The sequence below is a fragment of the Lepus europaeus genome, chromosome 1 (assembly GCF_033115175.1).
Source record: "Lepus europaeus isolate LE1 chromosome 1, mLepTim1.pri, whole genome shotgun sequence".
NCBI classification, from domain to species: domain Eukaryota; kingdom Metazoa; phylum Chordata; class Mammalia; order Lagomorpha; family Leporidae; genus Lepus; species Lepus europaeus.
The window spans coordinates 131,204,887-131,276,975 of NC_084827.1; positions in this window are offsets into that span (position 1 = coordinate 131,204,887).

Below are 72,089 nucleotides of genomic sequence, written 5' to 3' on the forward strand. Positions count from 1 at the left end.
CTGTTCACTCCCTAACAACTGTAACATCCAGGGCTGGGCTGGACCAAAGTCAGGAGCAACAAACTTATCCAGGCCTCGCCATGGGTGGAAGGAGCCCTCAGCATTTGGGCCATCTTCTGTTGCCTTCCCAGGCACATTATCAGGGAGCTGGTTCAGAAGCAGAACAGCCATGACTCAAGCTGGCACTTCCACGGGATGCTGGTGTCTCAGTTGGTAGCTTAAACCACTGTACCGCAACATGGGCCCAAACAGTGTACGTTTTTGTGGACAACGATAGAACATCCAATCACATGGCTACAGTAAAATTAAAATAAAAAAAAGTTTAACCTCAATACAAGTCCCATGATATTAACCACATTTTATATTCAAATGTTAGCAAGTATCTCAATGACAACTTTTACATTTACTTTTTTTGTCCTGAGTAGGAACTAATCGAGGACTACATAATGCATTTATTTACCGTACTTGTATATCCATCTTTAATCTGTAGTAGTTTCTTACATTTTTCCTATTCAATTTTACTTGCAATTCTTGAAGATTAGAAACCAAGTATTTTGTAGATATTTACTCGGGCATATGTCCTTTCATTAGAGTTAAGTCTGGCAGCTTTAGAAGGAGTGCCATGAAATCTGTGTTGAATCCTTCACACCGCATCATACAGGCATGTGATATTGATGTGTCTAAATACTGATGATGTTCACTTCGATCAATTGTCCATGATGCTGTCTGTTAGGATTTTCCAATGTAAAGACACTGCTTCCCCTTTGTAGTGAATAAATAATGTGTGGGGTGATATTTTGAGACTTTTTCTGTTTTATATTACTTTCCCTGATTAGCTTTAGCACCTATTATTGATTTCATTTGCAATAATTACTCTATGTTTATTAGATGGCATTAAAGTTTAGTTATAATTTATTAGTTCCTGTCTCCAACACTTTCTTCTTCATTCATAGATTTTGGTGTATCTGACCACTAGCATCATTAGACATTTTAATGGACAACTTCTTATTTCCTTTCCATGCTAATAAGCCTCAGTTGTCTTTTTTCCTTTCTCACTGCCATTTTCTCCCTGGAAACTAACAATTTCAGTTTGGAACACTTGTATGTTATTCGCCATACCAACTGAGGAGTTTCTGACATTGCCTCTGAGTTGATTCTCTCCTTTTATGGCTTCCAGGTGATTTCTTGTCAGCAGGGACAGAAAATAGAAATTACTGCTACCGTGAATAATCACCTTGAACAATACTGCAGTGATAAAAGTTTGATGGATGGCTCTAACTGGATTATGCACTTTCTCTACACGAACAGAAATGGAATGTATCCATATGTTGTACTGATTCCAGAATTTCAGATATCATAATTAGATTTAAATTAATTTTATAATTTATTCTGAAATAGCAAATAAAACAATGATTTTATATTTATAATATTAGAATAAATAGTTTCCATGAATTCTAAAATTAACTAGTAAATCTACATTTTATTTTTGAATAAATCTGAGTATACCTGTAATACTTTTTGCAGACAACAAGACTGATTGATTAATACAGGCTATTTACAAGATATTTTACAAATTTCAGTACCAAACTTCACATTTGTGTGATTATTTTTTCCACAAAAAGAAACATTGATGCGTTATACTTTTCAAATTATATTGTAGTTGATATCAAAAGCATCAAGTCCATCTAGTTGAAGTGGACACCATCATTTTAGACACAATGTTAGATTAAAAATCCCCCTTCCTATGTTTTCTTGCTCTGCAAAGGTTGCCATATGAAAAATGTAGGTATTCTAGATAATTTAATATGCTAAATGGCATGAATATCACTTATATCAAGTTGATATTACATACAATAAATCCTCCTTGTAAAACTTAAAATGGTAAAACAATGAGGAATAGAAATTGAGTTCAATATGAGTAGCTATTTTGAAGAATACTAATACAATAAGCATGAAGCCTGTAAGAACATTTACAATTATTTTATAAAGAACAAAATTCACATTGTTATTGCACACATTTAATATGGCAACTAGGATCAAGTGAAGATTATAGTGTCTGAACATGAGAATTAATCATGTTTTTAATGAAAGCTTCTCAAAACGTGATTAAATAGACTTTTTCAAAGTCTGTTTTATAGTGACTTCGGTCATAAAAGAAGTTACAGACTTCTGTGGCTTTAGACACTCTATATCTGAAGGACCGTAGTAAAGTTAGAGTGCGATTAAATTCAGTTCCTTTAATCCTTATAGATTTTTGTCTGCAAACCATAAATACTGGGTTAAAGGGAGGCAGGTATCAAGAGATACAATTCAATTTGGCCAATACATATTGTGATGAGTTTTATAACAGGTACAATAGCAAATACTAAGGGTATCTAGTTGAATGTGGTAGGGTCCAACTCTACATTCTGCATTCTGAGAAGTCTACTAAGTTATATTTTGGCAATTTGAACAAAGTATTTTGAAAGCATGAAAAAAAGTGATCCTTCTTTCAAATTCATCAAGAATTTTCACTTTGAGCTTTATCTTATAGGATAAGGTATGGTTTGGTCATGGAAAGAGAAGAGTTGAGTTACAGAAATCTGCTATAACAGTTCTTGTGTTTGTTTTTAATTTCCTCTTTTCTTAATTCAAATGCTTGCCACTTATCTTCCCATATACTTCTACACTCTTAGTAATACTAACTCACAATCTGGTTTTGTTCATCTCCAATCTACGATCTGCCCTGCTTCAAGAGTTTACACTTGCAGGTATTAGAGGGTACTTACTATCACACATCACATCTCTGTGTGACCATCAATCAACCCACATTGCATAATTTCTTCTAAACTATTTCTTGTTTTAGGCAAATAATTATGATTTTAATTTGAGCTTCAATCTAACTACATCTGGTAAACATTCCTCCTAGACTCTTAAAATCATTGATACAATTTAATATTTTCAAAATGATTTTAATTTTGTTTCACTCAAAGGTATTTGAATGAGGATTTGAAAAAGGAAAAATCAAACAAAATCACTTAAGATGCCATATTAAAGCCAAGTGGTATGTACTTGAAATTTTCAGATAATGGTCTATGGTATCCACATGAACTTCTCTAATCAATTGTATTTATTAATGCAGAGTTCTTTTTTTTCAAGGTTTATTTATGTTTTTATTTATTTGAAAGATGGAAACACAGAAAGAGAAGAAGCAATAGAGAGAGAGAGTGAGTGTAAGATTTTCCATTCACCAATTCCCACCCCAAATGGACTTGACTGCCAGGTCTGGATAGCTCTATCCTGGTCTCTCACTTGGGTGGCAGATGCCCAAGAACCTGCACCGTCCTCTGCCTTCCCAGACACATTAGCAGGAAGCTGGATTGGAAGCAAAGTGGCCATGACTTAAACTGATAGGGTTGCTGGCATCAAAGCGCCAGCTAAACCCACTGTTTCACAATGCCTGCCCCTAAAAGAAATGTAAAAAAAGATTTGAAAAAGAAAATTAAAGGGAAAAATGGTAATAGGATATCTGACATCTCTACTCATAAATTTTACTGAGATACTTATTATCAATATGGGCTTAATAATCAAAGAATCACTTTGGAAATAAGAAAATCACGACATAACTAATTTGTTCCTTATATTACACATTTCATGTGCAAGTCACCCCAATCCGGTTCTACCTTGTTTGCTAACTGCTCTTTTTTTTTTTTTTTTTTTTGACAGGCAGAGTGGACAGTGAGAGAGAGACAGAGAGAAAGGTCTTCCTTTTGCCGTTGGTTCACCCTCCAATGGCCGCCGCGGTAGGCGCGCTGCGGCCAGTGCACCGCGCTGATCCGATGGCAGGAGCCAGGTGCTTCTTCTCCTGGTCTCCCATGGGGTGCAGGGCCCAAGCACTTGGGCCATCCTCCACTGCACTCCCTGGCCACAGCAGAGAGCTGGCCTGGAAGAGGGGCAACCGGGACAGGATCGGTGCCCCGACCGGGGCTAGAACCCGGTGTGCCGGCGCCGCAAGGTGGAGGATTAGCCAAGTGAGCCACGGCACCAGCCGCTAATTGCTCTTTTATCAAATGCACAGATCTCTAAAATTCCACACCTACAAATATTTCCTAAATTATGAATGATCCCTTTCTAAAGGTTCTCTCGGTTCTACAAGACATCACTGTCAATGCTACTGCTTTATTTTATTGCTTAAAATACATAGAGGACTACCACATCTAATACAGTTTCTCTTAACAATGTACATAAAATAAATATTCAAAGCATATAAAATTCAACCATTCAGTTCATTCTTTCATGAAGCAGAAGAAGTGAAAATTCACACACACTGGTGCAAAAGCTTTTGTATTAAGCAAGTAATCATCTCAATGAAAATATCTGATACGCTTTAAATTATTCTTTTTTTACTTGAAAGAATGATGGGGGGCAGAGAGAGAGAGAGCGAGAGAGAGAGAGAGAGAGCATGCTTCCATCCACAAGTTTGCTCACTAAATGCCCACATAACTGGAATCTGGTCAGGCTGAAGCTAGGAGCCAGGAATCCCATCAGGAACTCAATTTGAGACTTCACCTACTGCCTCCTAGGTGCATTAGAATGAAGCTGGGTAGCAAGCGAAGGAAAGACTGGCTCTCAGGCACTCTGAAATGTGATATAATCCACTGCACCACAGCACTTGCCCTCTCATTCAAAATAATGGTGACTTTTTATTTGGAAGTGTCACACCAATTGGAATGTATAGATGCCTCTTAACGAGAGATAATATAGTTACAACCTTTGAAATTCTCAGTTAAGATTGCTATGAATTGGCCCTTACTCTGGTAACATTTAGATCTCTATGCCTGTCAAAGAAAGGCAATGAAGCTTTTGAGTCTGTGATTATTTATAAGCACTTAAAGCATTTTGCTAAACCAAGTCAGTTTCCATGGAAACAGGAATTATCTGTTGAAGGCTGACCTTTACTTTGCATAGTTTAGTTTTGACAGCTAAGGGAGCACTGTTTTAGAAAGCACATATAACTCAAAGAGCCTTACAAAAGATGCACAAAGTAAGAAGTAATTGAAAATGCTAAGCTTTAAAAATACAATTAAAGTTACATGTTTCTGTAATGTGACTTTTCATTTCTTCAAATTTAGGTGAGTTTTACTTTAAACTTGTGTTACCTCAATGTTTGAAAGTATAGCTGACTCTGCTATGGCCTGGGAAAGCAGTAGAAGATGGCCCAAGTCTTTGGACCCCTGCACCCATGTCGGGGACCCAGAAGAAGCCCCTGGCTCCCGCTGGAGTGGCCAACTGGGGAGTGAACTAGCGGATGGAAGACCTCTCTCTCTCTCTCTCTGCCACTCCTTCTATCTCTGTGTAACTCTGACTTTCAAATAAATAAATAAATCTTTACAAAAAAAAAAAAAAAGAAAGTAGAGCTGAAACTAGATGAAGAACCACTTTTATTATTATTTCAGGTAAGTTTGGTTTCATAAATAAATGTTAGAAGAAAAATGAATGGCTGTATGAAGAAACATTTCTCAGTGTATAATTAGGACTGATTAATAATTACATAAATGGGGGCTGATGTTGTGGCATAGCATATAATGCTGCTGCCTGTGACCCTGGCATCCCATATAGGAACCAGTTCATGTCCCAGCTGCTCCATTTCCTATCCCGCTCCTGTTAATGCACCTAGGAAAGCAGAGGAAAATGGTCCAAGCACTTGGGCCAACCTCTGGTATTTGGTGAGTAAACTGTACAATGGTCTCTTTCTTTCCCACTCCCCACTTTCAAAAATATTTGTTTAATAATGGCTATAGGAGAGTTTAGAAACTTGTGGAAAATGTATGCTGTCAAAAAACTATAAGTGTGCTTCAAAATTTCTTTTACAACACAATAATCTTTTAATTGCATTATCCCCTTAACCTCCTGAAGTCCTCTCATATTTATGTATTCTAAGAAATTAAAAAAAGTTTTTTTAAAAAGTATTTTTGTTAGATTTTGTATTTGTAAAAAAAATCCTCAATGACTATAACTTTAGTAATAGTAATAACACAATAAATGAGGGGGCTGGTGCTGTGGCAAAGGGTAAAGCTGCCACTGTAGTGCCAGCGTCCCTATGGGTGCCCGTTCAAGTCCCAACTGCTCCTCTTCTGATCAAGCTCTCTTCTGTGGCCTGGGAAAGCAGTAGAAAATGGCCCAAGCACTTGGGCCCCTGCACCCACATGGGAGACCTGACAGAAGCTCCTGGCTCCTGGTTTCAGATTGGCTGAGCTCTGGCTGTTGTGGCCATTTGGGGAGTGAACAAGTGAATGGAAGACCTCTCTCTTTGTCTCTTCCTCTCAATGTCTATAACTCCACCTATCAAATAAATAAATAAAATCTTTAAAATAAATTTAGCTTCAAACTTTCATTTCCTCAATTTGATATCTTAGTCCTTGAAGAAGGTAGTTCACATTGTTATATGTTTTAAGCCGATATTAGAGAAGAGGTAAAAGCAAATGGGTTATTATAGTAAGAAATTGGTTTAGAGGTATAATAGCAAGTCTAAGAGAAATGGGAAAATAATCTGTATTCAGACTCAGATAAATTATCTGAGTCCATATTGACTCAGGCAAACTTACAGAGGTGATAGGAAATTATTTTATAAAAATGTTTTTAAAAGAATGAGTGGGAAAAAAAATTCCATTAGCAGTCTCAGCATTTGGAGATTCTATTTCTTCACCTTAAAACTTCGTCAGAGATCAATCAGGACACCTATGAAAAATGCCCCAATCTACCAATGAGGCATGGAAAGCAAACATCTTTTATTTGTGCTGGAAATTAAAGAGACACTTTAAGACTAATGGAAACATATCAAAAAGATACAAGAGACTGAGCAAACAACCACTGGCCAAATGAGAGAATTTTTTGAGAATCAAGTAAGATTCCATTACTTGCATTGAACTGGAATGTGGGGAATATTTTGGACAAGCCATTCTCAAATGGAGTTACTTAGTGCTGCCTATGACTTCAGTTAATTCTGGAGCCCTGGACAAGCTACTTTGGGATCAATTCTTTCATTTACAAACAAAAATAATCTAAATTGCTAAGCTTCCTTCCAGTTTTTTAAAAACTTATGAATAGAGGCAGCTTCCAGAGTAGAGGAATGCCACAGAAGCTCCCCCTAGCAGAAATACCTCTCCCTAGAGAAATACCCATTTCTCTAGAAAAATTATGAAAACTTCATTTAAAATCATTGGAAAATTTCTTAAGCACATACAGCAAAGGAAAAAACTTTCATTCAAAAAAATCTTCTAAATTTGATAAGAATAGTAATTCTGGTATTTGAGCCACATCCCACCATCATTCTCCACCCACCTCTCCCACCTGCCCATCACAGGCTCAATCTTATGAAAATTATTCTAAGAGTTTTATAATATAGGACAGTGAAACCACGAAGGTGGGGACTTACTGTCCCTCTGAGATTCCAGGTTGGGCTTTGATTCCAAAACTGGACTGGAGAAAAACAATCATGCTCCAAGAATTTCTCTTCCCACTCCCAACTATGTAAATTTATTCCACTTGCCTTACCTCATAGGGCTGAAGTTTATTCCAGATGGGAAAAGCCAAAAATAACTTATACCATTTCTCCAAATTGCTTATACAATACAGGTTCCATGCAAGGAGAGATAGGAGAAGAAAACAGGGATTCCCACCCCTCCATCACCCACTCAGAAAGCACAAGTGTCACTCCAGGAGAAGAAGGCCATTGTCCCCTGTGCCCAACTCTTCTGAAGTGGAGCTGAAGTCCCAAAAGAGGCAAGCTGATTAGCAGTTCTAAAGGATGAGAATCACCACAGCTCTGCCTGAGAGAAATGACTTTACTTGGAATGGAGAGTGGAGAATTCCATTCTAAAAAGCAATGGGAGCCTTGGTGGAGAGCAATTAGAAGCCATGCTCATAACCCCATGATACAAGTAGTAATAAACGGAACTGCTGTGCAACAGAATTTTAACAGAGAATCGGGGAATGAGTGAGCCAAGAAGGGTCCTCCGGTAATTACTGCCAGCTCTGAGGTTTGGGGAGGCAATTTTGTAAGCTCTAAACTGCACGGACTCTGGATCAATCAGGCCAGAGTGTAGAGAATACTTGATAACAGTCCTTAGCCATGTATGGATTAAGCAAAGAAGGGAAGAAAAGTCTATGGCACTAGGGAATTTTTTTTTTTTTTTTGACAGGCAGAGTGGACAGTGAGAGAGAGACAAAGAGAAAGGTCTTCCTTTTTGCCGTTGGTTCACCCTCCAATGGCCAGCACATCGTGCTGATCCGAAGCCAGGAGCCAGGTGCTTCTCCTGGTCTCCCATGAGGGTGCAGGGCCCAACTCCACTGCACTCCAGGGCCATAGCAGAGAGCTGGCCTGGAAGAGGGGCAACCGGGACAGAATCCCGCGCCCCGACCGGGACTAGAACCTGGTGTGCCGGCACCGCAGGGGAGGATTAGCCTATTGAGCCATGGCGCCGGCCATGCACTAGGGAATTAAGCACACCTATAACCAACTACTCTGACACGGGGCAATTCAATAAATCACGCTTAAAAAAATAAAATCACATGCATCTCTTGCACCCTGGAAGATGTATTGATGGGCAAGGCTGTGCCCTCTCGTGAGTGGATGGAGAGGGAGAATTCTAAGCTATGCACACTTGGTAAACATGTGACAAAAACAAACTCCTTTAACTATGAAAACAGCCTCCAAATCACAAAGATTAAAAATCCTACTGGCTAAGGAGGCGTGATCCCAACCTCTGAGTAATAAATGACTTATGTGGATACAGGGGCAACTCCTAGGTTGCCAGTTAAAAAATAAGAAGAAAAACATCTGAGTAAGGACAATAAAGGTCAAATGTTCACAGTTGGTGGGAAATAGGCTTCACCAGGGCAGTTTAGCCATCACTGAGCCATTAAAAAAAATATACAATATAGCTTAGGGGCAAGGGGGATCAGCATCACAAATGGCTGTATCATCTAAACTGTCCTACTTTCAAAAAAATTGACATACAGAGAAACAGATTATGACCAAATGCAGATAAAAAGCAGACAGTAGACACTGCTTTTGAAGTGCTGTAGATGCTACAGTTCACAAAGAGTTCAAAGCAACCATTAAAAATAGATTCAAAGAACTAAAAGACACCATGTCTAAAGAGATTAAAGAAGTTAGGATGACAATGTCTCATGAATAGAAAATACCAACAGAGAGATGTTATTCTAAAACAGAACCAAGCAAAAATTTCTTAATTGCAAATACATTAACAACAATGAAATATTCAAGAGATGAGTACAACAGATTTGAGTTGGCAAAAAAAAAAATTGCACTAGCAATAATATTAAGACGAATAAATCTGTAAACAATAACATAAAAATAAAGTCACCAGAAATAAATTTTAAAAGTACGTTATTTATATGCTGAAAGCTAGAATATGGTCAAAAAATTAAAGAAGACATGAAAACTATGAAGTCAGTGTATGAATTAGAAGACTTAACTTTTTAATTTTTTCAGTTTCACTGAATTGTAAATGACAAACTGAACCTGCATATATTTTGTGGGGTACAATTTGATGTTTTAATATATATATACATTGTAAAATAATCACCATGAAGCTAATTAGTGTATCTAACACCTCCTGTAGTGACAATTTCCTTCCTTCCTTCCTTCCTTCCTTCCTTCCTTCCTTCCTTCCTTCCTTCCTTCCTTCTTTCCTTCCTTCTTTCCTTCCTTCCTTTCTCTTACAGTGAAAATAGTCATGACTCTACACCCAACAAATTTCACATATACAGTTCACTGTCACCTGTAATTACCGTGCTGTACATGACATCTTCAGCACTCAGTCATTACATAATTGAAAACTTTGTACTCTTCCACCTACATCTCCCTATTTTCTCCTTCCCTCTGCCGCTGGATTCCATTATTCGACTCTGTACTTCTATGAGTGTAAGCTCTTTAGATTCCACCTACAAGTGAGATCGGCAGTATTTTTCTTCTAACTGACTTACTTCACTTAATGTATGTGCTACAGTTTTCTCTATGATATTGCAAATGGAAGGGTTTCTTTCCTTTTGAGATGGTATTCCGTCAATTGACAAATATTCAGGTAATTTACATTTGATCATTGTAAATAACACCACAATGAACATGAGAATGCATATATTTCTTTGAGATTCAGATTTATTTCCATGGCATATGTACCCAGAAGCAGGATTGCAGTATCATATGGGATTCTATTTTTAAGTTTTTGAAGAACTTCTGCTTTCCATAATGGATATACCAATTTATATTTCTATCAACAGTGTACAAGGATACTCATCAACATTTGTTATCTCTTGTATTTTTGATAACAATCATTTTAACAATAATAAGGTAATATCTAATTCCAGTTTTGATTTGCATTTTCCTGATGATTATTGACATTGAGAATCTTTTCTTGTGCATTTTGGCAACTTGTATATTTTCTCCAAAGAAATATCTTCAGGTTTTTGCACATTTTAAATTGAGTTATTTGAATTTTTTTTTTGCTACTGAGTTGTATGAATTCACTATATACATATGTTGGATATTAACTTTGTATGAGATATAAAATTTGCAAATATTTTCTCTTGTTCCATACATTGCCTTTTCACTGCAATCACTGTTTCCTGTGCTGCATAGATTTTTAGTTTGATACAATCTTTCTCATCTATTTTTTTTTCTTTATTTACTTGAGCTTTTAATGCCTTAATCAAAGAACCATTACATAAACCCATGTCAGGGTGTTTCCCACTGTTTTCTTCTAATCTGGTTAGAAGATCTTAATTTAGCCTTTATTACATTTTTAGGTGATTTTTGCATGTGGTATGACATAAGATAGAATTCCATGTTTCTGTAAATGGATATCCAGTTCTGACTACTTGAATTTTTGAATATTTTTCACATTTGTGTATTCTCAGCATCCATGTAAAAGAGCGGTTGAGGGGTATACATTTAGTGCTGTGCTTTAGATACCACTTGGGGCACCTCTGTACCGTCTCAGAGTGCCTGGGTCCAATTTCCACTTGTGCTTTCCAATTCTAGCTTCCTGTTGATGCACAACTTATGAGGCAGCAGGTGGATAGTTCATATATGAACTGGGTCTCCGTGTAGAAGACTCAGATTGAATACCTGATTCTTGACTTTGGACTGGCCTACAATGAGTTATTGTGGGCTTTGGGGAGTGAATCATCAGGTGGAAAATCGTTCCCTCTCTCTCTGCCTCTCTCTCTTTCTCCATCTCTGTGTCTGTGGGTCTGTCCTTCTTTCTTCTCCTCCCTCACATTTCCAATAAGTAAATATATATTTATATATATATATTTCTTTTTTTAAAAATGATTTCTTTGTTTATATGAAAGTCAGAGTTACACAGCAAGAGAAGGAGAGGCAGAAAGAGAGGCCTTCCATCCGCTGGTTCAATGGGCTGCAATGGCCAGAGCTGTGCTTATTCAAAGCCAGGAGCTTCTTCTGGGTCTCCCACTTGGGTGCAGGGGCCCAAGGACTTGGGCCGTCTACTATTGCTTTCCTAGGCCACAGCAGAGAGCTGGATTGGAAGTGAAGCAGCTGGGACTCAAACCGGCACCTATGTGGGATGCTGATACTGCAGTTAGCAACTTTACCCCCTATGCCACAGCGCTGGCCCCATAAATTACTTAAAATGTCAGTGTCTATGTGTGGATTTATCCTGTTTTTAATATTATTAATTTGGAATAATGTCTAGGTGTTATTAATTTTCAAGTTTATCTGTGTTTAACAGAATTCATAGCAAAATACAGGATTGCATTTTTAAAAGATTTATTTATTTATTTACTTAAAAGGCAGAATTACAGAGAGAGAGAGAGAGAAAGAGAGAGGAAGAGAGATCTACAATCCACTGGTTCACTCCACAAATGGCCACAACAGCTGGAGCTGGGCCAGTTTGGAGTCAGGAGCTGGAAATTCCAACCAGGTCTCCCAAATGGATTGGAAGAGCCCATGGACTTGAGCCATCTTCTGCTGCTGCTTTCTCAGGCTCATTAGCAGGGAAGTGGATCAGAAGTGGAGTAACCAGGACTCAAACTGGTGCCCGTATTGGATGCCAGCATCCCAGATGGCAGCCTAACCTGCTGCACAACAATGACAGCACCTACATTTGCATTTTTACAGAAATTGACCATTGATCATAAACTCATGTTGAAATGCAAAAGAATCAAAATAAGATAGCCCACCTTGAAAAATCAGGACAAAGTTAGATGATTCATACTTATAGACTCAAAATTTTGTTCATAGCTGCAGCAATCAAGCATGGCACGAACATAAAGATTGTTACAGATTGATGGAATAAAATTGAGTGTGAAGAAACAAACGCCTACGTTTATGGTAAATTTATGTAATGAAATTCATTATTATTTTAAACAAGAATGCTACACTAATTCAATGGGGAAAGAGCAATCATTTCAACATATGGCAAAAGGACAACTGTGAATCAAGCTATAAAACAATGGAACTGGAGGCTTGCCATACAACACACACACACACACACAGAAAATGATTCAAAATGGGCCAAAGGCTAAATGCAAAATTTAAAATTCTTAGAAGGAAAGAGAGCAGTAAATCATTGCAATTGTTTCTTAGATATGCTATCAAAAATAAAAGAGAAAGAAAAATCCTAGATAATATATTTTTTCTACATCAAAAATTTTGCTTTAGTAAACAAGTGATAATGTCAAGACCATTGAAAATCAGTCCATAGAGTGGGAGAAAATATTTGCAAACTCCATATCTGATAAGAAACTGATGTTAAGACAACATTAAAAAGCACCTCTGGCCCAGTAATAAAAGACATATAGCTAAGACCACAAAATTGGCAATGGACCTGAATATAAATTACTCCAATGAAAATATACAAATGGCCAATAAACACATATCAGTAGTCTTAACAGCATTAATTACTAGAGAAATGAAAATCAAAATTAAAAGGTGACGCTGTTTGATATTACTTGTTGATGAGGATTTTGATTAGCTGTAACCCTCATATATTGCTGATTTGAATATAAAATCACCACATTTATTTATAAAATCCACAATTTGCTTATAAAAATTCTCAATAAATTAGAAATAGGAAATGAATTCTTTGACCTGACAAAGAATATCTATAAAAACTCTGTGAGTAATATCCTACTTCATAGTGGAAGACTGAAAATATTTCTTTTTAAGATCAAGAACAACCTTGGAAAGGACTTTGGTGATTCCCCAAAAAAGTAAATGTAGGAGTGGGCATCTTGGTACAGTGTTAAAGCTTCTGTTTGGGATGCTTACATCTCATATTAAAGTGCGTGGTTCAAGTTCATGCTACTCTACTTCTGATCCAGCTTCCTTGCTGATGTGTATCCTGGGAGGCAGTAGCAATTTCTTGAGTACTTGGGTCCCAGCTACTATGTGGGAGAGTCAGATGAAGTTTCAAGCTCCTGGCTTCAGCAAGGCCCAGCCCTGACTATTGTGGACATTTGGGAAGTGAACTGGTAGATGGAAAATTGGAATCTCTCTCGTCATCTCTATGTCATTCTCTTGCTCTCTATATATTTCTCTCATTCTGTCTCTCTGTTTTTCTTTTTGCTCTTCTTTTCAAATTAAAAATGTAAATACAGACTGACTATTGATCCAGAAATTCCATGTCTATATATATATATATATATATATATTTATATATGCAACAGAATAAGTGTTCAAACAAAAACTTTTACATAGATGGTCATAGCAGCACCATTCACAATAGTTATGAAATAGAAAATAAAAATGTTCATTAGCTGATTAATATATAAACTAATTTAAACATATCCTTATAATAGAAAATAATTCAGCCATAAAAAGAACAAAGTGGTATTAAATTCTATAACATGGATGATTCTTGAAATACTCTATTAAGTGAAATAAAGTAGTCATACACAGCTACGTAGTTTGTTATTCCATTTACATGAAAATTTCATGGTCAGGTCTATAGAGAAATACAGCAGGTAAGTGGTTAAACAGGACTGGGGAAGGTGACATACAGAGTGACTACTGCTAGATGGGAGACTCTTATTTTGCATGACGAAAATGTTGTAATGGTGGTGATGGTTACACAGCTTTGTGAATATCGAATCACACCATTTATTTATTTATTTCTTGGAATGGACTTTTTTTTTATCCCATTACAGAAGCATAACAAATAAAAGGAGAAGGAATAGTGTGTCTCAAAGTTTTATGAAATTTTTCACAGCTATAATAAATTAAGGGAGAAGAGTATCAAACTACTAGACACCTACTGGTACATATCCAGTAATGCTATCTTCATCTGAATCCAGAAAATAAAAATCTGCATTGAAAAATAAGTAGTATGTCCAACCGGAACATTCCCGGTGAGACAGCTGCTTGTGATTAAATTTAAACAGGTAAAATTTATCATATGTGGGTTACATTTTTAAAATATGTTTTGAATATGTTATAGCCAATTAATTGATTTGATCAACTGTATTTTTAATAAAAGATGTATGCTGCTTACTATGCTGTAATATTCTGAGAACCTTAAATATATTAGTTCCTCTCATTCTTAGAACAACTCTGGGAAGTAGTTAAAATAATTCTTTGTCATTCCACATAAGGGAAAATTATATTGAAAATGATCAAGTAACTTGTCAAAATTGTGCAGGCAAGTTAGGACTCATGCCATCGCTCAGGCTCAGGAGTCTGTACTCTAAATGGCTTTACTATGTGACATTTTCAATTAGACCCATATTCACAGTCTTTATTATTAAAGGAATTTCTTTAAGATCTCCTAAATAATAATAATAAAGAAAAATATATCAAAGTTCATGTAAATGAATCAATTCAGTAAAAAGTGTGTCCTTCATTAAGTAAAATTTATTGTAATAATGCTATTTGTCAGAGGAGGGGCTTGAATTTTTAAAATCTGTACTTAGTCATAAGAAGCTTGCTGTTCAAAGGAAGAATAAAGCTTAAGTAATGTAAAAGAAAAGAAAGTAAAAAAGAAATTTAAAAAAAGGAAAAATATTGACTTACAGAAAAGATTAATAAGGGGGCGGCACTGTGAAGCAGTAGGTTAAAGCCCTGTCCTGCAGTGCCAGCATCCCATGTGGGCACCGGTTTGAGTCCCGGCTGCTCCATTTCTGAGCCAGCTCCCTGCTAGTGCATCTAGGAAGGCAATAGAGGATGGCCCGAGCCCTTGGGCCCCTGTACTCACAAGAGAGACCCAGAAAAATCTCCTGATTATATAGATCTATTTCCTATCATGCACTTTACTTATATTCAGAAAAGGAAATTCTAGTAAAGGACTTAGAAAACTTTTATTTCCTCTGTCTTTCTAGATGATTTTGTTATCAGAGAGGTACTGCTTCCACCAGTGGGCTTGGCAATAGCCAAAATAAATTTAAAGCCTTCTCTTCACCTTGGGCTCCTTGTGACAGTTAGCTGGCAGACAAAGAAAATAGCTACCATACTGACAAGATACATTGACTTATCATGAAAGATAATTTATTACATAAAGGGGCAGGAATAAAAACAGAATGCTTAAATGGCAATATGTGGAATCACTTTGCTTAACAGTTTTATCTTTAAATAAAGAAGGAAAAGAGCAATGGATTGAACAGACATGGTACTTAGAGATTCAATCAACCCTGAAATTAAGGTGTAATACGCCCACCAGACAAGCTTGAAGGGATGGGAATCTAGAAAAGTAGGTAGAAAGTTGGTAGAAGATTAATAACAAATTAATTGAAATGACATTGGAAGAAACAGAAATGACAATCAACTTTGAATACTCTTTAGGGTACCATGCCATAAGAACACCAACAAATTACCTGGTGGGTGGTTGATAAGATTAGGCGGATAAAGTAGGTGGAAGATAAATAGCTTTGGGGCCAGTGCTGTGGCGCAGTGGGTTAAAGCCCTGGCCTGAAGCGCCGGCATCCCATATGGGGACCAGTTCTAGTCTTGTCTGCTCCTCTTCTGATCCAGCTCTCTGCAAGGCCTGGGGTAGCAGTGGAAGATGACCCAAGACCTTGGGCCCCTGCACCCATGTGGGAGACCCAGAAGAAGCTCCTGGCTCCTGGCTTCAGATTGGCACAGCTCCTGCTGTTGCGGCCATCTGGGGAGTGAAACAGCGGAGGGAAGACCTCTCTCTCTGCCTCTACCTCTCTCTGTAACTCTGTATTTCAAATAAATAAAATAAATCTTAAAAAAAGTAAATAGCCTCACTATCACTGAAGATCAATATCCCCCAGACATTGTACATGGAGAATCCTAGGGAAACAGTACATAGACAAAATGAACTGATATGAGACAGAAAGTTGTTTGAGCAGTGCAACCAGTAGACTTTAATGGTTGTTGGTTCCCTATTGTAACCCCTCATTGTCAGTGCACCTGTAACCCTCTTGCTATGCATATGAGCATGGGATAGCTCACACCTCCATTGTTCTCTAGAGAACCGTTCTTGTCCAATGTAAACTTCATCAGAAAAGGCATAGAACCATATGCCCTTCACCCAGAAGTGGCCTATAAATTATGAATTGCTGGTATGGATTACAAGAAACTGTTTTTGCCTGGAGTTTCAACAACCTTGTCATTCAGAGCTCCTCATTTGGTCAATTTCAAAGTAGACATGAAATATATCCTTGGATATTTCCTTGCCTGAGTTCCATCCTGTTTCCCTCACTTCTTTTGACTTTTCTTCCCAGAGAATTCTTTCAATAAATCATGTGCCCCAGACATTCATGTGAAGCTCTGCTTCAAGAGAACCTGGCCCAGGACACCTACCACTTCAGACGGGTCTCTCAGACCAAACTACAAAAAGAAATGGCAAAACCTTTTGTCGTAAGGAAATGTTTCAAACAGATGAATACAGAGAAGTTGTAAATGAAACTACACAAAAATAAATGCTATACAAATACAAACCAAAATGATGCCTTTGTAATAATAATACAGCTTATAGACATCAGTGGATAAACAAATAGTGATATAGTCATACAGCATTCATTGGGAAGTAACATTTTAGTCAATTTGAAATGCCTGTGTATAATGAATCAGGGTAGAAAGAGCTGACTTCATGTTTATTTGGCAAATGACATTGGTGCTAATTTTTTTATAATCTTTATTTTCTCCAAAACCATTTACGAATTTAGAAATTTCCACAGCTCTCTGAATATACTGAAAACAACTTGTAGTATGAAGTCATTCTCAGTGATTCATGAGTCTGATTAAAATAGTTTCTTTCAAAATTATATTGTGAAACTTGTACAACCCTTTTCTTTGCAAATTGTGTCAGCTTGAGCTAATTAATAAGCTTTAAAAATATCCCATAATTCCTAAATTGCAGAGTGTTGAGAAACATGCGTGTAATCTCTTAAATGATATCTTTTTAAGGCTTATTTATTTATCAAGACTACTTGAAAAGCAGAAGGAGGGGGACACACACACACACAGAGGGAGAGAGAGAGGGGTGTTTTATCTGTTAGTTCATTCCCCAAGTCTTGGTAACAGCCAGGACTGAACCAGACTGAAGCCAGGAGTCCATCTGGGAGCCCTATGTGGGTGACAGGGGCCCAAGTGCTTGAGCCATTATTTGCTGCTTCCCAATTGTATTAGCAGGAAGCTGGATCAAAAGTGGAAGTGCTGGGACTCAAACCAGAGGTTCAGTACAGGATGTGGGTGTATCAAGTGGTGGCTTGACTCATTGTGCTACAATACCTGCCCCTTAACGGACTTATATTAATCTCTCAGTAAATGCTATCCTTTCTCTTCATCTTCCTCCATCTTATTTGTCTCCTTTCAGAGTAAAAAGAAGCTATTTAATATAATGTGATTTTTAACTCTAAATTTTTTTAAACTTTTATTTAATGAATATATATTTCCAATGTACAGCTTATGGATTACAATGGCTTCCCCCTCCCATAACTTCCCTCCCACCCGCAACCCTCCCCACTCCCGCTCCCTCTCCCCTTCCATTCACATCAAGATTCATTTTCAATTCTCTTTATATACAGAAGATCAATTTAGTATACATTAAGTAAAGATTTCAACAGTTTGCACCCACATAGAAACACAAAGTGAAACATACTGTTTGAGTACTAGTTATAGCATTAAATCACAATGTACAGCGCATTAAGGACAGAGATCCCACATGAGGAGCAAGTGCACAGTGGCTCCTGTTGTTGACCCAACAAATTGACACTCTTGTTTATGGCGTCAGTAACCACCCTAGGCTGTCGTCATGAGTTGCCAAGGCTATGGAAGCCTTCCAAATTCGCCGACTCTGATCATATTTAGACAAGGTCATAAAAGACAGAGTGAGGATAGTAACTAACGATCCTAAGAGTAGCATTTACCAGGTCTGAACAATTATACAGCATTAAGTGGGGAAGAGGATCATCAGTACACACAGGTTGGGAGTAGAGCCATTGGAGGTAGAGTAGAGGTTATGATTACAAAGGAATGAGGCCCAAGTGCGCTAGACGGGGTCTAGAACAAAGGACAGAGTCATTATTAGAGGAGCTAAGAAAGGTGCTATCTAAGCTACAATTAAGTCTTCTGATTGAGAGGCAAATAGAACCTGATAGAAGGGGCTTGATAATAATCTTGTGGGCTTTAGGCCTTGTAAGTTAAGAGGCCCAGACCTATCTATCTCTTCACATGGGGTATATCCTAAGGGAGGTGTGAACCTCCTAGGGGAAGGCACTCTGTTGACTTTCATTACTTGGCTGGCCTGGGAGGAGAGCTGGCCAGGTAAAGGCAGGTGGCATCTCTAACAAGAAATTTACAGTTCTGCCTGCAATGTTGCTGACCCTACTTAGCCGTCTCCTCAGCTGCGGTAGTCACTTTGGAAGTTGGGCTGAGTGAAGGGCTTTTCAGCTTAGAGCCAATAAGATCTGTGGCTCTGACCTGGGCATCCTTCGACTCCAGGGCAGGTCCATTCCCAGTGATCCAACTCTTGGCAGAGCTGCCAGGGCTCTTCACAAGCTGACTTCTGCTGAAGCCCAGGCTTACCACATTGAAAGCCACTGCAGTGGACTGGCCTGTTGGGTCTCCTTGAGGGCAGATCACTGTACAGATCAGCCATTAATAGGCCTGCCACCCATTGCTTCTGATGCCGAGCTTTCTTTTCCTCCTGGTTTGTGTTAAAGCAGACCAGAGGATGCAAGTCAAGGGAGTGCCCGTTTCCCATCTCTAATCTTCGGTGGCCTGAACGACAAGTCTATAGTCACAGGCACGTTCTGTAGTAGTTTTTCTAAGGTAGACAATGCCCATGAGGAAAATTATATTCTCACTTTAAAACTTTCTTTCCCTTTGGTCTGAAAGGGAGGTTTTTTCTACTTACTGTATACTTTGCTGATGGCGAAGTAAATCTAGCTATGAGATTATTATTTAATTTCTTATTTTGGCTATGCTATTACAGAAAAATGTTAGCCATCTCTTTTATAAGGTCTAAAATTAAATTGTGAATCCTACAGATTCCTTCATAATAGAATTACTTTCCTATCTTGAGGAGAATAGAGAAATGAAAGAACAATTTGGGCTTAGAATAGAGAAATGAGAGGGCAAGTCCTAGATCACTTGCTGACAATAGCAATATTACATTAATACTTAGCAAACAGTTTCAACCATTAGATAACAACTTAAGAAAACATTTACCAGAAGGTCCAATGCCTTCTATAAATTTTAAGAATCATGTATTTGAAAACACCTCTTAAATATCTAACATGGTGTAGTTTGTTTAACCAGTAAACTTAAGCACAACCATATAAAATGTTTTTAGTTTCTTTCTACCAACACGTTTAAAACATATGATACACAGATTCAGGTCACACAAATTAAAATGTATCTTTGATTGATTTTAGCAGCTTAAATTTATGGACAATCTTATCTATAAGCCAATTAAAATAAAACTCTTAATAAAATTTTCCCATGTGGACATACAATATGTACACGCATAGAACATAGCATAATAGACCAATATAGCAATTTTAATAATAGATCTTAAAATCTTTAACTCTTTTTGTAGATTGCCAATTGATTTGAATTGCTTTTTCTTTTTAGTAACCTCAGTTAACCATTCCTTCTCTCAATTGGTACTGTTAATGCATTATTGGCTTCATCTGTTTACAGAGCCATCCCAAAGTACTGAATACAATAGAAGTGGCTGGAAAAAGTCCATAGGAACCTATAGGAGGACAGCTAAACACAGAACCAACAACGCTTTAGTTTTATGAGCAGCAAATCATATATAACTGTGGATGACAAAAGACTTTAAGTTGCCATGTTTAAAATTATAAACTCATCAACCAACAAGAGGCACTTGCTTACTTCACAGTATTTTTGAAAGCACCTGTAGGATTTTATAAGTTTTTAACCCTTTAGGCCTCTGAGGCTTTCTCATTAAGATAACTATCATGTCTAGTAACACAAGATCATTAGACTTTTTAATTAATCTGAAATATCTGGTTGAAATAAGATTCCTTAAAATCATGACATAACATAGACCAAATTTGATCATTGTTACAAGGTGATTATTCAAATCTTTGAAAATAAGCTCATATTTAAATAACCCATAGCTCTTAATAAAAATTCAGCTGTTTTTGAACAATTAGAATTTAACAGACATCAAGAGAACATAATAGATTACTTTAACACATTGCTTTGACAAAGAATCAGGTTTTAATTCTATGTCAAGGAGAAATTGAGCTTCCTGTGATCTTTTGCTGTGAGGTTTCCTTCCTTTACCTTCTTTCATATTGATGACCGTGTTTCTGTGTTTCTGTGTGTAACACATCTTTAAGCATCTTTTGCAGGGCTGGACGAGTGGTGACAAATTCTTTCAGTTTCTGTTTGCTATGAAAAGTCTTTATTTCACCTTCATTCACATATGAGAGCTTTGCAGGATATAATATTCTGGGCTGGAAGTTTTTCTCTCTTAGTACCTGGGCTATGTCTTGCCATTCCCTTCTAGCTTGTAGGGTTTCTGATGAGAAGTCTGCTGTGAGTCTAATTGGAGATCCTCTGAGAGTAATCTGATGTTTCTCTCTTGCACCTTTTAGGATCTTTTCTCTATGTTTCACTGTGGTGAGTTTGATTACAACATGTCGTGGTGAGGATCTCTTTTGGTCATGTTTATTAGGGGTTCTATAAGCTTCCTGTACTAAGATGTCTCTGTCCTTCTCCAAACCTGGGAAATTTTCTGCTAGTATTTCACTGAAAATGCCTTCTAATCCTTCCTCCCTCTCCATGCCTTCAGGAACTCCCAGAACCTGAATGTTAGGTTTTTTAATAGTATCCTGTAGATTCCCGACAATATTTTTTAGATTTCTAATTTCTTCTTCTTTTCTTTGGTTTGCCTGTTTCCTTTCCTGTTCTCTGTCTTCTGATATTCTCTCTTCTGCTTCGCCCATTCTGTTTTTAAGGCTCTCTAATGTGTTTGTCATTTGATCTATTGAATTCTTCATTTCATTATGATTTCTCGTCACTATCATAGTTTCTTGTTCTACTAGTTGTTTCATTTCATTTTATTTCCTCCTTAATATTTCATTTTCACGAGAGAGATTTTCTATCTTGTTCATTAAGGATTTATGTAGTTCAAGAATTTGTTTTTGAGAGCTTCTTAATGTTCTTATCAATTTTTTTGACATCTGCTTCTGGCATTTCTTCTGTCTCATCATCTTCATAATCTTGAATTAGGGTGTCTTTTTCATTTGGGGGCATCATAGTGTCTTCCTTGTTCTTGTTACCTTGGTTTTTGTGTTTGTTGTTTGGCATGTTGGAGATATTTGGTTTCTTCACTGTGGTGTTTTTTCTTGTTATACTATGGCTCTATATTAAGTGTACTGTCTGCTTTCAGTGGAGCCTTAGAGGCTTGAGATGAATGTGGACTGAGAGCTGTGTTTGGTTCCTCAGGGTTGAGGGTGTGTCAAAGATGACACTCCCAGGTTAGGTGTGGTAAATCTCTTTCTTTCATTCCTTTTTTTTTTTTTTTTTTTTTGATTCAAAAGAGAAGTAATTCCACACAGCTGAACGCACAGCTTAACGTAATTGGAGGTAGTTAGCAGGCGAATGATATACCCACAGGAGCCAGAGATCGGAAACTCTTTCCCAAGGACCACACAGGGAATCTCTGCTGCCCTCAGTGTTGGCTCCAATTCTCCTGCAGTCTCCCACTGGGTTGCCAAGTTAGATCCTAATCTCCTGTTATTTCACCCCTCCACCCAGAGTCAGGTTTTTCTGCTAGGCTCAGGGCCGGTGCAGACCTGAGGTCGCCCTGCTTATGACGTATGTCCAAAATGGCGCCTGCTCTTTGTCTTACTCGCCTTTGAGGGGTGAGCGGAGAGAAACTCGTGTCCATTCGGTCACTTTTTTTTCCCCCCTCTCTCTTCTAGTTAGCCTGGTGAACTTTTCCCCCACGCAGTTTCAAGCCTCGTTCCCTCTAGTCTCCTCTTTCTGCTTTCCCGCTGGTGTCTCAGGCTATTGAGGTTCGGCTCACCTTGCGTTCCAGCGCTGGTGTGTTGTGTCTGCCGCTGATGTCCCGAACTTGGGCTCCCACGCTCTCCACGCAGGTCCACTGTGAATCACTAGTTCCAGAAGAGTTTCCTCTGCTGTTTCTTCCCCTACTCTTTCCTGAACCTGCAGTATCTCCACTTTTATTAAACTGTCTCTTCCCGGACTATCAGTGTACTCCCTTCCTATTCTGCCATCTTGCCGCTCTCCGTAATTCTAAAATTTTAATATTTTTAAATTATCTTTTGGTGTTGATTCAGAGGTTCAGATGCAGCTTGGGATGTCTGCATCCCATCTCAGCATGCTTAGGCTCACGTCCCATTATTGCCTCTGATTCTAGCTTCCTACATATGTGCACCCTCAGAGGCGTAGGTGATGGCTCTAGTCATGGGTCTCTGCCATACACATGGGATCTCCAGGTTGAGACTGAGGCTCCCGGCTTCAGTCCCATGGATCCCTGGATGTTAAGGGCATTTGGGGAGTCAATCATTCAGCAGATGGAAGATACCTTTCCTTACTTATCTCTCCTTTCTCTGTTTCTCTTCTCCTAGAAAAAACAAAACAAAACAAAACAAAACAAAACAAAACAAAACTTCCAATACAGCATTTAGAAATAATAAAAGAATTTCATTTTATTTCCAAATATTCAAATCAATAATTTCAGTATTTGAGATGTTTTTAATATTATTGCTGTTCCTTCTCTAGATTTTGACTGAAATATGAAAGGGCAGAGTTACACCCACAAATGTAATAGAATGAACTCTTTATGTTGTACAAAGTATAAAATACAGCAAATGAATGTTTACATTTTGTTGTAATATTTTCAGGATGATAATAGGATAGTTTTCATGTGGCAGCAGGAACATGAAAAGATACTGCTTTTTCAAAACAATTCTGTTTTCTCCAAAATTCTGAGATACAGTGGAAATTACTTCACTCCAAATGAGATGGAATTATGTAAGCTTGTAGACTAGAACTTCTCAGGCTATTAAAAAGAGTGTATGATCACATTTTGGAAAAATCCTCTTAAGAAACAATGTTTTTCATGGCCTCTGCCCCTTGTTAAAAATAGCAAGAACAGCAAATACCAGCTCTCCAGGTGTTCTAAGGATACACAGAACCAGAATTTTAATCAGGTGTTTAATTCTCACTTTAAGGAATAAATTACTGCCCCCCAATACCAAGTTCATTTTTGGAAATAACTCATAGCTATCAACATATAGCTCTTCTCCATCTCCATTACCAAGCTCCCCTCTTACAGACTTTTTGAAATTAGACAAATTCAAATTTTGAAGTAAATAAAAAATGCTTAATTCATACTGCCATTGTGCCAACATCTTTGAGAAAATATTTGTAGGCTTAGCACGGGAGTAGTCACAGCTTCTAAGGAGAGCAGAGGTTACTGTGAGTAGGCATGCATTTATAGAAACACCACTGCATTCACCCCTATTCTGGAAATAATTTGCCCTTATTTATTAGCTCTCATTAAGAAAGAAAAGAAAATGTGTGTTTACATTTTAGTAGTTTAGAAAGACTGTAGGTTTTCATTACAGGAACCTGAGCTTGAACCTTGATTCTGTACCTTTTAAGCTGATTGCTGTTGAGGCAATTTAATTGGCCTCTTTAAATTCCAGTTTTCCTGTGGGTGAAATGTAATTAATTAAATGTATATCATTGTTGAGAAGAAAAATGTAAGTCATCTATCACAGTGTTTTGTAAATAGTCTACATTCAACGTCTTATTCTTCAACACTATAATCAACACATGGCAAGTTTTTAGAACAAGCTAGAACAATATAGATATTTATGTTATTCTGTATTATATCATATTTAGAAAATAAATTGTTTAGACAAGGAAGACAACAGAAGAAACCTCTTTTCCAAGCTCCATATTTGCACAGGAACGGCTTTCTCCAAATTTCGCTAGGCTGTCTCTAAGATATTTCATGCCTGATACAACTAAGCTGAACTGTTTTTTTTTTCCTTTCCCCTCATACAGCTTCACAATATCTTTTTTTCCACAAAGTTTTGTAAATATGAAATATGTCTATATCTACCGGTCATACATGCCAGTCCTGAGACAAATTTCCCACTCCCCCCCACCTTTAACCTATATCTGATCAACCCAATCCAAGTAATTTTCATTCAACATCACAAAATGTGTACTACCCATCACTACTCTTCATTTCCAATGCACAACACCATCACTTTCCATATGGAGGACCATAAGAGTCTCCTAACTGGTCTCCTCTCTAATTCCCCTTTCCCTCTCATCTTCCACAGGACAATCAAGATGAGTGCTTCGTGACTTTTTTTGTATAAAACCATTCAATGACTTCTTTTCTCACTTAAAAGTAACATCCGGGCTGGCACTGTGGCTCAACAGGCTAATCCTCCGCCTAGCGGCGCCAGCACACCGGGTTCTAGTCCCGGTCGGGGCACCAGATTCTGTCCCGGTTGCCCCTCTTCCAGACCAGCTCTCTGCTATGGCCCGGGAGTGCAGTGGAGGATGGCCCAAATGCTTGGGCCCTGCACCCCATGGGAGACCAGGAGATGCACCTGGCTCCTGCCATCGGAACAGCGTGGTGCGCCAGCTGCAGCACGCTGGTAGCAGCGTGCCAGCCGTGGCGGCCATTGGAGGGTGAACCAATGGCAAAGGATGACCTTTCTCTCTCTCTCTCTCTCACTGTCCACTCTGCCTGTCAAAAAAAAAAAGTAACATCCATGCCCTGTCCATGACCCACTAGGCAACACTCGATATTCCAGTGCCTCCCTGGCTTTCCAAAGTCTTCTCAGGCCAGGCCATCCCCCTGATGATTGCGTATTTTGTGTAAAGGTCTCTCAGGTCCTGACACATGCCATGCGTTTCCTCATCTCAGGGATTTTGTACATCCTGTCCTTCTGCCTGGAAATCTTCATGACTCCTCTTCACATAATTGGATATTTCTCACATTTTAACATTCATTTTAAATTTCTTCTGAAAGGCCTTTTGTGCCAAATCAACTTGACAGCAGATTCTCTATTATTTCCTCTCAAAATATTCTGTCATTGCCTTTGCTATTACTTACTAACATATACTATTGCATGCATGGAAAGTAAGATTTTATTCCTCCTTATTTCTTCTTCCTGACAAATAATTTTTTGGTATGATACATTAAACAGACAAAATTGATGGCATCATATATATATGTATATGTATATATATATAATATGCTTATTTATTCAAAGAAAGAAGATGTAGGGGTAGGCCTAGAAAAAAATGAAATTGGTACAGGGCAGTGTCTATTTTGTGTAGCTTAATCAGGGAAGAACCACAAAACGGATTGACATTTAGCAGACATATGAATGAAGCTACAGAGGGCGGCAGAGGAAGTAGATTCCAAGGAGAGAAGACAAGCACAAAGATACTGAGATAGGGACAGTTTCAGTGTCCAGTGACTGGAACAGAGAGCAGACAGTAACAGAGAGGAGGCAGGAAGGATGATTAAATTGGGTCCTGATTAAGCTGAGCACTGCAGATCGTAGCATGGGCTTCACTTTTCATTCTAATACCAACATGACGTTATTAGACTCAGTCAATTTTAATTTTCCTGCAGATTGTACTGCCTGAATAACATGAAGACTTAATATATTCTCCAGTGTGCGACAGCCACTGCCAATGGATGATACAGCCTGAGGGAGGCCCTGGAGTCAGAGCTGAGGTCCTGATTCAGATATGGTGGCAAGGGAAGAGCTTGGAGTCGAGAAAAGCTGTTTGGACACTACTGTAAATGTGTGTGTGTGTGTGTAAGCATATACTTATTTCCTAGCTCTGTCTACAGTGATGCTTGCACAGCATGAGCACAACTGGCACCTGGATATTGCAGTCGTGGAAAAATGAATCACAGTGACAACTATTCTCAAAATCTTATTTGTACTGTACTCTCAAAGATGTGTTTTAATCTCACAAACCTAATATTGCCCTAAGAACAAAAAGAAGCAGCAAGTATAAGAATAATATGAAGCAAGTGTAAACAACACATTTAGTTGGAATTTTTACTTAAAGTTTAAAAAGAGGAAAATCTGAGCTATATTTTCTAGAGAACACATATGGTAATCAATAAAAGACAATGCCATAGAAATTAAGGTAAGCAGAGGCTCATGAAAATGTTCTTAGGCTAGCAATGATCTATTTCTTGACTTGGATCAACAATGTTTGGGGGTATACTTTAAATTATTTAATGATTTGTATTTTATTGTATTTTTGTGTCTTTTTAAAAAATAAATGTGTTTATAAAAATATTATAGTTAGCTTAAATCCTTTCAATATTAACTCAGAGTAGAGCATAAACTGCTACTTTTATCTGGTCCAAGACACTTGATTTTCTGAAGCACCAATACGTCCTACCAGAGAAATCATACCGATTATATTTATAAGGTGGATCAATAATGACAACATGTGGGGGAAAAATGGCAATTGATACAGCTACATAGGACTGAGTGTCACCGTCCTCATTCCAGCTTCTGGGTCAAAATAAGTTGAATGCTTTTGAAAATTCACTCAAATACTGTGAACTAAAGATCTTTATTCAATTAAATATATTCCAAGTTTTATTTTCTACAGTCTAAAGAGATTACATATTTAAATCAAAATTAAAATTCTCATGTATTTCCTAAATAGAAAATGAATGCCACAATCATGCTAAGAAAGAATACAACAGGGGAGAAAAATTTCTCTGAATTCATTCCCGCAAATGTCAGATAGTCATTTACACATTAAGAAATAATCTCATACAACAAAGTGTCATGTCAAACTACTTTTTATCACTTTACTAAAGCAAGTTCTATTCCTTTTATTCCTTTTCTTCTTTTCCTCACTAAAATCCTTTTCAGAAATATAGGAATACTGCCTTCCTCCGGGACACTTCAAAATCGAAATTAATTATGCTAATTATCTCATGCTGGTCGACATAATTAAATTTAATTAGTTGGTCTTGTTAATTCTAAACATCCTCCTCCAGGAGATTTTACCTTTTGATTAAACTAGGTAGAAAATCCCTGTGACCGCATACCTGAATATATTTAGAGAGAAATCATAGGACAGGTAGGAAAGCAAATGGAGGATGTACAGTCATTTGGCAACTAATGTTCCCTCTGGTCATTGGTTTTGTTAAGCATGTAGATTTCTCATGGAAATTTACTGAGGAAAATGCCAAGGTTTTAGTCAGTAATTAAATGATTCAATTTAGATCATAGGCACAAAAATTATAAAATCGTGACATGTAACTAATATTCTGTTTAACAAAAGTTTTTACACCCTGATGTGAGCATTTGGCATAGCAGCTTAAGTTGTCTCTTCGGATGCCTGCATCCCATATGGTAGTGTCTGGTTCAAGTCTCAGTACTTCTGCTTCTGACTCCAGGAAAGTCGGAAGCAGCAGGTGGTGCTCTAATTGGTTTCCTGCCTCCTGGCTTCGGCCTGGCCCAGTTGTTTTTGGGGGTCATTTGAGTAATGAATTAGTGGATAGAAGATCTCTGTCTGTCTCTGTCTCTGTCTGGCTTTCAACTCAAAACATAGATATAAATTATGTTCTTGCATTCTTTTTCATTATTAATTATTTCTGGAATGTTGCTGTGCACTCTATTGACTTACTCTTACATGTGTAACATTCCTATTCCCTAGTTTTCTTCCTCTTTGATCTCTCACGGTTCTATTTATTTCCTCAGACCAACACAATTTTATTTTTTTATTTAATAAATGTAAATTTACAAAGTGCAACTTTTGCATTGTTGTAGCTTTTTCCCCCACAACCTCCTTCCCACCCACAGCCATCCCATCTTGCACTCCCTCTCCCATCCCACTCTTCATCAAGATTCATTTTCAATCATCTTTATATACAGAAGATCAACTTAGTATATACTAAGCAAAGATTTCAACAGACTGCACCCACACAACTGCACAAGATATGTGGAGTACTGTTCGACTAGTAGTTTTATCGTTAACACATTAAGGACAGAGATCCTACGTGGGGAGCAGGTGCACAGTGACTCCCGTTGTTGATTTGACAATTGACACTCTTATTTATGACGTCAGTAATCACCAGAGGCTCTTGCCAAGAGCTGTCAAGGCTATGGAAGCTTCCTGACTTCACCAGCTCTGAACTTATTTGGTCAAGGCCATATCACAATGGAGATTCCTTCCTTCATTCAGAGAAAGGTTCCTCCTTCCTTGGCGGCCCATTCTTTCTGCTGGGATCTTGTTCACCGAGATCTTTCATTCAGGTCGTTTTTGCCACAGTGTCTTCTCTTTTCATCCTGTGAGACTCTCATGGGCCTTTTAGCCAGATCCAAATGCCCCAAGAGTTGATTCTGAGGCCGGAATGCTGTTTAGGGCATTTGCTATTCTAAGAGTATGCTGTGTGTCCCGCTTCCCCCACTGGATCATTCTCTCCCTTTTAATTCTATCCTTCATTATTTGCAGACACTGGTCTTATTTGTGAAATCTCTTCCACACTTAACCTATCTTTTTGATCAATTATGTACTTAAACTGATCACTTTAACAAGTGAGATGGCATTGGTACATGCCTACTTGATAAGATTGAATTGGAATCCCCTGGCACATTTCTAGCTCCACTATTGGAGGTAAGTCCGAGTGAGCATGTACCGACCTGTATATCTCCTCCCTCTCTTACTCCCACTCTTATATTTAACAAAGATCACTTTTCTCTTAATTTTAAATGCCTAAGAATAATTGTGTATTAATTACAGAGTTCAACCAATGGTATTAAGTAGAACAAAACAACAACAACAACAAAATGCTAAAAGGAATAAAATAGTAAGTTGTTCCTCAACAGTCAAGACAAGGGCTGATCAAGTCATTGTTTCTCATAGTGTCCATTTCACTTCAACAAGTTTCCTTTTAGGTGCTCGGTTACTTGTCACTGATCAGGGAGAACAAAAAGCTGTAAATGGATGTTCCTAGCAACTACTTAATTACTATCAAAACTTAGAAGAAACTAAGATGACCTCCAGTAGGTGAATGAATAAACTATGACACATCCAGCAATGAAATATTATTGAACACTAAAAAGTGTGCTACAAAGTCATGAAAAGAAATAGAGGAAACTTAAATTCACATTACCAAGTAAACAAGCCGATTTCAAAAGAATGTTTTTTTTTAATAAATGATATTAAGTAAACAAAATTTCTTAAATGAGACAGAAATGTGCTAAACAAAGGAAATTTTGATAAATTAATTGCCTTAAAGTTAAAAATTTCTGTTAATTAAAAGACAGCATTAAAATTATGAAAACAGATAGAATGGGAGAAATATTGGACATACTACAACTTAAAAGAGAAAATATCAAACATGTGAAGGACTCCAAAAATGCAAAAAAATCATAATGAGAAAGACAAAAAGTGTAGAAAATGGGGCAAGGACACGGTGACGCACAAGGCCCCTATCAGAATGGCTAAAGTAAAGTAACAGTGATGACAATACCAGTCCACTCTTCCCTCAGTTAGGAGTGAACTATTCCATTCTCAGATTCCTCTACAGAGAGAAGTAAGCAAAAACATGTTTGGCAGCACATTCTCTGTGGTCTGGATATTTATGTCCATTGCAAACTCCACATATGGAAACCTAGTCCATGTGAGGGTATTACCAGGGAGGATATTAGGTCATGGAGACGGCCTCATGCTTAGGATCAGTGCCCTAAGAAGAGGCCCAAGTAAGCCTTCTCATTCCTTCCAGCATGTGTGGTCGTATGAGAAAGTGTTATCAATGAATCAGGAAGAAAACCTCCACCACCCTCTGGTGCATTCTCGCATTTTTTTTCTAGGATTTTCTAGGCTTTTATGTGACCTTTTCAAGAGGACATAGAACCATGTGTGGGTGATGATCCCTGCCAAGTCGTGATGCAAAGCCCTGAAGTATTCAGTGCAGGTTTCTAGAAATGAGAGACTTGAATGCTGTTTGGGTGTTACTGAAAATGAATGGCTATTTTTGTCTTTTGTAGAGAGGATCTGAGAGCCAGGTCACATAATTTCCAAGTGTCTTCTCACATCAAGTCAGAAAATACCATATTAAGCTGTAACTGGATGACTGATGATGGTGATGCTGACCATAAGGTGATAATAGACAGCTATACAGATTCAAACAGCAAAAACAAAAAAAAAAAAGAAAAAGAAAAAGAAAAAAAATGAGGCAAAAAATAAAAAAAATAAAAGCAGTGGCCAAAAATGTTGTAATTTGGATTAAAGACATGGACTACTGGAGAAATTGTGGCCTGCAATTGTCTCCTGTCCTTCCCTGACCTAAGAAGACAACCATGACCTCAAATAAGGCAACTTCTTTAGAGAGTTTTAGAGTCTATTTCAGTCTAGCTGTGCCTTCCTGGGCAATTTGCAAAGCCTCCCGCAGGAAGTGGAGGATGAAGTGGCCAGATGCTTTCACTTTTTAATTTTACTGTTTCCTGTACTAACAATTTTTATACAAATATGATTGTGATTAAAAATTTGGAGGTCAGCTTTCATTTCATTGATTCATAATTTATTGCTCTTGAGAATATGAAATTTATGGGAACTTCATCTTTGGCACTATTGAAAACTGACAAATTAACATAGGTGAATCAGTGAATATTATAAATTTGCATTCTTCTGACAAAAGAACTTTAGCACGATTAACATATTTTTTAATATTCATCAAGATTGAAGAAAAAATATTCACACAATTTGTCTTAAAATATCTCTGTCAAAATATTGTGGAAATCAGAAAATTTGACAGATATTTTTAATCTGACAAATCAATTGTAAGGTCTTAGGCAAATAATTTCCTTTTTGAGTTAGCCTTCTCCAAATTGCTTTTCTATAAATCAAGGGGCAAACATTGAAAAACTGTATATGTAATATAAAAGAAGATTCATTACTGGAAAAATACCAGAATCTCTAGCTATGCTAATTTGTAAAGTGAACCTCTATTAGACAAATTTAACATGCAACATCTGCTAGACTCACTGGAACACAAATTCCACTTTTCACTAGAACTCATGAGTATCATTTAAGTTTTATGTTTTTTCTGGGAGGCATTGTTTTATTATAAACTTTATGATGCTATATATTTAAAAATTCTAAAAGTTGAGTTAGCATTGTGGCATAGCAGGTAAAGCCACTGCCACATGGGAGCTGGTTAGTGTCCAGCTGCTCTACTTCTAATACAGCTTCTGTTAATGGCCTGGAAAAGCAGTGAAAGATGGCCAAAGTACTTGGGCTCCTGCCACCAACATGGGAGACCTAGATGAATCTCCTGGCTTCAGCCTGATGCAGCCCCAGCCATTACAGCCATCTGGGGAGTAAACCAGAGGATGGAAGATTTTCTCCCTCTCTCTCCGTTTCTCTGTAACTGACTTTCAAACAAATAAACAAATCTTTTTTTAAAAATTCCAAAAATGTATTCTAAATATGATTAAAAACCAAGAAAAGTGGAATTTATTGTCAGATTAATGAACTAGATAAAGAATAAATAAATGACTGTGTTTATTTTCCCACAGATAAATACTCAAGTGTATACAATAGGACAATTGCACCTACTTAAGAAGAATTATCTTTCAGTGGCATCATTGTATCATGCAAATCAATGACTAATTCTTAGAGAAACACTGAATTATTATCAAAGAGATTGACATTGTACTTAATTATCAAGAGCTTAAGATATTTGTCTACATTTCATGTATGTTTAATGGATGGATTATCAAATCTACTGTGGTTGTATTGATCACCTGTTCTAAGATTTGTATGGGAAGATTATTTACGATGAAATTAATTATCTCCATCTTTGTTTATGTTATATTACAGTGAACATTTTAAAAAATATATAATAGTGTTTGGAGACGTTAAAGGGAATGTGATTTTACAAAGATAAATAAATTTTTTTCTAATTCACTGATGTAGAAGATTTTATTAATATATTTCATTTTCTTTCAATAAATTCTGGCACTGAGGACTATGAAGGCGAGTATTTGGTATTTTAAAATTCAATATTTGATGTTATTATTCCATATGATTGCGTAGGAAATGGCATCAGATTCAATTTCCAAACTGGCAGCTGCAGACATTTTCATTTCTTACATGAATTTTGTCTGGCTTCTCTTGTCAAGTTTTTATTTTAAAGATGACTCTTAAAAATAGAGGTATTTGAAATAGCAAAAATGTATTGGTCACTCTAGGTCGGCACCCCCAGTGTTAAAAGCCAGTAGGAGCTGGGTAGATGATGTGTTTTTACATAGGATGTCTTTTTACACTTTCTGGTTTGCATCCCTGTTCACACAATCTACACCTATACATATTCACTGTCTCTACTCATATATATGACTTGACAGGCACCTCTAGATCTGAATTTCGACTATTGGTATGAGTAATTTGAATAATAACAACATGCAAAATATATGAGCTATGTTTGAAAATGAAACACAATACTCTAAATAGCCCTGAAGAACAATAGAATTTGGTTTTCATCCCAGATCTGGCCTTAATTTATTATGTAATAGTTGTCAAAAATTTAAGTTTCAGTGACCTCAGAAACCTCTTCTAAAAAATTATGGGAGTTTTTATTTCTCTTTTTAGTTTTAAGAAGTATATGAGTCTCTAATCAGTAAACTTTTTTTTTTTTTTGACAGGCAGAGTGGACAGTGAGAGACAGAGAGAAGTCTTCCTTTGCCGTTGGTTCACCCTCCAGTGGCCGCAGCTGCCGGTGCTCTGCAGCCGGCGCACTGCGCTGATCCGAAGGCAGGAGCCAGGTGCTTCTCCTGGTCTCCCATGGGGTGCAGGGCCCAAGCACTTGGGCCATCCTCCACTGCACTCCCGGGCCCCAGCAGAGAGCTGGTCTGGAAGAGGGGCAACCGGGACAGAATCCGGCGCCCCAACCGGGACTAGAACCCGGTGTGCCGGCGCTGCAAGGTGGAGAATTAACCTATTGAGCCGCGGTGCTGGCTAATCAGTAAACTTTTAAAAATTAGTATATTAACATTCAACTTAGAGTGAATTTTAAAATATTAAGAGATATATGCTATTTTCGTTGCAAACTATCAGCATATCAAAATGGCATTGCAGAAGCTAACATATAGAGTAATTGAGCATATATTTATACCCTATATGAGAAAGGCCAAGTTTATTTCATCAACCTTAATTTGACATGCTGACCGTATTTTTGTTGGGAAAAATTAAAAAACCGAGTATCTCATGAAGGAATGGAAGAGCTGCCATGGAAGCTTGTAAGTGCCAAGTATTATTGTTCAGGCACTCTAATCAGGGTTCTATAAACCTCTCACTCTATCTGGGAAGCCAAGGGTATAGAAGTGACTCGGTCACTTTAATATCAGTGCAGATGTGTCACACAGGGGCCACCCTTCTATTGACCTTCAGAGGCAGAGGAACCATAAATTCAGAAAGCTAGCTGCAACAAATATTGTTCAATCCATTTGTCTCCTTTTTCATCCAGAAAAGTCCTAACTTGATGCATCACTTGTTGTTTGGCTTTGTGCTTTACTTACCCTGCCAAATTGTGATACATACTAATTCTTTTCTTGATTCCCATATATCTTGCTTCAGAACTTTCACTTTAGTTAAGGAATACTGTAGTGATTAGTCATTTTTCTTATCATAATACCTCACATTGAATATACTTCATATGTTGAACATCCTTCAACCCTTGTATGATTTTGAATAGAAGTTGGTCCTCACTTTCCAAGACCATCACCACATCCTCACACAATCCACCCAACGCAGACACACTTGTCTCTACTTCCTGGTATTCAGCATGCTGAAGTGTGAACTAAGTTCATATAGAGTCTAAGAATTTGAATGTCAGAGAAATATTACAAAAATATAAGAATAAATTAAGAACTGTCTTCAGGATCAGCCTTTACCATTTACCCATTGCTCTGTATTGGTGACATTCACACTAGAATCATAACTCGGAACCTTTCTGGTATGATTTGACTCTGTTCCTTGATTCCAAGACACCTTGTTTTTTTACAATTTTGAATCATGTTTTTAAATTTTCCATAGATTCTTCCATCTATTTTATACAGCTCAAGACATGTCTGCTTTTTTAATTTATTAAAAATCTTTCTGTTGCTTATAATCATGATATTGATACCAAAGATATCTTTGAAGATTAGTAACAGTTGCACTAACTGCTGACTGTCCATTCCCCCAACCAGGTGGATTCAAGCTCTTCTGCACAGATATTCCCTAAGAACTATTAGGGTCAAACCTTCCTGTCTGAATCACCAACAGCTGGTAGAAATGCAAAACCAAAAAAGTTGGTATTTACTGCATAGAAGACAGAGAAAAACATCTCAGAGTCATGCAGCAATAATTGTTTCTTTCTCACACATTTGTGGGTTCTTTAGGATTTAACTAAGCTGTGTTGTTCAGTTCTGCTTCAAGGTCTGACTCGAGTTGGATTCCACAACTCCCTGTAGTTAGGGATCTAGGATACTTCTCATTTGTTCACTCTGAGCCCAGGCTGTTAGGCTTGCAGAGGCAGCTCATTGGCAGAAGCACAAGAGAGCAAATTGAAATGCATGATGCCTCTTAAGGGTTGGGCAGAAACTGCATACCATTCTTTATGCCCACATCCATTCCTGAGGTAAATCAGATAGAAGAGTTCCAAGTTAAACAGCTGAGAAGCACAAGTCACCTTTAAGAGAAGGACCAGCAAGATCAGCTGTCAACAGGAAGGCATATAAGAGGCAAGGAAGAAGTAAGAGCAATAATTCAGTCCTCTATAATTATTCCATCCACACATCAAATAAAAGATCCCAGGATTCAGCCAAACAAGGTAGGGCATTCAATTGAAAATCGATGTTTTTTTTTTTTTTTAATCCTAAAACATCAAACTGAGATATATATCTTAAAACAGCAAACCAAGACATAAATGTAAGTATGAAGCAAAATTATTATAGGAACAAGATTAAAGTCAAGGCATTGAATAATTAAATAAAAAGCAACAGAGATCTTGTTCTTTGATGTGTGAACAAATTTATACCGATACAGATGGCAAGAGCTGGTCTAGGAGGGGGTTTCAGAAAACACATGGGAATTCACATTATCTTTCATGCCTTTCTTCTGTGCATTTTTAGACACTATCCTCATAAAACTGCTAAAGGGTATTTTATATCTCGTATATTAGCAATAAAATTGGTTGTAGAGGCCAGAGAAAGACAGTATGCAGGATTTGTCAAAGTCAGCACCATCCTCTGAATTCAGCAAATTGATAGAAGTGTTTACACATATCCCAAACTAGTCAAAAGCATTACCACAATGAAATATTTAATGATAAGATACATTACAATGGTTCCTAGGTGATATCTGTCATCAAGAATCTGTTACTGAGGGCTGGTGCTGTGGCACAGTGGCTTAATCCTCTGCCTGTGGCACCAGCATCCCATATGCGCTCTGGTTCTAGTCCCAGCTGCTCCTCTTTTGATCCAGCTCCCTGCTGATGACCTCGGAAAGCAGTGACAATGTCCCAAGTGTTTGGGCCACTGCTCCCACATGGGAGATCTAGAGGAGGCTCCTAGCTCCTGGCTTCAGATCAAACCAGGTCTGGCCATTGCTCTCTGACATTATTTGCCATAAGCAACACATTTGTATGATAGCAGGAGAAGAAAGTGCAATGTTTAAGGCATAGAAGTGAAGCCAATCAAACTTTTTCCTTTCAAAAATAAACTTCCTAGGAGAGCCTTTCCTGCAAATCTGTTTTTTATACTCCATTACCCAAAAATGGGTTACATGCCCAGCTCTCCCTAAAGCCTAAAATTTTCACTTTTTTATTTCAGTTAGATAGATAACTGTTCTAAAAATTGGAAATAAGGAAAAATGAATATTGGGTATTGACTTTCACAAAACCTTTGTTTCTTTCTCTCATTCCCTTACTCTCTGTGTTTCTCCATGTGTGTGTAAATGTGTGTGTACATATGAGGGTGCTTCTAAGAGATGGAACAAAAAGATAATTTTTATTTTAATGAAATTTTTTTTAAATCTGTGCACACAAGGGATCCTCAAATAGTTCATAGAAAATGCATGATTTCAAAAATTTTCAAAATAAATTTATTTTTTAATTCTGTGTTTCTACATCTTTTTGAAGTCCTCTTGTAAATGTTCATATATACCACATTTATAGACACATAAATGCACACACATATATATGCATGTTTCTATTACATCTATAAATTATAAGATTCACAGACTACACCTTCCTTTCTCTAAACATGCACACAACTTTTATGTTTATAATTTTTATAGATTCATAGTTTTTTTCATTACATCATCATATATCCTATTTCCATTCCACTACTCCAGTATATGCCCCTTTAAAGCAGTTGACTTACATCTTTGAATATCTACGTGTCCATGAAGCACATATAGTGAGGGCTAGTGATGAGGTGGTGTGCGTGTGTGTGTTCATGCATGAATGTGCTTAATTTAAATAATTATATTGCCATGCAATTTATGTAGTATTCTGTGCATGTTTAGAATTTAGTCATGCTACTTCTCTTCTCCAGGAATTCATATGCTCTGACTGCTACATTAAATGCACAATATACACAAAATTATCATTCCCATGAACAATGTTACAGTGAATGTTCTAGTACATACACCTGTTTCAAGTTTCTGTGTGTGCATTTCTCTCATAAATATCTGCAGAAAGTTTGCTGTAGAATGGGCATGTTTAAGTTCACTTTTCTTTCTATCATTCCATTCACTTGTTTTCACAGTATATGCCTTTTAATGCTACTGATTCCACTCGAATGATCATGCAAAGAGCACTTTCTTCCTTAATAACTGTTCTCTGGATTTCCTTTCTGCTTTCTACTCTACATAACATCTATTCTTTCTACACATAATTTACTTATAACTTCTCACTTGTAAAAAAATTGATTATTAGCTGGTTGATGTAATAATTTATGTGAAGATATTCCTTAAGGAAGAGAAGTACCTTAATGTATCGTAGAAACATTTTGAGAATGTTACAGTCCAATGGAAAAAAAAAATTTGTCTTCAAATAGTTTCTTTGTTTTTACCTCATTTAGGTCATTATTTGTTTTCAAATGATCCCTTAAAAACTGATTTTGTGCAACTTTATAAACTCTTTAAGAAATATAATGACACTTGCTTTGTTTTTCCAATGGAAAGACAATTTATGCTTTCTCTTTGAAGCAAACTTATAAATTAATTAAACTATTTTAAGATCTAAGGGTTTAAAATGCATTTTTCTTTGACATTTTAATTATATGCTGTAAAGTCAATAGCATTCAAATATTGCCTCAACATTTGAAAGTTAATTGTTTGTGTTACTTCACCTCATTACATCTTCTCCTTGGTACATTTTGCTAATGTAACATATTTGATCTAACTTTTTAGTTTTATTTTTGAAATGTTTAGCTATAGCAAATATGATAAAATAAGAATATGTTTTTTCAATTTTTAATTTTTATCAGTTCTAAACAGTATATTACTTCCCAGGAAATAATTAAAATATATTTTCAATAAATGGCATAGCTCCCATACATTGAATTGTTCTGAAAAAATAAACATTATATTTAAAGGGTGTAAATCATTTGTTGACATAATCCATCTTTTTTAAAGGTTTATTCATTTATTTGAGAGGCAGAGTTACAGACAGAAAGAGGGAAAGACAGAGAGAGAGGTGTTCCATCTGCTGGTTCACCCCCTAAGTGGCTACAATGGCCAAAGCTGGATTCATCTGAAGCCAGGAGCCAAGAGCTTCTTCCAGGGCCCCAACGTGGGTGCAGGGGCCCAAGCACTTGGACCATCTTCTGTTGCTTTCCCATGTGCATTAGCAGGGAGCTGGATTGAAAGTGGAGCAGCCAGGACTCGAACGGCTACCCATACAGGAAGCCGGCACCAGAGGTGTAGGTTTAACCTACTAAAGAAAGAGCAATCATTATTAAAAAGACAGAAATTACCAAATACTGGAAAGGATATGGAAAAAAGAAACTTTTACATACTATTGGTGGGATGGTATATTAGTACAGTCACCACAGAAAACAATATGGAAATTGCTTTTAAAAATAGAAATAAAGCTTCCACATGAATCACAATCTCACTACTAAATATATACAAAGAGAAATGAAATATTTTGTCAAAGAGATACTTGTACTACTTTATTATTATAGTACTACTCACAGTTATCAAGAATCAAACAAGATGTCCATTAGCAGATTAATGGATAACAAAAACATAGTCCATATACACAGCAGAATATTAGCCAACTATATAAAAGAAAAGAATCTTGTCATTGGCAGCACAATGAAAAAAACTGGAGGAAATTGCATTCAGTAAACAAGCCAAGCAAATAAAGACAAATATCACATGTTCTTCCTCATACGCGGATGATTAAAAAAAAAATGTTAAATTGACTGTACAATAGTGATTACTAGAGCCTGAGAGGGCTGGGATAGAGGAGAGTTGGATAACTAATACAACACCACAGTTAAATAAAAACAGTAAGTTCCTAGGCCGGCGCCGCGGCTCAATAGGCTAATCCTCCGCCTTGCGGCGCCGGCACACCGGGTTCTAGTCCCGGTCGGGGCACCGATCCTATCCCGGTTGCCCCTCTTCCAGGCCAGCTCTCTGCTGTGGCCAGGGAGTGCAGTGGAGGATGGCCCAAGTTCTTGTGTCCTGTACCCCATGGGAGACCAGGAGAAGCACCTGGCTCCTGCCATCGGACCAGTGCGGTGCGCCGGCCGCAGCGCTCTACCGCGGCGGCCATTGGAGGGTGAACCAACGGCAAAGGAAGACCTTTCTCTCTATCTCTCTCTCTCTCACTGTCCACTCTGCCTGTCAAAAATTAAAAACAAAAAAACAAAAAAACAGTAAGTTCCTCATGTTTTGCCATATAGTGGGGTTCACTATAGTTCATATGGCCTAATAAATATTTTGTGAGCAAATAAAAGAGAGGAGCCTAATGATACTTCATGGAGGGGAAAATGTTAATTACCCTGATTTTTTCAGGGCACATTTGGTAAAGTCATTAACGTTACAGTTATTGTTAATCTTTTTTTAAAATGCTTAAAAAGATGGATTTGATCTTCACACATTTGATCTTCACACATTTAATACATGTATTGATTTGCCAAACTATACTCCATATATATGTACAATTAAAATAATAAAAAGAAAGCATCTTTTTTTCAAATATTTATTTATTTGAAAGTCAGAGCTACACAGAGAGAGGAGAGGCAGAGAGAGCGAGAGAGAGAGAGGAAGAGAGGTCTTCCATCCGATGGTTCACTCCCCAATTGGCCACAACGGCTGGAGCTGTGCTGATCCGAAGCCAGGAGCCAGGAGCTTCCTCCGCGTCTCCCATGCGGGTGCAGAGGCCCAAAGACTTGGGCCATCTTCTACTGCTTTCCTAGGCTGTAGTAGAGAGCTGGATTGGAAGTGGAGCAGCTGGGAGTCAAACTGGCACCCATATGGGATGCTGGCTCTTCAGGCCAGGGCATTAACCTGCTGCACTACAGTGCTGGCCCCAAGAAAGCATCTTATATCTTGATGCTGTAATTCATTTTGCCTGAGTATTTGGAATGCACATAGGATTGCTCCTAACAGAGATGACCCATGAATATATTTTTTAAAAGATTTATTTATTTATTTGAAAGGCAGAGTCACAGAGAGGCAGAGGAAGAGAGAGAGAGAGAGAGAGAGAGGTCTCCCATCCGCTGGTTCACTCCCCAGATGGCTACAAGGGTCAGAGAAGAGCCAATCTGAAACTAGGAGCCAAGAGCTTCTTCTGGGTCTTCCGTGAAGATGCAGAAGCCCAAGCACTTGGGCCATCTTCTACTGTTTTCCCAAGCTGTAGCAGAGACATGCATATATTCTTAAACAAATTCAAGACAATAATCAATACAATTCTTTGAAAATCTTAATTTTTCTTTTCAAAAAATTATTTTTTAAATATTTTATTTATTGTTACAGAGTTACAGAGAGAGATAGAGACAGAGAGAGAGGTCTTCCATCTGCTGGTTCACTCCCCAGATGGCCGCAACAGCCAGAGCTGCGCCTATCCAAAGCCAGGAGCAAGGAGCTTCCTCCTGGTCTCCCATGTGAGTGCGGGCGTAAGGAATTGGGCCATCTTCTACTGAGAACTGGATAGGAAGAGGAGCAGCCAGGACTTGAACCGGTGCCCATATGGGATGCTGGCACTTCAGGCCAGGGCATTAACCCACTGCACCACAGTGCCAGGCCCCTTCAAAAAATTATTAATTTTATTTGTTTGAAAGGCAGCAACACAAATACAGACAGAGATCACCCATCTGCTGGTTCACTCTCCAAATACCCACAACTATGATGAAAAGGCCAGCCGGAAGCCAGGAGCCTGGACATCATTCTGGATTTCTCACATGGGTGGCAGAGACCAAAATATTTGAGTCATAGCCTGTTGCCTTCCAGAGTGTGCATAAGTGGGAAACTGGGGTCAGGACTCTGAATGTGATGCAGGTGTTCAAAGCAGTGTCTTAACCACCCTGCCAAATGTTCTCCTCTAGCAAGTCTTTCATGTATTAAAAATGATATCTGTAGTTATCCTTGGAAGTATATGCACACCTTGGTAGAAGCTGTTAAGACATTCTACCAATTATAAATTACTCAAGTGAGTTAAAAACAGATGAAAAGTGGTCCCAGAATGGCGGGATCCAGCTTCTTATCCCCAATGCAATAAGGAATTCAAGGATGAGATACAAACAAGGTACAGCAAAGAATTACGATATAGTGGTGAAATAAGATGTATTTGCAAAGTGAAAGTACACACTTCAGTTGGAATATGAATTGAACTGTGCCTAATAAAATATCCATAGAAGGAGGTGTTTGAAGTAGGGTTTGAATATTTCCCAATTTCTGGACTTTTTGGAAGACTTGGAGGTGTCATGGTGTCAGATGCTTGATGGGAGTAGGAATGTCAGCCATGACAATTTATTATAAAGTTATAATTTACTATAGCCCATCGCCAGGAAGCACTCAGCAGTAATACAGGGTATTTTCAGCTGGCACCAGTTCTGGGTGGTAGTTTTATAGAAGCAGCAGTTTTCCACAGCACAAACTGGGGAGAGGGACTGAGCAGATTAGGCAAGATTATAGAGAGGGGGCTGGTGACCTCTGCTCCCTTCTTGTGAGCTACCTGCCAAGATCATCTTTTCTCCCCTCAGAGATTTTCATTCCTTAATCCTTATGTGAGGTCAAGGGAGGAAGCCCTAGCTTCTCTAATTTTTTTCATGATGTGCCAGGACATTGTTCCTACTTGGTTAGGGAATGAGGGTCCCTTGCTATCTGATATAGAAGTTCAACTGGAGAAGATAGGAGTTTTGTTGCCACTTGGTAATGGCTGGAATTCCTGCATGATCATCATCATTACATGAAAATGATGGATTCTGGAAGAGACAAATTTGACATTTAGGTTGAGTACACATGGAACATAAAGGAGATAGAATAACAACCACGTCAAAGAAGGAAGAATACTTTTTTTCTATTTCACACATGTTGGAATCTGAAAGATTTCCTTTATCAAAATCATGGAGCCAGTTCACTTTATCATGAATTATTTTGATACCTTCTTCTGTGAGCCAGTTATTGTTAATGTAAATGAAATGGTTTCATTTGACACTGCACATACTGCTTCTTATTTTGCCAATAGGTAATGTAGGGGTAGCAGCATATCTATGACCACATTTGCTAAGGAAACTAAACTATCTTGTATAGCTTCAGAGCCTGGCCAATGATCTGGGCTAAGTTATGGAATTTGGTAAGATTTTCTCCTTTGGCTATTATGGTGGAAATATCCACTAGGGAGTTTTCCTTCAATGGCAGATACTAGAAGAAGGAAAACATGCCAGTTGGAAGTGCAATAACTTAATGTCTCTCTCTTTAGGGAACAACTTAAGTCAGAACCAAAAAATTTTACTTTTGGCTTTTCAATAGTATACTTAAGGTCTTTAATTGGCTCACAAGAGTAGGAAGCGTTATCCTCTGGGTGCCTGTGAAGAGCCAAGTGATAGAGGTTTCATTTGTGACATTAGTACCCAGCTGTAAATTCCCTGTAATTTAATTGCAGTAGGAGTGCCAAGTAACATTTTGTTGGATCCCCCTCATTTAGGCTGAAATTGATCAGAGGAGGAACTTTTTCTTTTCTTTTCTTTTTTCTTTCTTTTTTTTTTTTTTTTTTTAGCAAAACTAGAACTGGGCAATTTTGTTATTCAATATCCTTTACATTTGGTTTCAGAACCTTTTGCATCTGGCCTAAATAGTTGATATGCTTTATTTTTATCATAAGTATGTAAATCATAGAGGATGTTAGAGGTGAAGAAGGATCTTCCCTATAACATCTCCAAAGGTCTAAGGTTTAAGTGGCTTTGTGTGCCATCATCATATTAAGCAAATCAGCACTCAATAGCTTGACTCAGAATTCTGAGATCTCTTGGCATGGTTTAGACAGAGTCCTCTTATGAGAATAGTTGATCCATTCAGCCTTACTTGATGAAGGGGGCTTCCTGGAGGCTTAGAAGTGGTAAGAGATTCCCAGAGCAGTAGTTATTTGCTGAGAAATGTGGAGGCACAGTTGCCATTGCCACTCTGGAAGGACCTGGGGCATGCAGAACATAGGATTATTTCTTTTAGTAGGGCTTGCTTACTTTTCATGCCTCTTCTGCTAAGGTCAGAAAAGCTTATGTTCATCCAATGAAAGAATCAGTGAGGACTAAAACATTATTAGTGACCATTTGATGGGGTCTTATTATTGAACTCTATCATCCTATTCTCACTAGAGTAGGTTCCTTTCCTTTGTAGAGGTATGAGTAGAGAAGGTGGTTTGATGTGTGTGCCAGGGTTATTTTGTAGATAGAGAGGACAGAATAATAATCTTTTTCCTCCAAAGACATGAGAGACCATTTGAATTAGGGCCGTTCTTCCCAGATGGGTAGAATGATTCATGCCTTTGATAATTTTCTACTGAAAGGCCACTTGGGGCATGATTATATAATTCAAATTCAGTCACCCATTGGGATCTTCAGAGTCATCTCATTGCAGAGTCCTTCTATCTCAGGCATAATGTAGTAGGGGCTTTCAGCTCTCTGTAGAGGCTGGAGTTTAAAGTCTTGTCTGGAAACTTCTTTGCTAACCAACTGCCAGCGCATTTCCTCTGATGGTATGTCTATTTCCCTTTTGGTATCCATCTGCAATAAATAACAGCTACCTCTGGAGGCTCCAAAACTGCCTGCAGCAGATACAAAATCTCTTGGCCATGCCTAATGAGGGAAGTTTTCACAGTCAATAGGCTTCTTCCTCTGCAAATTGCTATGTGTGCATGGAGCACAAGGGAAACATATTTAGAGTCTGTGTAAATATTAGTGATCTGATCTTTCCCTGGTTTTAAGCCTTTAGTCAAGGTAGTAAGTTCAGTCTTCTAAGGCAAGGTGTTTAATGGTAATGCCTGGGTCTCTAAAACTTGCATATGTACTACAGCATATCCTGTGATTCTAATCCCTTCCATGAGGAAACTACGACCACCAGTGAACCATTTAATAGCTAAGTAATCCAGAAGTTCATCTTGTAGATAAGATCTACCAGAATATACCTTCTCTATTGTCCCTATGTGACTGTGAGCCAGCTTTTGGTATCCTCAGATGGTAGAAGGGTAGCTGGACTGAGGAACTGGCATACTCTGAGAGTTACCTCTGGTGAATCCGATAGGAGAAATTGGTATTTAGAAAGACCTCCCTCTGTTAGCCATTAGTTTCCATTAAGCTCTAAAACCTCTTGTCACTACAGTTAAAACTTTAAGAGGCTGGCCTAAAGTGATTTTGGTGGAATCTGCTATCAAAAGTGTGGTGCAAGCACCTGCCTTCAAATCCCCAGGCAATCTTGTGATCACCAAATTCAGCTGTTTAGAAAAGTAGGTCAGTGGTCATAGAAGTGGACTCAATTTTGTGGTGCATAGATTCAGAGGAATTCCTTGCCTTTCAGCTATAAACAGGGTGAAGGACTTATCCCTAATGGAGAGGCTGTTAACAACCCTTAAACTTCTGAGAGATCTAGCTGTTTTCCTGTTCATTGAGGTGAATCTTTAAGACTTCATAGATGAGTTTGACTATCAACCTGATATGGAATCCAGATCCTATAGAAGTTTTCCAATTTCTGTTATATCCCTTAATTTTATTTATTTATTTTTGTCTGCAGTGCTCTGCACCCAATATAGTTATATAGTTTAATTTTGCTAAAGTGAGAGGGCACAGTTTCCCTGGGTCAGGACATCCTAGATAGGTTACTTTCTGTTTAGAGATCAGATTTTTATTGGGAAAATTTTGTATCATTGCTCCCCTATGGTTTTGGTATACAAATGAAAGCCTTGTATAAATAACCCTGAGGTCCTGAACCATTTTTAAATTCTTTTAAAAATTTATTTGAAAGACACAATTACAGAGGGGGCGGGGAGACAGAGTATGAGAGAGATCGTCCATCTGCTGGTTCACTCCCCAAATGGCCACAATGGCTAATTCTAGGCCAGACCAAAGCCAGGAGCCATGAACTTCATCCAGGTTTCCCACATGGATGCAGGGGTCCAAAGACTTGGGCCGTCTCTAACTACTTTCCAAGGCACATTGGCAGGGAGCTGATTTAGAAGTGGAACATCCAGAACTCGGTCTTGTGCTCACATAGGATGCCAGCATTGCAGGTAGTTGCTTTACCTGCTACAACTCAAGCCAGCCCCGAACCATGTTGTGTTCTTCATTTGGCTTTAAAATTGAAATAGTAGAGGCTTTGAAAATGGACTAATGTAGGACCAGGATACATGATCAAAAAATATGTTAATCAAAAGTACTCATTTAGATTCTTGTTTTACGGGATATTGGCATCACTGAGGAAAGCTTGCTTTATCTTTAGGAGAACCATGATATCAATAGTATGTTTAGCCTATCCAGATATGCCCTTATCCGAGCTCCAAAGATCTACCATATTTCAGATTTTGACAGGACCATCATTCAAGTTGAGTCTTCTTGTCTCGGAACTCATTAGCAACACAATATGAGATTTCAATTAGGGGATATTAACCCAAGAAAAGTGCCAAGGGAGAACAGCAGACCTCTACCAAATAAAGAAGTTGAACATCCTGGCATCACCAAAAACTGGCAGAGGCTGAGGACCATTTCTATTTGGCAAAGCAGCAATAAAGTAAATTGGAGTGGGACTTACCATCTACTCCCATGACACAACTATTTGAGGATAAGAGGTCCTACATAGGGCTTCAGTACAGAGTAAGTACTTCCCAAATAAATCAGTAACTCACTATTCCTATGTGCAACATCCAGGGTCATCAAAGGCTTGAAGAGTGTGATGGTCATATGGGCTGTGGAAGCCATCTGTGTTCCGGGAAACTTTCAGTCCTCATGAGGTGCCTAGGAGTCCTCTCTTCCCTTTGGAACTCAGCAATCCCATTTACAGTGCTCCCATTATTTACGTTAGGAACAGCGGTCATGTGGTTTTTCAGGCAAGAGTACTCCTTGCACCTGTATCCCCGCTTCCCATGCCAGACGCATTCTCTTGGGAGTTTTTCACCGGTGACTGAGTGTTGCCTGAGTTTAAGTTTCCTTTCCTCCTCAGCCTTCAAACAGCAATAACTTTGAGAATTAGCTTATACTACCAGGCTCCAATGCAGCATGAAATATTCCGATAACTAATAAGGAGATTGAATTGGCAACTGAAGTTTCCTCCTTCAAGTAAAAAAAGTCAGATGATTTTATTGGAAAATTCTATCAAACATTTATGCATCAGTTTTTTTTTTTTTTTTGGTTTTTTGGTTTTTTTTTTTTTTGGTGCATAAGAGAAGGTAAAATTTCCCACTCATTATATGAGGCTACCATTATCCAATACCAATAACATTCACACATAAACACACACACACACACACTGAGAGAGAGAGAGAGAGAGAGAGAGAGAGAGAGAGAGAGAATAAACTAAAACTACAAGGGCTGGCATACTGTGGCACAGTGGGTTAAGCCACTGCTTAGGAAACCCACTTTCCGTATTGAAGTGCCAATTTCAGTATCAGCTGCTGTACTTCAAATCTAGGTTCCTGCTGGTATGCGTAGGAAAGTAGCAGAGGATAGCCCAAGCACTTGGGTCCTTGCTACCTATGTGGGAGACACAGATGGAGTTCCTAACTACTGGCTTCAGTCTGGCATTTGGAGGAGTGATCTGTCAGTCTTTCTCTGTCTCTGTGTCTTTCAAATGAATGAAGAAAGGATGAGAGAGTGAGAGAGAGCAAGAAAGGAAGGAAAAAAGGAGAGAAGAAAAGAGGAAAGAAAGTAAAGGAAAGGGGAAGGAAGGGAGGAAAATGAAGAGAAGAGAGAAGAGAAGAGAGGAGGAGAGAAGAGAAGAGAAAAAAGAAAATAAGAATATGAAATTATAGTTCATAATTTTGTGTAAAGATAGATACAGGGTGTTTGGCCTAGAGATTAAGATTTTTGTGATCCCTATCAGAGTATCTGGGTCCACTTCACAGCTCCAGCACCCAATCTCAGCTTCTTCCCAATGCAGACTCTGAGAGGCAGTGGATGTTGATCAAAGGAATTGGAACCAGCCACAAACATGAAATTTCATTTGCATTCTCAGCTACTCGATTTACTGTGGCCCAGTACAGGACATTGCAGGCATTTGGGAATTAAATCAACAGATGATAGCACTGTCTGTTTCTCTGTTTCTCTTTGTCTTTCCCTTTCTCCCTCTCAAAATAAAAGACAAAGTCCCTAATAAAATACTACAAATCAAATTCATTATAGCCTGATTAAGAGATTAAGAATACAAGACTTATTTTACCATAAAAATATATCATTGTAGACCATCATATTAGCAAAATAAAGCTACTTTCATTGCAAATTCATTTTTGATTGTTAAACTACATGAACTTATTGAAATTTGAAGATATAAAATGATTACAGAGTAATTAATTTGCATTACAAATTGGGCAGTTATGATTTTTATATTTTTCTTAGGAACTTAATGTGGATAAAATGAAGCATAATTTTATATAATTGACTGCATAAAATATATTAAATAGTTTCGTGATTTTTCTCAATCCGTTGCTCATATATTACATTAAAATTAGAGAATTATGCATAATGTAAATGTACTTTCATAGTGGATCAAAAGACATAAATATTTTAAACTGAAACATCCTTGTATAATAACAAAATCAGCAGTTTTGCCAATTAGTGCATGAATATCCAATCTGTATTGTACAACAAATTTTATATTTGACAGTTATGTTTTTGAGTTTCTCACTAAGATGATTTAGTACATTTCAGTCAAATATCCCAACTCTAAATTGAAGTCATATTGCTTACATTTATCTGTGAAATAGAAGTATATACTGGAATATACTTTTATATCTTAGGATATTAATTATCAACATCATTTCTGAATGTTGTTAGCTTAAGTTATCTTTATCATGATTATTTGATAAAAATGTTGCCAAGACTTTTGATAATTTTCATTGTGTAATAAATTTCATTTAAACAAATAAGCAAACAAGTTTTGATCAAGACATTGAACTTGAAATTTTGATGAAATATGTAGTAACAATTAAAGGCTAGTCAATTGACCTCTGATATTGCATACCAAATAGTCACAGCTTCTACTGTTCAGTGATATCTCTGTAAGTTCCAACTACAAAAATATGTCAGTTTATTGAAATGTGAAATTGAATCAGATATTCTGGAAGGTAGATAGGATATTTTAGTCACTTGGCAACTACACCAGCAGACACATATTCCCAAGTAGTGAGTATTCCCTGAGAATGCAAAGTATAACTCTCTCATGAAGCTAGAGAATTTGAGAGTAAACCTAAATCCTATCAGTATACTTATGAAGAAACTGAAGTCCAAAAACAGCTTAATTTTCAGAAGCATAATAAAGGAAACATCAGTAAGCAGATTTTATACTCCAACTCCCACATTAAATCATAACCTTGTGCTGTCTGCTCATTTTATTTGCTGGTGTGATGTTCTATAGAAACACTTCTGAAGTAATTTTAGAAAAGTGATTATTGGGTTTTAAATCAACTTATTAGATAATTAGAGAAAAATAAGTAAGTTAAATTGGAATGCAATCCGAGTTCCATATGGAACAGAAAAAGTTAAAGCAAAAACATCTGTTGAAAGCTTTAAAAAGAGATTGGACAGGGGAGATTTGAATGGCTTGAATAAGATGTGCAATGAGCAAAAAGAGGGTAGGAGGAATACTGAAAGCAAAGCCTAAAGACATATGTGTTTAAAGCTTAAAGATGAGGACTTAGAATAGTAGCATCAAGAATCTGTCCAATCAATCTTATTTTATGTTTAAGCAGGATGAGAGCATTCATAGAACTGATAGGAGAAGTCATGCCATTATACATGATTTTACATCAATCAAAGTCGCATGGGAGAAATTCTTGATTCTTGTTACATATGTATGTCCAAAATGGCTTTGTCTGCTGATTTAATGCAAGTGAATTGATGCAAAAAAAAGAGGAAAAGTTTTGACTATATTAGCATCTTAAGAAATCTATGTGGAGGACTGAAAAATGAGAATGTTGTCATGAGGTCTGGGAATAACAGAGTGGGGGTACCTGGGATACAATTAATTTTCCATTAGGCATTTAGATAGGGAAATGAACTTGAATCACCATAGGACTAGATGGTCCTTGGCTGAATGGATTTATGAATTTCTAAGGGGACAACATATCCTAACTTCTTTTTTTAACGAAGAGAAGTGTTGTAAAAAATCTACTTTCATTTTCCAAATAACTGCTTTTGGAGACATTCTGAGAAAAATCTAGTTGACCTTTCTATACAAGGACTGTGCTGCCCCCTTCTGGATAAGAAATAGTCTACTTGAGAGATTTAAATTTTTTTTTTAACTTTTATTTAATAAACATAAATTTCCAAAGTACAGCTTATGGATTACAATGGCTTCCCCCCCCCCATAACTTCCCTCCCACCCGCAACCCTCCCATCTCCTGCACCCTCTCCCATTCCATTCACATCAAGATTCATTTTCAATCCTCTTTATATACAGGAGATCAATTTAGTATATATTAAGTAAAAATTTCAACAGTTTGCACCCACACAGAAACATAAAGTGTAAAATACTGTTTGAGTACTAGTGATAGCATTAATTCACATTGAACAACACATTAAGGACAGAGATCCTACATGAGGAGTAAGTGCACAGTGTTGACTTAACAATTTGACACTCTTGTTTATGATGTCAGTAATCTCCCTAGGCTCTAGTCATGAGGTGCCAAGGCTATGGAAGCCTTTTGAGTTTGCCAACTTCGATCTTATTTAGACACGGTCATAGTCAAAGTGGAAGTTCTCTCCTCCCTTCAGAGAAAGGTACCTCCTTCTTTGATGACCTGTTCTTTCCACTGGGATCTCACTCACAGAGATATTTCCTCTTTTTTTTTTCCTGAGTGTCTTGGCTTTCCATGCCTAAAATACTCTCATGTGCTCTTCAGCCAGATCTGAATGCCTTAAGGGCTGATTCTGAGACCAGAGTGCTGTTTAGACATCTGCCATTCTATGAGTCTGCTGTGTATCCCGCTTCCCATGTTGGGTCATTCTTTCCCTTTTTTATCCTATCAGTTAGTATTTTAAAAATCTATACCTCAGATATACACATACATATAAGGCTATACCAGTCAAAAAAATCTATTTACCTATCTATCATCTATCTATGAAGGGGGGGGGGGTATTATATGGTCAAAACCAAGGAGTATTCAAATTGAAACACTAGAGTATATGGGCTATTAACTGACCATCCAGCATCTAGAACGATGTCATCATAGCAGATACTTAAAATAAATCACATCTCTAAAAAAAAAAAATTCAATTTAGTGGCACCACTGTGTGATAGAGTTCCAGCTCTTTAGTATGGCTCTAAATTTTCCCCATAATGTGATCCTTCCATCATCCACATCATTAAGGTTTTACTTAGTCTAACTGACAACAATTTTCCAACCTTATACTTTCCACTCTTCTCACAGTGGTTCACAGTCTCGAAAACATCTTCTTCTTTTTCCCTATCTCTATTAGTCAAAATCCTTTCCATTATTAAAATCAAAACTAATTTCTAAATTCTCTATTAATTTATGTACTGGTATTCCATACCAAAACTTGCTTTCCATTTCTAATCCTTCATATTATTTTGATTTTCATTACATTGTAATAATATTTGTTACTGCCCTTACATTACATCTATATTAACTGCCCCATTATCTTCCTGTTCATCTTTGACAGAACACTTCTTTTTTGTTTTTAAAGATTTTATTTATTTATTTGACAGGTAGAGTTACAGACAGTGAGAGAGAGAGACAGAGAGAAAGGTCTTCCTTCCGTTGGTTCACTCCCCAAATGGCCGCAATGGCTGGACCTGTGCTAATCCGAAGCCAGGAGCCAGGAGCCTCCTCCTGGTCTCCATGTGGGTGCAGGGGCCCAAGCACTTGGGCCATCATCCACTGCTTTCCCATGCTATAGCAGAAAGCTTGATGGGAAGAGGAGTAGCCACGACTAGAACCTGCATCCATATGGGATACTGGTGCCGCAGGTGTAGGATTAACCTAGTGTATCACAGTGCTGGCCTTGACAGATCACTTCTTATTAATTTCTTTATCTAGAGTCCTTCCAAAATGCAAAACATAAAATGTGCCATTTAATTGAATAAATGCTGAGTATATTGACTTGAAAATCCTAATAGTGTTCTGTGTTCAAAATGAATTAGTGCAATAGAAAATTTTTAATCACATAGATGGAATATAATATCAGGTTGTAAAAGGTTTATAATATCATCATACCTCTCCTCACTAAAAAAAGAAGTTACTGATTACAATCCAGTCAGTTAGTGACAGTCATTAATCATAAAATTACCCCAGGAAAATGCAAAATTCTGAAGTATATGATCACATTTTCTATATAAATACTCATATGCGGTAGACTGAATAATGGGTCCCCAAATATCCAGATCCTGACTCTCAGAACCTGTGAATATGCTGCTTTACATAGCAGAGAGGAGTTCACAGATGTGGTTAAGAATTTTGAGTTGCAGGAAGATCCTAGGTTAGACAATATGTCAGATGTTATTACAAAGGGTTTTAGATAATGAAGGCAAGAGGATCCAAATAGAAAAAAATAAGTATGTGTTATGGAATCGAGGTTGAAGATGCTTGTTGAAAATCAAGAAATTTCATGATCCCAGGAACACTGATATTTTAAAGTGAAAAAACACAAAGGAAATTAATTCTCTGAAATTTTGGGAAGTCATACATACCTGCAAACATCTTAATTCTAGCTAAATATGACACATTTCATATTTCTGAACCACAAAAGAGAAAGATAATAAATATTCATGGTTTCAAGGACAATGTTTATGGAAATGTGTTACAGTACAAATAGGAAGCTAATACAGAATTATGCCTGGATATTAGGATACAACCTTTACACATATCAGGTCTATAAAGATAACTACTGATGAGTAAATGTAATCGTGTCACATATCACAGATTTTTCACATGGAATATTATCCTGGTATAATTACATGAATGTCAATTCATTCGAAACAATTATGATGGGAATGGAGTATTTAGCCCCTGGAGTTGTGATAGGGACTTGTCAAGACAGGTTTGCCCGGTAATAAAGTTGTGTTTTTACATTCATCCATGCCAATTAATTGATCTTTGTGTGCTTTATTCATCTTTGTGGCTGAAGAGGCCTGAACATTTTCCTATAAAAAATGCACTATACTATAACCACCAGCTTGGATTTTTATTGTTTACAAACGCATTTACAATCAAATTCCAAGTTTTCTGACATCAACTAGCTAATTGGAATATTTAGCTACCACTATACAAAGAAATAGCTTACAGGATATTTTTGCAAAATTTACAGTTTTACTAGTTTAAGAAGTACTTCTCAGCAGATTACCATAAAGATACTAGTGCATGGAAAAAAACATAGTGGACTACTTTCAGTTATCCATATATATATATATATATATATATATATATATATATATAATTTGACAGGTAGAATTAGACAGTGAGAGAGAGAGAGACAGAGAGAAAGGTCTTCCTTCCTTTGGTTCACTTGCCAAATGGCTGCCACGGCTGGTGCTGCGCCGATCCGAAGCCAAGAGCCAAGTGCTTCTTTTTGGTCTCCCATGCAGGTGCAGGGGCCCAAGCACTTTGGCCATCTTCTACTGCCATCCCGGGCCACAGCAGAGAGCTGGACTGGAAGAGGAGCAACCGGGACTAGAACTGAGACTTAGACTTCAGATGATAAATGAGATTATGTGTGTGTGATGTTTCATACAGTTTCAGAAATTCATAAATGAATTATTTTCTCTAAGTATATACTTTAAATTTTGAATGTAAGCTATGATTTTATTGTGGGAGCAGAAGCTTTAACAAGTAAAATATCCTGAAGTTGAAATAAGCAAAAAATGAAATTTTGTTTATACACTTTTTTTCTTTTTCTTCTTCTTTTTTTAAAGATTTATTTATTTATTTATTATTTGAAAGGCAGAGTTACAGAGAGGCAGAGGCAGAGAGAGAGAGAGAAAGAGGGAGAGAAAGAGAGAGAGAGAGAGAGAGAGAGGTTTTCCATCCACTGGTTTGCTCCCCTGATGGACCCAACGGTCAAAGCCATGCCAATCCGAAGCCAGGAGCCAGAAGCCTCTTCCAGGTCTTGCACATGGGTTCAGGGGCCCAAGGACTTGGGCCATCTTTCCCAGGCCATAGCAGAGATCTGACTTAGAAGTGGAGCAGCCGACACTCAAACCGGCCCCCATATGGGATGCCGGCACTGCAGGCAGCAGTTTTACACTCTACATCACATCACCGGCCCCTGTGTATACACTTTTACTTTAAAACTATATTTTCAGGGACTGTGATTTGGAAATAGCCTGAAGTACTAAGTCAGAAATGATATACCATTAAAAATAGCCTGCACAATAAATTATGTTAATAAATAATAGATGGTCCCCTGTTCAAGTCAGAAGTAAAGACTGAATTACGCTGAGCTTCCTTCCTTGTCAAGCCACCTTCTTGGTAAAATAGACTGTAGCCTTCTTTAAAGTAATCAAGAGGCTTTGAGGGGAGGATTGAGGACTGTGCTCCACAAAGATCCTGAGAATCTAAAGAAAGGTATCTGGCAGGTAATAAGGCAGGACCCTGCCCTGGAGAATGTACAGACTTGAGGATGACAACATAGAGGATGAAACTCTTAGAATAAGTCGCTGTGAATTTTCCCTTGTTAAAGCACTTAATTTCATAGAAGTAAATCTAATCACTAGTCAGACAATTTTCCACTTTCAAAATCAATTTTTTTATCACACATTTCAAGTATAGTTTGCTGTCATTCCAACTTAGCTACTCAAAAAACTATATCACAGGAACCACTCTTCAAAATCACCAGCCAATTTACTTCACCAATTTTTCATGAATTAGGAGATCTATGCTGTAATTATTTCCCTTCCTTTACGTGTTAGGGCCTATGATTTATATTTTCCATATAATCTGTTTGCTCATCTCTTTCATTACTTGCCTGTGAAAGATAAATTTTGCATATTTGTATACATCGCATTTACTGTTTCTGCATGCTGAGGAAAGTATAATGAAAACACAACTAGGCAGATTGGTGTTTTTGTGAATTGTAATCCCCAAATTTATTGATGTCACCCAATTTGTCATCTTTCTTCTAAATGTAGGTTGAAAAATTAAAATAATCAGGTGGGAAATCCCTCAACGTCTTGCAGCTAATTAGAAAACAAACCTTGGGCCAGCGCTGTGGCCTAGCAGGTTAAACCCTGCCTGTGATGCTGGCACTCCACATGGGTGGTAGTTAGTGTTCCAGCTGCTCCTCTGATCCAGCTCCCTGCTAATGCACCCGAGAAAGCAGTGGAAGATGGCCCCAGTGCTTAGGTCCCTGCCACCAACAATGGAAGAACTGGATGAAGCTCCCGGCTCCTTGCTTTGGCCTGGTTCAGCCCTGGCCATTGTGATCATTTGAAAATTAAGCCAGAGGATGGAAGATATATCTGACTATCTCTCCCTCTCTGTAACTCTCCATTTCAAATAAATTGATAAATCTTAAAAAAAAAAAAGAAAGAAAGAAAGAAAAAAAAAAAAACCCTTTATCTGCACTCACCTACTGCTTCTTTCTTCCAATCTCCATGGAGATATCCTTTATCTTCTCAAAGGCCAATACTTCTACATCTGCAACACTTTTACTTGAAAATCATTACTCCCATGTTATCGGAAATTTTGCTTCTCTATAATTGTCCCTTCTATACTTTGTATTTCAATTCTTTCTTGTCTAGTTCATCGTTCATTAAGGAAAGAAAATCTCCAGTTGGGTAAACACATGACATTAAATCAAAACAAACAATCAAAACTTTCTTAATGGCTCTCACTATCTTTTGACTGCAGTCCAAATGCTTTATCTTTTATCAGACCCTGCCTATACTCCTAACTTCAGTTGCCACTCTGCTCTCTGCTCTCTACATTTGAGAATACTTCAAAAAGTTCATGTAAACATGGAATTTAAAGATACGTTTATTTTTTGTGCAAAATTATTTGAATTCCAGGCAGAGTTTTGTCCATAATATGCATGTTTTGGGGAATTTTTGAAGATCCTGTGTGTGCATGGATTTCAAAATTTCTTCACCAAAATAAATATCTTAATTCTATTTACCATAAGCATTTTGAAGTGTCCTCATATTTGAAACAAATTTATATTTTTAAAATGCTGAAATATTTCAACTAATGAACATTCCTGAGAGCCCCAGTGGCTGTATCACGGCCATTCCTGGGTAATCTGGAAACCCATTCACTGCCTGATTTTCATTCTCCCCCACTGCCTTATTTTCAGCTCTGGCAGGATTCTTGGATACTTCTTTTCAAAAATTGCTGGCATTAGCTTTCCTACTCCAAATTTACCCTTGGACATGGTTTAGAAGGATGTCCTTCAAATAACACCTAACAACAAATTTAGGTCTGTTAAATAAAAAGAAGCTTCAGATAGATCGATCAATGTCACAATCCAAGAGCCACTGTGTTGTACTGATGACAATCAGACACTTGGTTACAGAAATCAGAACTATTTGTATTCTGATTCCCAATCTCATTAGTATAATTAGAACATAGAGTTTCTATAACTCTCCTTGGGTACAAAAGGTACACAGGGGTTGGTGCTGTGGCCTGGTGGGCTGAATCTCTGCCTGCAGTGCTGGCATCCCATATGGGCACCAGTTCGTGTCCTGACTGCTCCTCTTTTGATCCAGCTCTCTGCTGATGGCCTGGGAAAGTAGTAGAAGATGTCCCAAGGACGTGGACCCCTGCACTCACTTGCAAGAACCAGAAGAACATCCTAGCTCCTGGCTCCAGATGGTCCCAGCTCCAGCCATTGTGGCCATTTGGGGAGTGAAGCAGTGGATGGAAGACTTTTCTCTCTGTCTCTCCCTTTCTCTGTCTGTTACTCCATATCTCAAATAAATAAATAAAATATTTTTTTAAAAAAAGGTTTATTTAAAAAAAAAGGTGCAGAAAGAAAGAGATATAAGCCGAGTAAGGAAAAAAATAATAAGGGAATTCCTGACCTTCCAGGTCAGGGAAAGACAGTCATAAACCAGCCCTGGGGATACAGAAGGAGTGACAAGAGATTCATCTGTACCACTCCTTCTCCCCAAGCTGTTTTCTGCTGTATTGCAAGCATAATGAACACTAAGAGGGATAGAATTATGCCTCCAGGTTCAAATAGTTTATAGTATCAATGCAACCAAAGGACAAGGTGGGTCACTGTGGGAATACCATTTAGGGTGTTTCTGAGAAGGACATCATCTCCTTCAGAGTGACTTATTTCCTTCCTAGAAAAATTTCCCTAAATAGGTAGCAGTTTGGGGAGTGTCATGAAATCAAAGGCAAATGACAGAGAGCATACTAAAGAAGGGTCCTGTTTATGAGGGAAATTCACAGAGAAGGAACAACATACTGTATGTTGTTCTGTTGCCTGCTATGTCTTGGGTGAGGAACTAAGGGAGCTGAACATCAGACATCTGTGGAAGAAGCCTGATTCTTAAGCTATGGAATGCATGATCAGTGAAGACCAGCCACACCCATGTTGATGACTGTGGCTAGTGTCCAGTAACAGTAAGGTGTGGCACAGTCTTGGTACCAGCCCTATCTGCCAGTGAGCTGTCAGGATGGGGAACATGAGTTCATCTTCTGATATGCTCATGAGGCTGGTGTGTGATATGATCATGAGGTTGTCTCTTTGATCACCAATATTGATCACCTTCAGCACTTAACTTGAGTGGTTTCTGTGGAGCTTTGCAAAAGGCCACTCTCTTTGAGGAGACCAACCTGCAGGAAAATCACTCTTGAACAATTTAGCATTTACTTTGTTAGAGCTATCATATCCCTGAGGGTCTATAAAATTGAAAGGGCTTGTTTCTGGAAGATAACCAGATGATAGGATAGAAATAGTAAAAATAAAAATAGTCAAAATATGTCATGAGCATATAGACCTCCTAGGGAATGGTACAGAGGGGAGACCATAAGTTTGTAGAATGACATTATAACAGCAAATGAATGGAAATGAGTCACTGACAGCCCTACAGGCAGAGTTAATAGTATCAATCTATTAAATAGAGGGGCCACTAAAAATAGAAACCACAGCAGCAAATCTAAGCAGATTCCTTAGCGGTTAAAATGCAGAGGGCATAGCATTTGGTGACCTAGAACAACTCACAGTCAATTATAAAGAAAATCCATTTATAAGGCAGGAGTTATAGAAAAATCTCAAAGAGCTAATCAGCACTCTAAACTTGCAAGTAAGCCAAATTTGTGTTCACCAAAATAACATCACGTTGACCTCCTGGAATTCTCAGAAAGACGTTTTTACGGAATATGTTGAGGTGGCTTCATAGGTTTCACAGTACCAAGGACACGGAGTATTGTCATACTGCCCCATCAGGGGAACATGTGGTTCTAATATTTAAGCACAGAATCTCTAACTGAAAAGTGTTTAAGTAAAATAGGGGTTATTAATATAATCGTCATTGTTACCATAATTATTGTCTTGCATAAAAAGAAATCTGGAATGGCATAGTTACAATGTCAGCTAATTTAGTGATATCCAGAAAATCTCTAATTTCCATCTCTCTCTTTTTTTTTTTTTTTTTGCAATCCTTAGTATGTTGGTGTTCATCTTCAAGTACTCTCATTTCAGAGAGTACTTATAATGGCTGTAATGTTTCTAAGCATGTTAGTCTCCCTCGTTAAATGGCCCGAAGCCAGAAGGTGCTAAGAAGGCAGAGCCCTTGATTCTGGACTTAGTAAAACTAAAGAAATCCTTCAGAATCTCCCAGCACACGTTGACACAGATGTCACTGTTCAGAATTAAGTCACATGTTTATTCTTAAAGCAAATAGTAAAAGAGAAAATTACTATAACTTCATTTTAATTTGATTACACAGAATCTTTCAAATACTTTAATATAACGAGGGGTGTATCAGAAAGGGAATGGGGCCAAGGTCTGAGGTGCAGGGGAGCAGAGAATGGCTGTTAGATTAGCAATCAAGTGCACCTCACACAGGCTGTTTTTGTAGTAAATCAGGAATACTTTCTACATTCCTTCAAGTGTCTTTTTAAAGTGTTATTTTCTTTTAATATTTTTAAAAAATTTTTTAAAAATTATATTTATTGATTTCAAAGGCAGAGACAGAGAAAAAAAAACAAGATAGAGACAAAGATATCCCATCTGCTGGTTCAGTTCCCTGATGTCCACTACTGCCTTGGCTGGGCCAGACCAAAGCCAGGAGCCAGAAACTCAATCCAGGTTTCCTCCATGGGCGACAGAGACTCAGTTAGGGAGAGAGAATTATGAACATCACCCACTGCGACCCAGGGTGCCCATTAATAGGAACTTGGAATCGGGAGCAAATTGGAACTTCAGCCCAGCACTCCAACATGGACTGTGCACATGTGTCCATGTGTCATCTTAACTGCCACCCCCCCACACACACTTTGTTTCAATAATCTGACTTCACAGCATGATGCTGTTACTTTTCTTCCTTAACTGAACAGTAAGCATATCAGTAGTGAGGCTGTCTTATCTACTTTGTCATCTCCATGGTATATCACAGAGCATGGAGCAGGGAACAGCCTCCCTGGTGGTACTTAACATTTCTCTTACAGTAATATACAGAGTTGTCTCATTTTGCACAAGATAACATTTTTTTTCAAAATTGTGAACAAATTGACACTTTTAAGTCAATTCTTTGTTTCTCCCACTAGCTTTTTTATTATAATTAATGAAACCTGTTCTATATTATTATTCTGTGGGAGATATCTAATATTTTGAATATGAATTACACTTTTCCTCAGATATTTCTATCAATCCATAGTAATCTGAAAGTAAGTACTTAGATGTATAAGGAGTAGTCAGTAATTAAAGGAACTTTAGATCTTTTCATAAAATTAAAAAAAAAACCTTCTTGTATCATAAAGTACTGCACTGAAAGTAGAGCTTATTTTTAAAGGGGGGTTTAAATTTGCTTTTATTTAAGTTGTCACAATTATCTTAATGTATCTGAATTGTTTCTAAACATCCATCTCATTTGATTCTGGTGTGAGAACTTATAGATTCAAAGTAGGGAGACAGAAGTTTGATACTCTTGAGTATTACTTGAAACCCATAAAGTAGGTAGAAAAACAGGTCATTTTTCCTTTTTTTTAAAAAAAGATTTCTTTATTTATTTTAAAGGCGAAGTTACAGAGTGAAGGAGAGACAGAAAAAGAGAGAGAGAGAGAGAGAGAGAGAGAGAGAGAGAGAGAATCTTCCATCTCCAGCACAAAGCCAGGAGCCAGGAGATTCCTCTGAGTCTCCCACGTGCATGCAGGGGCCCAAGCCTTTGAAGCTTCTCCCGCTGCTTTCTCAGTCCATTATCAGGGAGCCGGATGGGAAGGAGAGCAGCTGGGACATGAATCAGTACCTATCTGGGATGCCAGGGTTGCAGGTAATGGTTTTATCAACTAAGCCACACCAAACACCTCTGCTTTGTTTTAATAATCTGACCTTACAACATGATTATTTTATTGAAAGAAAACTTTCACATCCTTTGCTTAAACTCATTACATCATCATAATCTTTTTTTAAAAAGATTTATTTATTTATTTTAAAATCAGAGTTACACAGAGAGAGAGGAGAGGCAGAAAGAGAGAGAGAGAGAGAGAGTTCTTTTATCCACTGGTCACTTCCCAATTGGTCACAATGGCTGGAGCTGTGCCGATCCGAAGCCAGGAGACAGGAGCTTCTTCCAGGTCTTCCAGGTGGTTGGAGGGGCCCAAGCACTTGGGCCATCTTCTACTGCTTTCCCAGGCCATAGCAGAGAGCTGGATCAGAGAAGTGGAGCAGCCAGGACTCAAACTGGTGCCCACATGGGATGCTGGCACTGCAGGCAGGAGGTTTACCTGCTATGCCACAGTGCTAACCCCTAGCATCACTATCTTTAAGGTTACTACATAAGTGCATGCTATTTAATAGAAAAAGTTAAGTTCACCACAACCAAAGGCATACAAGGGAAGGCATAGATAGTAATTTTAAGTAAAAATATCTAACCATTTCATAAATGCAATTTTCTGTACTTGCATGTTATAGTGTTTTAACAGGAGTGTGCCACACTTTATGAGTTCTAAACATTAATAAGAGAGTTCCCTAAAGAATATTCTCAGGGTAAAATTATGTATTTGTACTTATAATTCTGTGTGGAAAAGTTCAAAAATGCAAATATTATGAAAACCATGTGTAAGAGTAAAAGTTTTAGGAAAAGGAATGCATCTTTCCAAAAATCTTGGAATGGGATTGTGTTGTTTTGGGCTTCATTAACTGAAATCCCTAGCTATCTTTTTCCTGTTTGTAGAAATAATTTTAGAAGATCACATAAGAATGGCCAGTGGCCAGTCAAGCTGTTCTATTTGAGGAGGTTATTTAAATAAGTTGCCAAAAAAAGTATTTATTTTTTATTTGTGGTCAAGAATTAAATAAAATACACATGTCTCCCAAAGTCAGGTTTTATTACCCATAGATGACAAAATATCTGTCCAAACAGATGCCAGGATTTTAGAATCCAGCCAAATGTGCAAGGCATTTGTTCCTGCTCTCTGTCCTGTGTGGGGTTGAGGAGGATGGGGGAAGCTGGGTAGAGCTGGAGGAAGAGCATGTGAGGACATGTTACATTTGAAAACACACTGTCACTGCTATGCTCAACTTCATATCCTGTGGCAGCAAATAACACTGGCTTTCTCAGCAGGAGTAGGGCAACTTCAACTCCACATTAGAATCACCAGAGGAGACTTAAATAGACCAACACCTAGCACCCATCCCCACACATCCTGGTCAGTTTGTGCATGATAGAGTCTGGACATATTTTTTTAAAAAAATACTTTTTTTTTTTTACTTGGGAGAGATTTAGTTCCATAACACAATTGAGAGGAAACATTCAGAGCTTTCCCACACGCCCTTCTCCCAACCCATGCATAGCTTCACCTGTTACTGGCAGGCTCCATCAGAGTGCTACCTTTTTCAGAAATGATGAACCAACACCTATACTTCATGATCACCCAAAGTCCAGAGTTCACATTAAGACTCATTCTTGGAGTTGACATTCTAAGAGTTTAGACAAATACACATGACATGTATGCACCATTATAGCACCTAATGCAGTAATTTCATGCCGAAAAGTCCTGTCTTCTGTTTTCAGCTCTCCCTGCCTGCTCAATCCTGCAAACATTGATTTTTTTTTACCATTTTCTTAATTTCATCTTTTTCATAATGTCATATAATTGGAAGCAAGCAGTATATACTATTTTCAGATTGGTTATTGCACTTACCTATATGCATGTAGGTTTCCTCCATGGCTTTGATTGCTCATTTCTCTTGAGCACTGATAAATATTCCATTATTTGGCTGTACCATGATTTATCCACTCACTTCCTGTTTTAGGCAATTTGTTTTCACAAAAAGAAAACACCCGAGGAAGGTTAACTTTGTAAAGTAAAAGTTTTATTTACATCATAGTTCTGGAGATTCAAGGGCATGGGGCTGGTTAGTGTTGGTTTGACACTGTGAGAACCTCATGGCCAGTGGCTTCACATTGGTGGGGCGTGCATGTTGAAGCTGGTGTCCCAAATCCCTTCCAAGGACATGTCCCCAGCTGGTCTAAGGACCTCCCAGGAGATTCCATGGTTCACTCTGATACTATTATGAGAAAGGCATCATACAATATGCATCCAAGGTTGCATGTGAGCCTGAGACCCTCTGCTGTCTTGCCGTCCTGGAAGATCAGCATCTACCTCTCCAGGCAGAGTTTGACCAGCCAATCAGTGACTAGAACTCAGTCCCTCCATCCCACTTGGGTGAGAGCCTTGCCTACCTCCCAGACCTGACTGGCCTTGCCCAGTTCTTTGATCTGAGTGTGGCTGCTCTTATTTTTACTTCTGCTGGTATGGGTACAGATAAATTTGGAGTTAGAGAACCCTTACTCTGAAACTCACAGACATCTCTGGGACAAATCCTGCACAGTCCTCTCTTCTTCCTGGTCCAGACCCTGGGCTACTCACCAGTGTCTTTGGGGAGAAGAAGTGGAGAAAGAGCAAGTCTGACTGTGGAGTCCCCTGGGGTTTCACCTCTGCCCCAAAGAGTTCAGCTCAGCCTCTTCCCAGCTCCTGTTACAGGCTCAAGCCTCACTCTATTTCCTGCACCAGAGTGGACAAGCATTTGCTTTGTTCTGGTGGTCAGAGAAGGAGCTTCACAGCTTTATTATGGTAATGGAACAAGAGGACCCATGGAGCTCCTCAGGTCTCCTGCTGTGCAGGACCCAAGCCTGGACTCAGCACTTCACCCCAAGGTGTGGCCCCAGAGGGTCCTGGTTGTCAGTTCTTGGTATTCTGCATTTCCAGTGTCAAGTGGCCAGTGGAAGGAATCTGGGATGGGGATGCTTGGTAGAGGTGGGCAGGGATGCCTTCGTTTGCTTCTCCTCTGCCTTTTCCTGAGTCCAAGTCAGTAATTCTACTCCCATCTCCATCTCCACCTCCACCAGATCTGCGTGTCCTTTAAAAAGCCCCTGCTTCTTCCATTGAAAAATAATGAATTGCTGTTGCTCCTCATCCTTCACAGAATTTGGTGTTAGACTTTATAGACTTTAAATGTCTCAAGATTGTTGTAATTTTAATTTCACATGCTTATTTGCAATGTTTATGTTTTCTTTGGTGAGATATCTGTTAAGATTGTGCCCACTTTTTTTCTTTTTTAAAAAGATTATTTCATTTCTTTGAAAGACAGAGTTACACAGAGAATGATCTTCCATCTGCTGGTTCTCTTTCCAAATGGTTGCAATGGCCAGGGCTGGGCCAGGATGAAGCCAGGAAGGCAGGAGCTTAACCCATCTCCCACATAGGTGCAGGGACACAAGGATTTGGGCTATCTTCCACTGCTTCCCTAGGTGCTTCAGCAGGGAGGTGGATTGGAAGTGGAGCAGCTGGGACTCAAATTGATGCCCATAGGGGATTCCAGAGTTGCAAGTGACAGTTCAATCCACTAAGCCACAATGCTGGCCCCCAGGCACAAATTTTATTCGGACTGTTTCACGTTTGTTGAATTTCAGAGTACTTTCTGTATTTTGTTGGCAACATTTATCAGATATGTGCTTTGCAAATAACATTCGTTCAGTCTATGACTTGTCTTCTCATTTTGTGAAATTGTCTTTTGTGGAACAGATATACTTAATGATAAAGAAGTCCAACTTAGACATTTTTTCTTTCATGAACCACACCTTTGGTGATGGGTATACATATATTCTATGAATTGCCCTACAATTTATAATCTGTAGTCCAGACTGGGGGAAAAATGCATTAAGGCTCTTTGAATTTTATCTGTAATGGGTCATACATCTGGCATTCTGCCATTATTTCTAATCTCCAGGCTTTCCACGCCATACCTTAATACCTTTCAGCAGATTACTTCACTGCAGGCACTTCATCAGCTCCTTCCACACACATTCTTCACCTTAATTGTGCAGAATGTACAACATGATTGAAAAGACACTGAGGTCCCAGTAGTCTTAGCATAATGAAATAAAAATATTACATTAAAATTGGGTAGTACAGTAATTTCTCCATCCTCTCCTACCCTTTCAGTTGCTTAATTGGTTTACTTCATTTTGAGTTTCAAAATGTCACCTCAATGCATCACCATTTTTATAAGCTCATGTAGCTTCCTAAAAGGCTTCATCACTCTTTACCTGGAGATTCTGCTGATTTTCATGGTTAGAGTGGCTTCATCCTTCAGCTGGCATGCTTCAATTCCCAACTCCAGATGATATCTTAGAGAACTCACTTTATGGTATTTTCACCAGTTTATTTGTATGATGTCACCACCTATACCTTTTAGGGTTGCTGTTAATATACATCCTCACCTAGAATAACTGCCATATATTCAACACTTCTCCTAGAGGCCTGCAGCTTCTCCCAGGTTATGGCAAAGCAACATAATTCATCATTCTTAGGATTTCTCATAACTGTATGGATGCTCCCAATATTGCACAAAAGAAGAGAGAATGAGAAATTGTGATTTGATCTCCATATCTCATCCCCATCTTTTATTCTAATCCTATAAACTTGGAGCTAGATATGATTTTCAACTTTCCCTCACATCGCGACTTGCATTTTCTCTACCTTATGAGTTACAGATCAAATACACGATGACTGGCTATTGGTACATTGAGAGGAGTTTAGGAAATTGACTTAAAATTTATTTCTCAACAATATGTTTTAAAATATCCCCTTATTCATAGACTCAAAATATGTTTCTCGATGTCAAACATAGACTTTGGATCTTTGCATTTGTGCTCTACCTATCATTAAGCTCCTCAAGGGAAGTGAATAAGAATAATCATAATTGGTGTTGGTGTTGTGGTGCAGGAGATTTAAGCCATTCCTTGTGACTCCCGCATCCCAAATCAGAATGCCACTTTGAGCCTGGCTGCTCTATTTCCAGTCTAGCACCCTGCTAATGCACCTGGAAAAGCAGCAGAAGGTGGCCTACATGCTTGGGCATTTGCAACACACGTGGGTAGACCCAGATTGAGTTATGAGTTCCTTGCTGTGGCCTGTTCCAGGCCTGGCCATCACAGCCTGTAAAGGAGTGAAACAATAGATAGAAACTCCAGGGAGTGAAACAATGGATGGAAACTCTCTGTTGCCAGACGGAGCTGCACCGATCCGAAGCCAGAGCCAGGAGCTTATTCTGGGTCTCACATGTGAGTGCAGGGGCCCAAGGACTTGGGTCATCTTCTACTGCTTTCTCAGGCCATAACAGAGAGCTGGATTGGAAGTGGAGCAACTGGGACATGAACCAGCACCCATATAGGATGCCAGCACTGCAGGCTGCGGCTTTACTTGTTACACCACAGTGTCAGCCCCAAATAAATACATCTTTCTAAAAAGAATAATCATAAGTGATTAATCTTTGAATTTTTAAAAATGGCAGTTTTGTTATTTGGCATGTTCGATGCTAAAACAACTCTTAGTACAAAGCAGTATGAAGTACATAAGTACATTATAGCCTTACATTTTTTTTATTAAAGATTTATTTATTTATTTGAAAGTCAAAGAGAGAGAAAGAAAGGCAGAGAGAGAGAAAGAGAGATAGAGAAGTCTTCCGTCTGCTGGTTCACTCCCCAACTGGCCACAATGGCTGGAGTTGCGCTGATCCGAAGCCAGGAGCCAGGAGCTTCCTCCAATTCTCCCATGTGAGTGCAGGGGCCCAAGTATTTGGGCCATCTTCTACTGCTTTCCCAGGCCACAGCAGAGAACTGGATTGGAAGTGGAGCAGCCGGCACTTGAACCGGCACCCATATGGGATGCTGGCACTGCAGGCAGCAGCTTTACCTACTATACCACAGTACCAGGCCTGCACTACAATTTTTATAGTGAATTAGATTAATCTTCTAAAAAAATCAGCTGCTAAAATTTTGAGATTTTAATAATTTTAACATTTACCAAAATGCTATTATTTTAATTTATCTCATCCTTTATTTCCCAGATGCAGCAGGGGCTGGGGAAAACAGAAGAGGCAGACATTTCACCTGATTAGTCTGAGTTCCAACTATGGTTTAGACACTTGTGGGGAAATTAGTTACATGATGGTGCCCAAAGGAAGTAAGGTGGGTGGAATCCAAAGTTGTTTACCACTAAAACTAATTGGCTGCACAACATCAGGGGAGGTGACAAAACTAGTCACAAGTGTATAGACATAGGGCTAGTCCTATAGAAATCCCCTCGTAAAATGACTGTTTAAGTGATTGGTTGGTCCTTAGCCCTGCCCCAATGACTCTGCAGTTTTGTGCTATAAAAGGTTCTTTTTCGCACGAAGTAAATGAGTCCTTGCTAGACTTGGCTCCCCGCTGCGTCTGATTTTCTCCGGGATCGGGAGGCTGGGGAACGGGCGAGCGGCGCACTTACCTTTCCTCGGACCCAGTCCATCCTTGTACGGGTGGACTAAGACCCAGCAGACACTAATCATAATCATCTATGTTATTTCCTGAGATTGCTTTCAGTATGAAAATGATGAAAATTGTACTCACTACTTGGACTTATGAGGGTGAAACGCGATATTGTATTTAACTTGGCTGCCATGATGATTGGCACATGGTAAGATCAATAATTGCAGTAATCTGTATAATTATTATTGATATTAATACATCATCTCTCTCAAGGGAGAATATAACCAATTACACACATGACAGGGAAGTGATTGTACTTTGTATTTATCACTCAATTTAGTATTTTTCTCTTATGTTAGGATAAGCCATCTTTTATGAAGGATTTATATCTGATTATTTTCCACTGTTATGTATCAAAGAAGTTTAATAAACTCTCAATTGTATTCAATGTTTTAATATGTCACAAATCTGAGAATTGGTCAACATCAGACATTAATCATTTTTAGATCATAATATTGTTTGACAAATCTATGAAATATTTGGGTCTTCTCTTCAAGACAATGCAAATACAAATGAAAAGATTATAAGAGATTTGTGGAATGTCTGAAGCTCATCAATGCATACATTAGAAATTCACAGTTCAAAAGGAAAAAAATCCACTAACCTACTTAAATAGAAATATTTCACAAAATATTTTTAAATTTTAATTATCACAGCTTTAATTGTCAATATTATCCAATTTTACCTGTTTTCCTTTCTTAAGTGTTGTATGTTCTTAGTTTTATTTTAAAAATCATTTTATTTTTTATTTATATTTGAAATTCAAAGGAGGAGAGAGAGACACAGAGAGCATTTATCTGCTAGCTGACCCCCCCCCCAAAAAAAAAACTTGCAACAACTGGGACTGGATTAAACTAAAGGCAGGAGCTGGAAGCTCAACCCTGGTAACCATAATGGTAACAGGAACCAAGCACTTGAGTCTGCATGTGCTCCCTCTCAACATGCACATTAGCAAGAAGCTGGAATGGAAAGAGGAGTGGGAACTTGTGTTCTGATTTGGTATGTGGGCATCCCAAGTGCTGTCTTAACTATAGCACCAAATGCCCCTGATGTTTAGTCACAAGGATGTTACTCTTTTATTAGAAAAGTTTTTAAAGAAATAAGAAAACTATAGCAAGTATGTGTGTGTAATAGACAAGACAGCATCATGTGAAACTATTTTCTCCAAAATTATATTAAATTTTAATATTTTATTTTTTATTTTATTGATTTATATTAATTTATTATTTAATATATTATTTAATTAAGTTATTGATTTATTCTACTTTAAAGAATATTTATACCCTAAGGGTAAAATTATTGAAAATAATAAGGCAGGATTTGATCCTCTGAACTGCACATTTTACTATGAACTGCAGTGGGGCACTAATTCAGAAACATATATATGTTAAAGGCATAAAAGAACAAAAGAGCAAATAAAAGGGACAATTCTACCAATAAGGAGAATGACAAGAAGGCTCTTTAAGGCACTAGAAAACATGGAGCTAATCATATAGTTAGCAGAGGGAAGAAATGAGGTAGCTAGCACACAATAATTTTCTGAAATTCGTAAGACATGAAACTTCATGCTGAGAATAAAGAAGAAAAGAGAGGTGCATGGATAAGCTTTGATCAGTAATTGCTTTCATAGCAAGATCATAAAGATGTGCACCAGAGGTTGCAGATTGGTGGTTGACAAGGCAATAACAATTTGCAGTTCCTTCTTGTTTACCATTCAAAAGAAGTGCTACTACTACTACTAATATTCACTATTTAAACATCACAGAGATAATTAATTGGTTTTCCTGGATAAATGATCAGGTTATTGGTAGAGCTGGGCTCAGGGACACCCCTTTTAGAAAGGCACATATTTATTCAGTAAATTGAGTCTTGCACCTGCTCTGCATTACTTCTTTTCCTGCCAGCCTGTGTTCTGTATGCCTTTAAAACTTAAATCTTGGCATCAGCCTTGTGGCACATCCAGTTAAACTGCTGCCTGCCAGTTTGAGATCCGGCTGCTCCACTTCTGATCCAGCTCCATGGTAATGAGTCTGGGAAAACAGCAGAAGATGGCCCAAGTGCTTGGGTTTTGATACCCACAGGAGAGACCCAAATGGAGCTCCAGTCTCCTGGTGTTGGCCTAGCTCAGCCCTGACCATTGTAGACATTTGGGAGTGAACCAGTGTGTAGAAGATTTCTGTCTCTCTCTCTTCCTCTCCAAACTATTACCTGACATCTTGATAGAGATCGTATTTAAATAAATTATTATAAGTTAAAATAAATGCAACAAAAATTTTAAAAGCATTTTCAAGATATATTCCAGATTATCCTTATTATGAAAAGGATAATATCCATTGAATTTGAAAATAAGCATTTTCTTTAAGTGTTTATTTACTTTATTTCAGTCTACTTGAAATGCAGAGTGCCAAGAAGGGGACAGAATGGGGAGGGGAGAAGTGGAGAGATGAGTCTTACATCCACTTGTTCAGTCTCCACATGCCCTCAACAGCCAAGTCTGGGTGTGGCTCAATCACTTTAGCCATCATCTGCTGCATCCTGGTATACATTAGAAGGAAGCTGGCTTAGAACCAGAGCAGCCAGGACGCAAACTAGCTCTCCTATACAGGATGCAGGGGTCCTAAGTGGTGATCCAACTTACTGTGCCACAACACTCCTATAATTTAAGCTCTGAATGAATATACAAAATTGAATCAAAGCAAAAGTGCTAATGTCAATAAAGATAAAAAAATCCAACCTATTAATACCACATTGTATACAATTATCAAATTGGCAAAATAAAAAAAATTTGTGAAATGTGCTTGGGTGATAAATGCAAACTGCTTTTTACAAAACTCATTATAATAAATATTCAGACAAAGTTATTTTGGAATTTTATTGTCAACATTAAAAGGTATTGGAAGATGAAAAGATCCAGTTTAGTCAATATTTTAATATACACTCTACAAATTAACAATAGTTATGCTTACAAATTATGTCATGACCCTATCAAATAGTTCAGTGATCAGTCTGTTATATATACCTTTCTTTTTTTTTAACTTTTATTTAATGAATATAAATTTCCAATGTACAGCTTATGGATTACAATGGTTTCCCCCTCCCATAACTTCCCTCCCACCCACAACCCTCCCCTTTCCCGCTCCCTCTCCCCTTCCATTCAAATCAAAATTCATTTTCAATTATCTTTATATACAGAAGATCAATTTAGTATATATTAAGTAAAGATTTCAACAGTTTGCACCCACATAGAAACACAAAGTGAAACATACTGTTTGAGTACTAGTTATAGCATTAAATCACAATGTACAGCACATTAAGGACAGAGATCCCACATGAGGAGCAACTGCACAGTGACTCCTGTTGTTGACCCAACAAATTGACACTCTAGTTTATGGCACCAGTAACCACAATTCAAATCAATTGGCAATCTACAAAAAGAGTTAAAGATTTTAAAAGCTATTATTAAAATTGCTATATTGGTCTATTATGTTATGTTATATGTGTGTACATATTGTATGTCCACATGAGAAAATTTTATTAAGAATTTTATTCTAATTGGCTTATAGATAAGATTGTCCATAAATTTAAGCTGCTAAAACTAAGCAAAGATACATTTTAATTCGTGTGACCTGAATCTCTGCATCATATGTTTTATATATACCTTTCTGAACAGACCTTCCACATTTTCTATTAACATAAAATTTCATCTTAGAACTTTCAATAACTTATTTTATTCCAAACTTTTGAGCAGATTTTCTGTTGGGATCCAGTAGTATCTGCCTTTTCTTTCCTCACAGATTTATATCTCTGCTTCTTGAGCAAAGGAAAATGCAAAACTCTGGAGCATCGCCCATTTCTGTTCTTCCCAGACTATTGCAAAGTTGATGATTTTTAGTTAAAATAATAATACTTATAAATTAATTTATTAGGTTGATTTACTATGTAGTTTTATTAAGTAATAGTCAAAGATAAATTCAAACATATTTTTCTTGTGTTTATCATTTCTGAGGTTTGGATGATTTGGATAAAAACACCAGAATGTGTTTTCTCTAAATTTTATTCAATAGCTCCCCAAATTTTGATACTCAGAAATTTATGAACATAGCAGTTCAATAAAGTTCATATCAATAAAATAATCTTTAAAATTTTCAGGCAAAATATTTTTAGAAATGCATAGAATAACAAACTTTAAACTTGGAAACATTGAGCATGCTTAGACTTAAAGTAAAGCTGATGCATGTATACACTTAACTGAGGCCTATGGCAATGTTTTTTTTTTTTTTACACTATTTCTTATTCACTATAGCAATTCTTCAAATTAAAATTACTTGACATTAATTAAATAAATGAATTCAAAATCTACCTGACTTTGGTCAAATTAATAATGTAAATTTAAACTATGTCCAAAAAAAGGAAAAAAGAAAGAAATTATCTTACCATACGTTGTTTTTCAAAAAGTCAACCTGAATGTAAATTGTGATTACTAGAGGCTGGGAAATGTGGGCAGAGGAAAGACAGAGGGGGGTTGGATAACAGGTACTAAAACATAGTTGAATAGCCAACAGCACAGTAGAGTGCCTAGAAGCTACAATAACTTATTATATATCGTATGGACCAATAGAAGAGATACGCTCCAAGGCTCCAAACATAAAGTGATGACAAGGAGAGGGAAACACTAATTATCCTTATTTGATCTGTATAAATTGTAGACATTGATTGAAATATCTCAGTATAACCCATAAATGTGTACAATTAAAATAATAATAAAGTTCCCTGTGCTCTTTTTTGTCAACCCCATTTCACCCTTAGTCCCTGACACCAGTGATCCACTTCCTGTCACTATAGATCTGCTTGAAAATGTGTAATTATGTGGGGCTTGGGCTTCTAAGATTCATCCCTGCTGTTGCATACAGCAGCATTCATTCTTTTTTGTTGCCGATTATTATTCCAATGTGTAGCTGTGCCAACATTTAATTATCCCTCTTATAATTGGTGGATATTTGGTTTTATAATACCAAATGAAGTTGCTATAAATGGTGATAAATATATAGAGAAATAGAAATAGTTCAAATAGTTGCATATGCATTCCTAAATATGTGTGAATAATATGAATATATATTAATATATATATACAGCTATTTGAAATGTTTATATTTCTAAATGTGTATAACAGGTATTTTTTATTTTGGTAACATATTAGATTTATGGTGAGCTTAACGTTTTTTTCAGATCATTTTATTCTCTGAAAATGACATTTATTAATCATCTGTTCTGTTCCAGAAATTGTTCATGCCACCAAATATACAACTGAGGAAACCAAGAAGACTGTACCCTCCTATGGTTTGTATTGGAGCCAAGGGAGGCAGATGAGAGTCATCAGTTATTCAGACCACCCTAAGACCCATGATGAAAATTAAAACTGTATGCATGCAATAGAGTGAGGGAGCTGGGGAGAGTGGTAATGTACATAGAGCAATCAGAGAGGATCTCGTTGATGAATATCATTTGAGGGGAGACCAACAGGGAAGAAAGAGAGGCTTGAGAATTTGAGAGAAACAGGGTGCCATGTTGCTATCATTTTGGTCACCAGCATCATTCTGAGACTTATTATTTTCATTTCCCATGCAATCAGTGTGCAGATTTTGGCTGTGTCTAACTATATGGCTACCTCTCTCTCATGAAATATTATTCATAGCTTGAGAGAAAATGATTTAAATATACAAAAGGAAAAGAGGGAAAGAAAGGAGAAAGGAAAGAACTCATAATTATATATGGCTTGTATTCTCAGAAATGAATGGAGAAATAATAGAAATGCATTTTTTGTGTTTGTGTTGTTTTGTGTGTGTGTGTGTGTGTTTGCTCTGCATCCTCTGCCCTATTTTTTTAGATTCAGTAACTTCTGAAGTTTGAATCCTTTTCAACTGGATAAAGAAGA